This window comes from Phaenicophaeus curvirostris, chromosome 4 (genome assembly GCF_032191515.1).
Source record: "Phaenicophaeus curvirostris isolate KB17595 chromosome 4, BPBGC_Pcur_1.0, whole genome shotgun sequence".
Taxonomy (NCBI): Eukaryota; Metazoa; Chordata; class Aves; order Cuculiformes; family Cuculidae; genus Phaenicophaeus; species Phaenicophaeus curvirostris.
The window spans coordinates 7,776,224-7,848,312 of NC_091395.1; the positions used below are offsets into that span (position 1 = coordinate 7,776,224).

The window sequence follows — 72,089 nt, forward strand, 5'->3', positions numbered from 1 at the left end:
GCATTCTGTTTACTTGACTCACTTGGCTCCCTTTACAGTGCCTTTAGTAACACATCCAAACATTTGTGGATGGTAGCTGTGGTCTCCTAATCTTTAGTGACAGCTCAGTTCTATCTCTGTTTTTTTTCCAGGCTCAAATAGAAGACAGAAAATAAAATATTTTTTTTCTCATTGTCATTTTTCCTCTTTTTTTTTTCCAAAGGCTTTTTTCAACAGAATTTTTCTGTTTTCTACTTTTAACGAATGAGTTTTCAAACTCTGAATTTTAATTGCTTTTCCTTGTGGCCTGAGATGTTTCTTATCATTTATACATGCTTAGGTAAAAAATTTCTAGTGATAAAGACTTTAGAGAAATTCTTAATGTATTTGATGTCTGATGCAGTAAAATTGCTGTAAAAAGCAGCAAGTAACTTTTTCCCTTCATTGTGCTTCACCTCCTTCACTTTCCACTTTTAGAAAGGAAAGACAGCTGAAGACGAGGGAGCAACACTGGGAGAAAAACATGAAGAACACCTTCAGAAGATAGTCTGCAAGACAGACTCCCAGTAGTTTTGGACAGCCCTGGTCACTTGTACTTATACAACCGAGAAGAAAGGAAGAATTTATCAAGCCAACACTAGCCTCCTTGCTCTGAGTGCAGAGACCTATCAATTTCTGTCTCTTGGCTAGTCCTTGTAATAAATATAGGCTTGGTGTGTAATGAAAACCAGCTGAGTGTTTCTCAAGGTACAGATGCTTTCTTTTTCTTCTGATTCCAGCTAAGATTGTTCTTACTCTTCATAATCTTTCACAGCTGCCAAAAATCCATCTTATCGTTGCATGAGGTGAAGTTTCCATTAACAGCTATTATGGTAGCAGAGGTCAAGCGTCCAGCGTCAAATGAGCTACTAAAGAGAAACACTGTGCTAGCAAACGCTGTACTAGGGAGAAAATCTCAACTAAGGTGTGTTTTATTATTAATTTGAATAGTTTTAATGTGCAGATACGGCTGGGCTCCGCTGCTGACAGGCTGGTTTCTGGTTCTGGAAAAAGAGAGGAAAACTTGGGTTGTTGAGGAAGTGGGAATATACATTCACTTGGCTGGTAGAAGAGGAATTCTAGTAGTTTTGATGATGCTCGGTTTTCAGTATGTCAGCCAACCAGACTGGCTGCCCTTCTCAGGTTGGGGGGCTCTAACAAAGGAAGCTCCGATTGTAAACACTATTTGCAATTCCAGCACTCTCATCACTGCAGATGATGTTCCTGACTCTCAGTCATTGCAGAGGAATAAAATAAAAGCAATAATAATAATAGCCCTTAGTTTCCAACCTCTCAATGAATGCTGCCCAGAGAAGTGGTGGAGTCACCATCCATGAAGGTGTTCAAAAAACATATACTTGTGGCACTTTAGGACATGTTTTATTAGCCATGGTAGTATTGCACTGAAGCTTGGAACTGATCATCTTAGAGGTCTTTTCCCAACCTCAATGACTCTAAGATTCTACAATCTTTACAGAGCCCCACAAACCTAACTCTTATTCAGTACATTCTGCAATGAAGAAACTCTGAAATAATATAGGAGCAGAAGATCCAATTTCAAGAAAGGCATTAAGTTGTAGGTCTATTTCAAAAGGCTGTTGATTAAAAAATACACCCTCTTTTAAATGGGTTAATGAAAATGTTTTTTCATTTGTCTCAACTACTCGAACCCTTGCTTTATAGAATGTGTGGTTGACCTGTAGACACTAAAGTGGTTTTGTTTTTCTTTTTTTTTCCCGAGTGGGTGAAAAATTACTTACATGTCAGGATTTCTGGTGAAAATCTGGTCTCTTTCAAAGTATAGAGATAATAAGAATATCAGATTAATGAGCATCTCAGTTGAATTAATGGAAACAAGGCATGAAAGTAAAAATGTACAGTACTGATCACAAGAAAAGAAGATATACTCCACTATTTAGAATTACACTTTGGATAATTGTGAGTGAGCAATAGATCATTAAGAATGTTTCTCAAGATGTTTTTACATTAAAACCAATCTGTTCTGCTCCTTAATGCTGGGGTCCTCTTTAAATGTAAGACTGAGATTACACAAGGACAAAAGATCAACACTTCCACTGTCCTTTCAAAATTGCAAGCAAAAAAGCAGTTCATATGCCTGTATCTATGACAAAATAATTTCCAAGACTCCTGTAATTTAGCACATTTCTGTCTTCCAAGTAAAAATAGAAAGCCATACCCAGCCTAGAAGCAGAATAATATGGGACAAGGATGTTTTTTACCAGGGTTGGCTGAGGAAGACTGCCATGGCCTTTACAAGCCAGTCACAACTTCCTTTAGTGCTGGCAGCCTTGAAAATTGCCCTTTACATCCCAAAAGGACAGAGTGAACTTGGCCAAGTTGTGCTCTGTTCTCACCCTATCACTCTCAGCCTCGGTTTCTTCTTCATAAAGAATGGAAGATTTTATCACTATGCTTGCAAAGAACGATGTAGGAAATGGCATCCAAATTGGACAAGGCCCCTGAGAAACTGTCATACAAAACACTGCTGGATAATATCAAACAGCAATAATACAAATATTATAAATTTGAGACAGCAACTGAAACAAAAACAGCAGGGAAAACCAAACTAAAAAATATTTCCACCATCAAGATGTAATTGTAGGCATTAGTGCCACAGGAAGCCGTGAAAATAAAAGATGAAAATGAAGCTCATACAAGATACACGAAGATAAAAAACATAAAGTTCAAATTAGTGTTAAAAACGCGTGGGTTTTATCAGAATCATACTTGATGTAGCTTATGATTCTTCTGCTTACTCAGAATTATGCATTTCTTTGTGGACTAGCACCATACACCAGCAGCTGTAGATGACAGAATTTGGATCTGACTTAGTGTGGCAGCTCCTATATTCCCTCTAGTTTCTCTCTTTCTCACAGTATGAATCCATCACATTCATATGCACCAGAGCAGAATTAACAGTATTTCCAGTTAAAAATGTTACACAAATTAAGTTCTGATTGTTGGTTAATACGCCAGGAAATATTTTTATTGCCTTTTTCTTTATATAATTAAGATGTTTTCATCCATGCTCCTTAGCCAAACTTTTGATTTAATTAAAAATTAAAATCACAAAATCTGCTGGAAGATAATTTTAATTAAAAGAAATCATAACACAATTGTAGTACAGATGCCTTATCACCATACTATCCTCTCTAGATTAGGATTCTTGACCAAGCAGCCTCTCTTTTGATGCCTTATAATTCCTTTTTTTGCTGAAACACCTGGAGATTCATAAGAGATGGCTGGGCTTTGGCCTGCAGTGGCTGTACGAAACATCCAATGTAGTTTTCACTAGTCATCATAACCATACTTCCAGACAGATTCATTGGGCTGTCTTTGGTTTTCTTTCCATAAATAACTGAATATCCAAGTAAAACAAGAAATGCACAGGTTTATATTAAATAAAACAGCTCTGATATACAATTTTCAACCTGTCCTACTCATCATATACACTTAGTATTTCCATGTGTGCTGAGGAGATGATATTATACTTGGGTTAATCGTATGTACACTGAAATACATAACTGCATCTTAAGCATCTGCAGGAGGGTTTTGACAGGCCTGGCAAACAACCTAGGAGCTGTACCAGACCTTGTTTCCAAGTTTAGTAACTGGAAAATAAAAGCATCTGATGAACCAGGGCAGTAGAACAAAACAGTATGTACTGACAGGGGCTGAGCTGGTTTTATTCTTTATGTAAGTAGAAGGTTGCATGGCTTATTTTTCTGTCAGTTAGCCAGAAGTTCATAGGTAGCAGAGCTAAGTCAATCCAGAGGTTACTGGAAGGGAATTTCACTTACAGTGTAGCGTGTCCTCTCAGCACAATGCTGGCTCCTTCTAGCATCTACTTTCTTCTCCCCTCCACCTCCTCTATGCTTTTCATTATTATTGCTATATCCAATAAGGTAGCAACATATGTGTTATTTTTTCCCAGTCCAGCAACAGTAAGTGTTAAGTAGAGGATAGTTCCAAAATGCAACGTGTATATCATATTTTGTGACTAATACAATCTCCCAATAAGGACATTTTGATCTTCAAGTTATAGCTAGGGACTTTTTCAGGAAATGATCTTTTTACATGCTCTCATAAACTCTCAGAATGTCTGGTTTTGTTTCACTCTCTCTGCTAAAGAACACCAATAGTTTCTCTTTGGTTTTCCAGTGTATGTTTATTGAGCTGATAAAGACTGCAAGATGTATTGAAAGAAACATTTGGTTTATTTTATCTTATTTTGGCAGTGATAAGAGAGTGGAATCCATTTTAAAACCAGGAGAAAAAAAATAATTGGCATGTCCCAGTTATATTTTATACATTTGCATACATGAATGCATGCACAGAGAGATATGGGGGTTTTAATTTCTTTTTTTTTTATGGATACCTTTCTGACTTGCAGCCAAGCCATTTAAATGCTAGCCACTCCATGCATTTAGTTGTATCAGCATATAATGGTACACAGATTTTCTTTCCTTCTGTGCTGCAGTATAAGAGGAAGCTTTCATAGGAAACAGAAGAGCTCAAGGTAAGGGAAATAAAACCCTAACTTCCATTGTAGAACAGAGATAGATTAAAACACATACACATCCCGATGATATACTGAAACACAGTGTCATGCTCTCTGTACATTTTATGGAATATATGCTTGAACTAATAAATACCTTAAGGAACAGTTACTGGTGAGCAGAAGCCTTGCTTAAGTGCAGTGGTTACATTACAATGAGCCTACACTAGTTAATGTTCTCTTTTAGGTACAGACAACAAAACAGAAGCTGTAGTCGAAAACTGAGAAAATCTGCTGAACTTTCAGCCCTCTTTGTGTCTCTGTTTCTCCTTTCACACCCACAAACACCCCCATATCTCTACACACACACACCCACTCCCCGCTGGTAAATTCCAACCAGGAAATGAAGAAAATTGTTTAAAGAAACAGATATTACTGTATTGTCATTACAGTAAACGTTCAGTGGGGCATGAAAAAAATATACTTTATGACATTTAGGCTTAAAATTTATGTTAAAGAACAAAAAAGACTGCAAGCTCGTTATCCAGTATGTTGAGTTGAAGGTAAGGTCATGGCTTGCCAGCAGGCTATGACTGAGTCTAATTAAACATTTTACACCACCATTAAAACATAGGAAACATTAATCTATAGATTAATATTATAAAAAGAAAACTTTTACACAATCTTTACTTCCAATTAAAAGAAGCTTAGAAATTATTGACCCTTAGAATACCACAATGCCACCACTACCAAATAAAAGCTCCAGGTGGATGCTTGCCATGCTCTGCTAGCTACCTATTTCTTTATCTAGTCACATCAGCTTTGCCATAGCGTAAGGGTACTTATCTGAGTTACAGTAACTCACAGCACATATACTGATCTGGTCTTTTGCCTACACGGTCACAGATCTTAAACTAGGGAATTGGTTATATGTATTTGCTATATTTTGACTTTGTGGTACAAATTTCAAGTACTTTTCAGAGCAATGGTGGGTGAACTCTCTACAAATCCCTATGTCTTTAAGCTAGTCAAGAGCACAGCATATACTGTTATTTATTCATTATCTATTTTTATCAACCACTGTGGTCCATCTTGAAGCAATTGCATTTCTATGTGAAGGAATCTCTACACTAGCTCCATCTACTTATAAGACCAAGCAATGTTTTGGACTAGGTTATGGGCAGATGCAGATTTCCATGCTTTCTCTGTGTATCAGAAGTATACAATTTGCTGTTTGTTTTGAGGTGTATTTTAGTATCTTGAACCTCCACTTCTCTCACTGTATCCCTCCATTTATTCTCTTTCCTTTCTGTAAGGAACCATTTTTTAGTTTAAATCTTTTTAAAAGGGTTTTATAGCCATTATCAATGCTTGATTGAGAAGTCATAGCTTTTAACATACATTTTGTCTCAGATTTTACAAATCTATATACATACAGAGAGCACATTCAGTGTCCTAGTATGTCAATAAATTAGAGGAGTCCTTTAAATTTTTAGGGCATTTGGTTCCTATAAATGAATATGTACAGATGAAGAAACAGAATACTTATATGTAACACTACCTCAGTCTGCATATTTAAAAATTTAGCATACAATGTCAACAGTAGCTTATTATCACTAATTCTACTTTTCTTTCTTTTTTGATAAAAAAATCTGTCAACCAGACCTCAATGTTACACAAGCACTTAGTTAAACAAGGTCAGACTGTTGCTGGAATCAAGTTGGAAATTTTTACAGTAAAACTCACCTGGCTTCAGCTATTGTTCCAAAGTTGAAATTCAGCCCAGTCTTGAAAGTTCACAAAGGTTCATTAGCTTTTTTTTTGAGCTAAATCTAGGCTCATTTTAAAGTAAACTTTGGGTGATATTTAGTTCTAGGTAAAGGGCACAGTATGATAGTGATATGATTAAAATGTCTTGACCACAAAACCTCTATTCACTCTTGTGGAAGAGAAACACTATTTTGGTTACCCACTCAACATTCATAAAAGTAGTTGCTCACTTTCAGAGGGAGATTTACTGCTTACAGTCACAAATACCATGCAGCTGAAGGATTTAAACAGTCAGCTAAGAAGAAAATGCATAACATGGGCAAGTGAAAGCATCACTTGTGATTTTGGGAGTTAAAATGTCCCCTAAACTGGAAAGACCAAAGTATATTCTACCTTAACATGAGACAAAAAAGGGGTTACAGCATCTTTTAAATCCTAACAGGTTTAAAAACCTATTCCACATCATTATCATTGCTTAGGGATTTATATATTAATTATTTCTTATTATCCATTAGCTCAATGACCCAGATTTTACTGCAGCGCAGATCCAAACAAAAATCTTTCTAACCATATGTGAATGGAAGATCCTTAATGAAGTTTAAGGATACACTGTAAACCTGGTTTGTCCTACTATGCCAGATTGCATGTTACTAATCCTCAGAGAGTTACAGTTAGTTTGTCAAGATTAAACAAGGGAGGAATGAAAAAACATTACCTCTTCTGAGGCTTCAAATCAGTTTTCAGTCTGCTGTGGTGACCCTGACCACCTCCAAGGTTCCCTGGAGAAAAGAAGGAAAGGAAATTAATAAATAAGGATTCATAAAGATGGCTGCAACTCTAAACATCGTCCACTGCTCTCTCTTTTCACCCCTTAGTATATTGTAAAGATAGAATGCCTCATTACATGAAAATATAATAAAATGCATATGTTTCTTTTATATATGGAAAAGGTATGTAATTAGTTTTAGTATAAAATAAGAAAAAAAATGAAGACTGGATGAATGTATGCTTGCTGTAAAAAAACAGCACTTCTCTCCTTTAGGAAAGGCTCTTTTGAAAAATACTAGTAAAACCAGCATATGGAATAATTTCATTTAAGCTAAAAATAGTATACATTCAGAGAAAGTTAAACTTGAGTCTCACTTTGTAGGAAGTGTTAACTGTATATTTAGGGTGGATCCACCTTTCCCTTGGCCACCTGGGACAGTGCATTATGCCAGACAGCCTGCTTCATGTCACAGCAGTGCACTTTTTTATCCCTCCTCTAACATCTTTGCCTAGGAATCAACACATACATTTACTACTTAACAAATCACTATAGTTGCTTTTACTTTTACCACTTAAGAAAAGAAGACCAAAATTCTCATTTGAGTATTGAACTTTATGATTGTTCACATAAATTTTAGTTCACTACCCAGCTCCACTTAGGACTCTTCCGGCCAACTCTCTTCAAGACAAACATGGAATAGAGGATTTTAATCCTAAAGCAGTGTGGACTTGGGGAGTCGCTGCTCTGTGACTCCGGGACTAGAAGTTCTTCCCTGTTTTGTGCTTAATAAGTACAACTGAATAGATTTATCCAAGTCATAGTAATGCTTTCAGGACATAAGTAAGGCTTTTAGGAAACAGCCTTGCTCTTTGGCCTTTTTGGGATATTAGAAAACTTGATACAAGTTTAATTTTACACATCTTCACACATGACTGAATCCCATTTCCATATATATTTTTTCCTCTATACTGCCTCTCTTATGACACATCAAGAAAATTTCACAAAATTCCAGGTCCGATAGTGGATACTGTTTGGTAAACTGTAAAAATTACTGGCTTTCTGTTCAAGGAATAGATTTGCTCTATCTAAAAACAGTATAATTCACCATTACAAGGAGCAGCTGAGGGAACTGGTGGTGTTTAGCCTTGAGAAGTGGAGGCTGAGAGGTGACCCTATTACTCTCTACAACTACCTGAAAGGAGGTTGTAGGGAGGAGGGTTCTGGCCTCTTCTCCCAGGTGACAGGGGACAGGACAAGGAGCAGTGGCCTTAAGCTGTGCCAGGGGAGGTTCAGACTAGATATCAGAAAGAAATTTTTCACAGAAAGATAAATCAGGCACTGGAACAGGCTGCCCAGGGAGGTGGTTGAGTCACCATCCCTGGAGGTGTTTAAAAGACAGGTAGACTAGCTGCTCAGGGATGGTTTAGTGACATATGGGAATGGTTAGACTTGATGATCCAGGAGGTCTTTTCCAACCTGGTGTAGTTGCAACATATCTTACCTAAAAAAAATGTCCAGCACTCGCATCGGATGAGAATAAAAAGCTAATCTGAATCATCCAAGGAAAAACAAAAAGCCAAACTAAACAGCAAAATAATGTCCTCTTCTTCCCTCCTCTTCCAAGCTTCTGTGAGAAGCTGCAAGAATCTTCCCATGTCCAACAGAGTTAATACAACTGCTCCAAGAAGGACCCATTTCTGGCCATGGCCAAGCCCACCAGCAACAGTGGTAGCGCTTCTGTGATAACATATTTAAGGAGGTGAAAAAAAATAAAGCTTGGAAGGCAGCAAGAGTAGCAGGGGATAAGACTGAGAACATGTGAGTGAAACAAGTTTGCAGACACCAAGCTCAGTGAAGAAAGAGGGGAGGATGTGCTCTGGTGCTGGAGCAGAGATACCCCTGGAGCCTCCGGTGAAGACCATGGTGAGGTAGACTGTCCCACTGCCATCAATGGAAGTTGAAGGTGGGGTAGATATCCATTTGCAGCCCATGGAGGACCCATGCCAGAACAGTGGACACCTAAAGGAGGTTGTCACCCTGTAGGAAGCGTGCACTGGAGCAGGCTTCTGGCACAACCTGTGAACCCATGAAGATGAAGTCACACTGAGGCAGACTTGCCAGCAGGACTTCTGACTCCATAGGGAACTCACGTTGGAGCAGTTCCTGAAGGACAGCATCCTGTGGAAGGGATCCATGCTGGAGCATTTCATGAAGAACTGCAGCCCATGGGAAGCATTCATACTGAAGAAGTTTGTGAAGGACTGTCTCCCATGTGAGGGACCCCATGCTGGAGCAAAGGAAGAGGGTGAGAAATCCAGCCCCTGAGTATTAAGGAGTGGCAGAAATACTGTATGATGAACTGACTGCAACTGCCATTCCCCATCCCTTTGTGCTGCTGAGGGGAATAGATAGAGAATTTGGGAGTGAAGTTGAGCCCATGAAGAAGGGAGTGGTGGGGGAAGGTGTTTTAGATTTCCATTTTTATTTTCTCAGTATCCTACTCTGATTTTCATTGGTAATAAATTAAAATAATTTCCCCTAAGTCAGGTCTGGTTTACCTGTGACAGTAACTGCTGAGTAAACTCCCTGTCCTTATCCCAACCCTTGAGCCTTTTGGTATATTTTGTCTACCCTGTCCTGCTGAGGATGGAAAATAATAGAGTGGCTTGGTGAGCACGTGGCATCTAGTCAAGGTCAAACCACCACACCAACTGAACAAACAAAATTATAGAGTTAAGAATACGGAGGAAGGGCAAGGGGAAAGGAAATGACAAAAAGAGAAATGGAAAGGGGGAAGGAGGAAAGCAGATGGACCTTGTTGAGAGGTTATAAAAATCTTTTTAAAACATCCATATTACTTGATAAACCAAAATGAAATCAAAATTAAATCAAGCTCAAAAGTATAAATCTTTCATATTTCTACCAGGGAACCGTTTGGAATACAATTACATTTTAATTCATGATTATGCAGAATAAATAGTAGTAAGTAGTCATATATATATTTATATTTTAAAGTATTGTTGAAAAATCACTGAGTAAAGAAGGAATGTAAACTCAGAATATGTGTTCAGACACATTTGCTTAAGTGAAAAAAAAAGGAAAAACAGCATTTTGCTACTGTTGCTCAATATTAGATTTGAACAGCTGGGTCTGAATTATTTATGTGCTGCGTTATTAAAAGTAAATCAAATAATCACATGGGAACACTAGTCATTCCATTTACTTTCATTAAATCCCCCTCAGGTTATTTCTTTTATATATCAGCAATTGGACTAAGCAGACTGCAGGTCTGTTCAAGTGTCATGCTAATATTTTGAAGATTTTTTTTTTTGCTACTTTCATGAAGTGATTTTCAAATGTTTATCCATATAATTAAGACAAATTGCTTTAATTAATACTGAAGAATCCTTCTGACGTGAAGTTCCTAAAATTAAAGTATCTCAGCATCTTGAACATTTGCAGGACATATTTCTGAGGTGCTATGAAATATATTTATATACACGAAACTTAAAATACATTTTCAGAGTTGCAATCATGTTGTCTTACTATATTTTCTGTTTCCAAGTTTCACAGTGATTAAATTCCAAAATCAGTTACCTCAGTGAGACGTAATATCTGAGAATGATTTTAATATAATGCAAGCTAAACAAATATAAAATATATCTTCAATCAAAAATACTTATAGGCACTGTCTTAGGCTTTTTCCCCAATATGATTCCTTTGTACAGAATACTGCAAACCCTACATAAATTCCATTCATTTTTTAAGGATTTATTTTGGGTTATGTCCTCTGTTGTGCAAACTTTCCCATGTACAAAAAAGAACTTCATTATATTTTACTTTACTCTATTCCCAGTTACACTGCTCAGGATTCACAAAAGCTCAGGGCTCTCATTCAAATTGTGAGAGAACAGACTTTAGAGGACTACGCCTTTTTGGGACTGCACTTCTTTCAGGTTCCTCTACGATGAAATAAGTAGTCTTGGCTCATATTTTTTCTCAAGGAGGATTACAAAGAAATTGTCCATATGTAGGATCTAAGCCAGTGAAACAATTTATTTCATAATATTTGTTACCAGACAGCTGGTATGGAAACTTTATCATATTTGCTGAAGGTTTGCAGGAAGAAAACATAGTTTTCACATGTGAGCGTGCACCTCGATCAACCAATTAACCAGTTCCCATGACTGTCATATACATGTGTAAATATATTATTGGCTTAAATCACTAAATATTTGTTATATTGTGAAAAATTAGCACAGTTTCAGAGCTGGGGATGTATCTGTGAAACTGGAGATCCTTTGAAGAAGTCTACCTGTCACTTCTGAAGAGACATCTCATACTGCTTTTCATTGTAACCCATTACCATGTAGGATTTTAAAAACTGTGGAATTAAAATAAGTTGTTTGGACACTATATTCCTATTTGTATTGACAGTTCTCTTTTAATTCACAGCTAACCAGCAAACTCCAAAACGAGTTATAAAGTTGCATAGAGTTACTTGGCCCAAAATTGCCAAGAATTTATGCTATTTCTTATTATTGATAAATAAATCCACAAATTTTACATAAAAGAATATTAGCACTCAGTATCTTCTTTCCACCCAAAATGTTGGCTTTCTTAAAAGATCCCAAACCCCACAAATATCCCAAGACAATTTTCTTTCCAGAGAACCCTTCTTGGTACCATGTAAGGTAGGTTGGTTGGTTTGCATTCCCAAGGACCGATTTCTTACCTAGACTACAAACTATAAGTTACTGCGAATCTTCATGATATATCATCATTCTTTTCTGAAGGCCAAAATATGGCAGATTAAAATGGCTGTACCTGTATGCCAGTACATGTAGTACAGACTCTTAAGGTATCCTCACATAACTTGCAGCCAAACAAGAAATGTCAGTCAAAATTCTTCAGTATTTAAATTTTCCCTAGACCAACACATAATATAAAAGAAATTTATTTTCATTTTCCTGGGAAAATGTACTTATTTTTAAATAGCTTTTCCTTTCCTATTAAACAGTGCAGGATTGCCATAAAATGAAATATTTACATTGAGTCTTCCGTACTGACTAGCAGGGAAAAGGAAGGCAATCAAAGATGAGATTTTTCTTATTTATTCTTATTTCATTTCATCTGAGGGCCAATCTGCAGATATCATTTATATCTAAATCTTGCAATTAAATTAATACAGTTTACAATTTAAGACCCCCTCTGAGCTTGAAATTAAGAAATTTTAAAACACTAAAAAAATGTATCATACTATGCTGGTGTACAACAAATAATCATTTACTAGTGCTACACCTCAGTTCACATGCCAGCATTCTGAAAAACTGGAATTTTTACAAAAAATGAAAGTTGCCATCAGGCATGACAAATAGTATATGGACACATCTATAATTCTTTGGATGTTTTAAACAAAAATATAAGATTTTTCCCTCTGTAGCACTAAGTATGTGCTTTCTTTCCACTTCCTAATCAGAAAAAATATGCTATTAACAACTTATTTGCAGGTCAGCAAAGTAAAAGAACTATAATGGAAGGTTTCATCTTTCAACAGGAAATGTCTGCCTAGTTAAGATTTACTTTCACAGCAGTCCAGAGTTTGATAACTACTCTTATGCTACAGCAAAAGTGAAGTATATCAAAATGTACTACTCCTTATATGCAAAACTGTTTAGAAAAGCATTGCCTATTTTTCTCTTGAACAATCAGCAGAAAAGTATAAACATTGCAGGCTGTTTCCAGTAAGAAGGGCGTGTGTGGGAAGCTAGATGTTCTCTGATGCCACCTTACTAAGTTACAGAAATTTATAAAGTCTTCTGTTCCTGAGCATAAGCAAAATCAAAAGACAATTTTCTTGCTCATCTTTCCAAACCTCTGTTAGACAAAATGCTCTCCCAACAGCTGTTTCCTTGGGGTCACATTCTCCATGTTAGACTAAGCTGTGTCTGCCATCCTCTTCCTAACTCCTATGCTAGATTCTTTCACCTTTTTCTCATCTGTCCTACAGACATACAAACAATTAAAAAACAGCGTCTGGGAGAACTATTACTGCATTTAGTTGCCTTGAGTGAGCCTTTCCCATGTGCTGAGAGGAGTTTCTGTGTTTTGGGTGGCAGCTACTAGAGTTTTATTAATACAACAGAATTTCATTTCCTTTAAGGGCCTAAAATTAGCAGTCTGCTAGGTCCCACAGGTTTTAGGAAAACAGTTTTGGCTATAGGTGTTTTTGATTTTTTTTACATTGAAATTGTCTTTATTATATTTGGTTTAATAATACATTTTAAAGCATTAATGACAAATAAGAAGGGAGTATTCCTCAGAAAACAAGACTATATTAGGTAACCATAATACCTAGGAAGCAACAGATGAATATACAACACTTGCTAACAGGAAAAAAAAAGTATTACTGGAAGAGAATGCTATTATCTGAAAAAATCAGATGATTAACCAGTAAAAACCAAGAACTGTTTATGGGTCCCTAAGATGGATTGCAAATTACTGAGGATTTGCAACTTTATTCATTAATTTAGTGGGTTTTCATGTTAATAAACCTAACAGCATGAAAGATAAGGCTCCCAATTTACCATTCATCTCCAAAGCGTAAGCACAACCGATGTTTCTATGGGCAGGTAAAAAAGTAAATAAAATCCAACATGCACCTGACCATCTAGCTGCCTACCAGATTATGTTTGTGCCAAAACACCCGATTTATTCATGCAGATTGGATATCTGTATAAGTAAACAATGAAATATTTTCTACTTACTTGGTTTTTAGTCATTTCAGGAGAGCTGCACCACAGGTTTGTTTTAAAAAGTATGGCATGGTCACTGTTTGAAATGGAACCTAATATTTTAACATACTGCTCTGAAAATTATACATGTAAAACTACACCTTAGGACTTTCATGGGGCAATGATCTTTATTTTGTTTGAGCCCTGAAAGCAACCAGTAGTCTCAACTTTTTCCGTACATCTCCAAGTTGCAACAGCAACAATACCATTAGATAATTCTGACAAAAAAAAAGTGTTAGTTGAGTTGGATGGAGATACCTCCTCTTTAAGGATGATGGTCTTGTATAAGCCTAGCCAGACCACCAGCTCATTTCAAGCTTGCTGCTGAATTTATATTGAGTGTTAATGACTTCCAGCTAATTTAAAATTGGAGTTAAGAGCTTACAACAGAAACTGACCCTTGCTGTCCCAGAGGAAAGGTGGGAGCAAAATGATTATCTGGGGCTACTTGTTAGGTCTGAAAACCCACTTAATGGATCAATAAATCAAACTGAATGAAGCTGGCTTTGCAAGTAGGTGTGTGGATTCTAGTACTAAATAGGTTTTTCATGTCAGGGAACGGTGTGGGTTATTATAGACTGAATGAAGTCAGCTGAATTGTATCCTGTAAATCCCCAAAGCGGTATGACATTCATTCTAACTTTACTGTCATCATCCCTTCTTGTCAGTATCAGTAAAACACCCTTGTACGCAAAATGTGTCAACATAACATGCATGTAATATTTGATATATTTTAATGCATTACACTAGTAATATATAAATGCAGGAGTCTTTATGTAGGTAGAATAGTCTAGTGTGGTCTGGAAACATCAAAGGCAGCCTAGTACTCATGTTTAGCATGTTTTCTTGTTTAAGATAGAAAAATACATCACCAAAATGCCATGGAAGAAAACCGTTGGACAGGGCAAAAGGAAGACAAGACCGCTTAGAAAAATTGATAGAAAGGGAAGCCCAAAACCTCATCTTTCCTGGCTGGTGCATGGCATAGCATAAGGGCAGTCCAGAGACAACCACTTTTTCCAAGTCATGTACAGCTCACCAGCAGATGTAGTCAAAACTACTACAGGAAATGCTGCAAAAGCGACACACATTCCCCCAAGATTTCTTCACTAACTCATCACTCAATCAATTAATCAATTGATCAACCATCTTCATTAAAACAATAACAGCTAACAAGCTATCAGGAGATCTGTCCTGGAGTCTTTGTAGATGTTTTGCAAAATTATTGAGGTATGCCAGACTGGTTTTTTATATAAGTGGTAGAAGTGGTACAAAAAAATAGAATTACTCTCTGACAACATATTGAAAGGCACTATGTACTATGATTTGCTGTAGTATACTGCAACAGTCAGAGTGTTCACTCAGAAGAATGATTGACTCAATAAAATCACATTTTTTCAAACTCTCACCTCATTACGTGCTTAGGTATTGTGGTGGAAAAGGTCAGAGCCTATTGTATTCAGTGCTAAATAAATAAAACCAGAACAAGTAGGCAGCATGCAATCTTAGTTTTCACATCAAAGATTCTTAAGAGAGAATACATACGTACGTCCCCTTGCCCCAAGAAAACTTTGTAACAAAGCGGTCTGGCGTATGACCCATGAGGTAAAGCCAATTCCTAAACCGTGCCACCCGTACTAGCACTATGGCACCTTCCTCTATAAGAGTTTGTCTCTATCCATCCCAGACAATAAACTTTTAAGCTAAATCACAAGAACCATCCTCATATAGCGTTTTCCATATTCCAGCTCATGACAGTCATTTTCTAATAATAAAATTAGTACAACCTCAATGGAAGAAAACCAGTGCTTCTAAAAAATCAGCACACACTATCTCAGAAATCTTACTGAATGTTCAGAAAATATTAAATTAGAAGGACTGATTGTCTCTTAGGATAGAGTAAAAGTTCAGTATAAACTTAGACAATTACAGAATCAAAGAAAGTCAAGTGCAAAATATTTAGCTTAGATCAGAAAAACTGTGTGCGCAAAACCAGAGTGAAGAACAGTTAAGCAGCAGCTGTTAAAAGGAGATTTTAAGGAGCACCACGGACCAAAAGCTGAACATAAACCAAAGATTTCTTCTGTGGAAGGAGGCAAGCATCACATCAGGATGTATTTTGTGCATTGCTTGTGAAAGACTGAAGAAGAAGCCCTTCCTGTCACTGTGCCAGGAGGCATCTAGACCTTGCCCAGGAAATACCAAACTAGGAAGGTTCACCATTTAAAGAAAGTCTGGAAAAGGGTTACAAGAATAAGAAAGGGTAAAGAATCAAGGGAAAGGGGACAAGGAGACAGGGGAGGGGAAGAGGGAGAAAGGAAAAGCTGAAACTGATGCTACTTAATCAAGACAAGACAGGACAAAATTGACAATGGCATGCAAACGAATTAAGTAAACTGAAAAGGGAACAACTATTAAACTATTCAGAGTTCAGACAGTAAACAGACATAATACTCATAAAGTTATCCAATGGGCCCAGGGAAACCGTGGACCCTCCCCTCACTAGACAAATGTGTTAAGAGATGCAGGCATACTTAAGTCTCCCACTGGGTCAGGATAGATCTCAGGAGGCATTTACAGACTTAAATTCAATTATCCAGTGATTCTACAATACTATGGCCATCATAATATTATTCATCTCTCTAGAAACTACACAGCTGCCATAGAAGTAAAGTAGAGGGAGAAGAAATGTGATGAGTTTTTTAATAAGTTTCTTGTGACTGATCTGATAGAAAGTCTCTGCTAGGGTCCTAGGTGCATATTAGGGAAAGCTCCAGAGGGATGCAACTCTAATATTTCCCATTTTGTCTTCTTTTTTATCCTTACTACTATTCTTTAGATTCCATTTAGTTTGTATTAATCTTAGTGCACCACATCCTCCACAGCAGTTTTCAAATACCTCCCCCTAGAATAGTCCAAGAGATCCCCTACATGATAAAGAAATGCCAGAAATCCTTTTCTTCTTCTTTTTTTTTAAATGAAAATGGTTTTGAGTTAATAATATGCTGAGGGAGCAGCTGCACTCAGCAAACCTCCACTATAAAACCCCAAAAAGCTTGTGTTTCTTTCGCATCACACTGAAGCCAAGCCAGCTGAGTCTACATCTGCCTCAAATCACTGGCAGGTAAAGTTTGCATCTCGCTACAGGGATGTAGTCCCACTGGGTTGTTTTATTTATTTGAGGCAGAGTAAACTGAAACATTTGGTTTAGCCTCAATTTGGGCTTCTCCCCAAAGTTCACGTGAATTCTAACAGGGCTTTTTTTTGCATTGTTTTGGTTTGATGTATCTTTTTTTAAATGTATCTATGGTATGCTTGCAGCAACAAACAAAAGCCATAAAACTGCTACAGGGCTGCAATGGCCACTTACGTTGTCATGTACTACAAGGACTGTGATAAAGCATCATACAGTCTTCATATTTGTAAATTCTGTATAGAAACTCAGAACAGGCAGCGCTGAGGTAAATTTCAGTTAAATCATAAAACTGGAGGAATATTTATACATATAGTGGCAATCAAAGTATCTTTGCTTTTCTCTTTATCTACTCTTCAACGCTTTCAACTTTCACTAGTTATGCTCTTCTTGTTGCCATTTGTGTCCACATGCCTTTAAAACATCTCTGTTCCCATAAAATCCTTCTGCATTGACAACACCGCACTGAGTTTATTTATATTTCCACTGTCATTCAAAAAACATAATAAGTAAAATTGTTTTCCAGTCTTCAAATTGTTTGCCAGATCTGGAGGCTGGCCTGAATAACTTTCTTTCAGTGACCCCTTCAGCATCTCTGACTCCTACTCTGCCTTCTCTAACATCAATGATTCTTTCTCCTCCCTCAAGAGACCTCAGATAAAACTGTTTAAGGATTATTCAGGTCTGCTTATTTACAGTTTTGAGATTACACTTGCCCCTTGCCTTCTACATGAACATATTATGTTCTCAAGTCTTTGAGACAATGCAATTAGCCAGAATAAATGGTCTAATATAAGAACTTTAACAAATATGCTGGAGGTGATGAATATTAATAATTACTCAGATCAGTTGGGTGAAATACTAAGTTCTCTCATTACAGCTTGGTCAAATTCTTAGTTATATTCATAGTTCTCCAAATTAATGGGGATTTTTTTGCAGACCAAGTCAATTCTTAATTGTTCTATTTCAAATAGACATAGAGCACTTTATTAGATTTTATTTCCATTTGATTGCAAAATATTTCTCCTGTTCTCAAGTCCATTTTCATATTTAAACTTATTCTGTTCTCGCAGCTATGAGTCTTATACACATTTTATGATTATATTCTGGTTTTTATCCTCCAAGCTATAACTAGAAGGATTCTATTGCACTAAAACCAGGAAAACCTCTAGGAAAACCATAGTGACTTTCGTATCAATGTGGTCTTGGACTTTCTGCAATCTGACTGTAAGTATGTTAAAGCTAATACTGGTTGCCCTTTATGTTATCTCCCTAACCTGTTTTTTCAAATATGTTGCAGTACCATTAAAAATGCTTCTGAAATGAATACAAATCATATTTGTTGTTTCCCACTAGAACTTTTTTTGTGGGGGAGGGAGCTGGTGGCTAAAAACCCAGGTGGGAGCTATTTTGTATCATATTATTTTCATAGAATGATAGAAAGGTTTGTGTTGGAACAGACCTTAAACATCATCAAGTTCCAACTCCCTGCCATGGGCAGGGACACCTCCCACTGGATCAGGCTGCTCAAAGCCTCATCCAGCCTGGCCCTGAATGCCTCTAGGGATGGGGCATCCACAGCTTCTCTGGACAACTTGTTCCAGAGCCTCATAACCCACACAAGAAAAAATTTCTTCCAAATATCTAAACCAAACCTGACCTATTTCAGCTCAAAATTGTTATCTCTCATCCTGTCACTGCACTCCCTGATAAAGAGTCCCTCCCCAACTTTCCTGCAGGCTCCCTTTAAGTAATGGAAGGCTGCTATTAGCTCTCCCCAGAGTCTTCTCTTTTTTCCCAGAGGGTTCCAGGACATAACCACTGTAGGTGCGTTATTTTTAATTTCTTGAAATAGTATATCTGTATCACTTTTTTTCTAAGCTGAGATTTTGGTTCTTGTCCTCTCATTCCCCATTAACATTACTGCATTAACCATAGATAAACTATAATATTTTTTGATAAAGGCAACCATAAAGTATTATACCATATTATGTATCCTATATTATCTTCTTCAATAAGTATCTGCGATACATATTCAACCAGTCCTTTTTTCTTTTTCTTACTTTAACTACCTTTAACTAACTTCTGATATATTTGTAGAAGGTATGTAATGCTTTTTACATACATTTTCCTGATTTATTGTCTTCTTATGTTAAGACCTCAGATTTTGTTTCTATAAGCTTGTGCTGTCTTTGCTTATGCTTTTTCATGATTTATTTTGGATTATCAGGTTATCAAAACCCTTATTTATTGACAGCCGCTTGTTCTTCCAATCATTTTTGTGAGTTAAGTTGGTTTGCCAGAATGTTTGCATCCTCTCTTGGTTTCCTTTTTTCCCTTAGTTTCCTTTCATAGACCCCCACCTACCAACTCAGATTTTTCTAAAATGGGCTTTCTCGAATCTTTTATGACTGCCTGCCTCTGATTATTTATATTATTTTTTTTTATGATGTGGATACATACTTATAAAAGATGAGGCTGAAAAATTGCTGTATTCATTTTACAAATAAAACATTTCTGACTCACCACCCTGTCTTCTTAGGCACAAACTGGTGACATGTATCTCACTGCCTGGCCCCCTGAATTTGTTAAAGTCTATTTTCCTTGTAGTAACTCACATGTGACATAAGATCCTAAATGTAAAACAAACAAGCAATGGCTAAGGATATGTAAGAGGCAATTATTAGAGATAAGAAAGAAGAAAAGGCAAAGTAAATACTACTGACAAATCTTTCCCCGACTACCTCCAATGGATTCACAGTGTGAATTATAGAGCCTGTGTTACAGTTTGTTTCTTAACTTTCAAAAAAGCTTTTTCCAATACCTTCAGACTGACTGTACAAAAGGTTCACAGTATTTATTTGCCTTCATGCATCAAAAAAAGTACAATTGCACAGATGGGCAGTTTCATTTGTTTTTCATTAAGGTTTTTTTCTTTTTCTTTTTAACTACACCTTCTTTGCTCAAGCTAGTTTATGCTGGTTTTGTTTTACGACATGATGGTTTATAAATTTTCTGTCAAACTGTGTTACTGTTTGATCAGTATAAGAACAATCAGAGTAAGTGCTGCCAGTTTTTCATCCCAGCCAAGTCACAGTGTACATATGGTACAAGATATAAAGCAATGCAAAGACTGATTAGCGTGCAAAGTGTAGTGTAGTGGTCTTTACTATTCATCATTAATGTCATAGTGGATTTAAAGAAGCAAGAGAATTCTCCCATAGCCAAAGCAGTCTTGCGCATAACCACAGGAAAGAAAAGCCAACGAGAAATTACACAACATGTGTGAGTATGGTCTTCAGCCATAACCTCTTTTTCAGAAACAGAAAGATTGTTCCTTTCACATTTTCCTGTAAGTCCTCTTAAAGGTTCAGGAAACATATGTCAGAACTGCTTTTCTTTAGATGGAGCAGTGAACTTCCACCTGTACTTCCTGGAAAAGCCTCATTTCCTCAAAATATTGCAGCATCTGCCTCAAAACGTCTAAAGCCCTATCCAAAAGGCTGCAAAAAACTAGATGAAAACGATCACTGTCATCTTTGGACTTCATGCTATAAATGGACATGGCTAGGAAAAAGATAGGCTCATAAACAAACAAGGCTACCATATCAACCTCCTGGAGAGTTCCTGGGTTTCTTTTGTCTTCTGTTGTTAACAGCCAAATGTCCGAGGTTTTGTTCTGATTATGCTTTTTTTTTTTTTTTTTTTTAGTGGTTGTAATAAAGACTAATCTTACTTTACGCCCACCAAGAAAATTCTGTGTATACCTAACCTATGCTGCGTGTGCAGACACTAATCTAATAGAGCATGTATGCCTAATGGCCAAAAAGCCATCTCTTCAGCAGGAACTTTCAGAAGGTGCATCCTCATGAAATTGCTCACAGAAAGACCAGTTTTAAACACTTTTCTCGCTAGGCAAAAATATCATTTCAAGCAGCCAACACATTCATATGCTTGACAGCAATGAGCAACAATTTACAGTGTTTTGCCTGCTTCATTGGTTAATATAAGAAGCTGACATTTATACATGTCAGAATTCATATGGAACCATGTCACCAAAGAAATTGTTTGGGGAGCGCTTCAGCAGGCACAGCTCCATCACAGTCTTCAAAAAGTGTGCATAAAACACCCTTGCTGTATGCAGTCTGGCTTTCCAAAACCGTTTAGGACCCACTCAAGAACATTCATGGGTTTTGGAGTAGGTGGAGGATGACAGAGAGTTCGTAGGCAACAAATTAGTAAAGAAAGCTCTCAAATGACTTCACTGTCAGATGATGTTCTTGAAGTCCCTGATGAATCATAATCAAATATATGCGATTAAGAGAAGGTGAATCCAAATATATGGAGACCAAATGAATATAGTGGCTTGTAGCCACTTCATTTTGTTTATGAGCCAGTCAGACCTCCCAAGTTAAGCAGTGCTGAGCCAAGTCTGAATTTAAACAGGAGATCCTCCAAGGAAAACTAAGTGCATGTGCTGAAGGAAACAGTACTGGTAGCCCTTGTCTGCCTGAGTTACTACTGAACTAAGGCTCATGCATGATGCCAACAGCACAGGACTAATACTGTAGAAGAAATTTGAATCTTTGAATCCTAGCTCCTAGTGGCGATTAAAAACACTCCAGCAGTTTTTGGAAAAGTAATGATGTTCATGTAGCCAAGTTTGATACTAGATAATTATAATGCAACAAATATCCTGGAAGTTTGAAGTGGATATGGTGTTCTGTTTCACTTCTTCCCCAACAACTTTCATGAAGCGTCATTGTAAGTAGTTGCAAAGTTCTAATCAAGAGGTGATTTCACTCATGTTCTAGTGTAAAATAGAGATTATGGTATATTCTGGTGAAATCACAAGCGGAAATTATCATTTTTTTTGTAATCCTTATGTTACACCTTTTCTTTGATTTGCTTCTTACTCAGAAGTAGCACATTGAGCAAATTTATTTGGTGGTCTCTGTCTTTGCATTGCATGAATCTAACTGAATAACTCACGTTTCTTAGACTCATGGAGTAATTTGGACTGGAAGGGCCCTCAGGATTTCACGTAGTCCAATTACCTGCTCAAACTACAGCTGATATCAAAGTTAGATCTAGTTGCTCAAGGCCTCATAATAACTTACAGGAACAAATCATATTCTCTGAATTTGATACGTGATGAGAAAAATAGAATAGCAATTGAGAATTTTTTTGTGTAATCATAATTATTGTTAATGCCACTAACTCAGAATGTTCACTGGAATAAGTCTGTGTAATACACAAATAAATTAAGGAGAGATATAAACAAAAAGTAGAAAACAACTAAAACTTTGTAGCATGGTCATAATTTCAAGAATAGCACATAAGCTTTTTGACACTTTTGAAAACTGCATAAAATTGACTCCCATTACATGGATGTTAAGTAAGTGCATTCATATTTCTGGCGTAAAGTATAATGCCCTTTACCATAGGTTTTACTAGTTTAGTAGATTTTCCTGCATAGAGGAGACAATGAGCAGTACTTCAGGCAAATAAGGAGGTAGATGAAGAGAAAAAGATGGAAGAGAGTTTGAATTTGCACACCAAATACTATTTACATGACTTATATTCAGTATATTTGTCCTTTAAACAACTGCAAGACATGGATTATTCACATGCTTAGCTTTTAATAGACCTAAAAGTGTTCTCCTAACTGTATAAGTGGAGAGACAGATTGGGAAGTAAGCTCTGTCAGCCAGACTTGCAGGAACCAGAACACACCAGGAGTCTGTGGGATGGGATCATCCAGATTGGTTTTGTGCACGGTTGCATGCATTTGCTGCTTAATAGTTCTTTAGATTGCTGTTACTGCGGGACAAAAAGAACTTTTTAGGAGCACTTTGTGTGAGAATAGGATGATTCCTTTGACTATGAGTAATGTGTGATGATTAATGTCTAGCCAGAAGCATCTCCTGACTTCATATTAGGGGAATACTTACTGTGCATCATCTTCCTGACCTCTCTGTCCTGGCTGGAATAGAAGGAAAACAAAGAATTGCAGGCCAGAAGGACTGTGGATGATGGGAGACTAGGACAGTGCAGTGTGCCACAAACAGCACTAGCCCATACAGACAGTTTGCGAGGACTGGAATTCCAATAGCCTTAACGACCAAGTGACCTAGAAAGGTAAGTGAACAGAAATGAGTGGAAATGAGTAAAAGCAAGATATAACCAGCACGTGGCAAAGAACAGCACAGCTTTCACAAGTAGCTAGGTACTTTCCACTATTACAGAACATGTAACAGCCACAATGGCATTCTTTAAACCAATTTGACTAAAGTGAACATACCTGCTTCTTCTTTGGCTTCATCACATCTGTGCAATTAGATCTCCATTTCAACTCACTGACACCTTGAAGTGTTATTTGAATGAGCTCAGTAAACCTTTAAAGCACAGCTTCCTGACAGCAGCCACAGTTGAGCATTATGCCTATGGAAAAGTGATGATTGTCAGTGTTTACAACTTCTTACCCTTTTGTGCCATTTGGATCTGTTCTGTTCTTCACTTGTGGTCTCCAACTCAAAGAGGTAACCTGTAATTCATCAGCTTTGGGGAAAATATTTGTGATCTTGTGAATCCTGGATGTTGTAAAATATTGGTTTTTTGGTGAGGAGACAGAGGTCTGTACACCATTAAACTAGTAAAGTTTGCAGTTTTCCAGGGGTTTGCCAAGCAAGTCTTGAAAGCCTCAAATCTTCCACAATCTGTTTGATATATCAGGAGAGAGATGCAGTAAACTGTCCATGAGTGTAGCTAGCACAGATCATAGCATTAAATACATGACATTTATACACTATAAACTTACTTTAAATTCCATGCTACAACAAGTACTCTAACATTAGAGAGGGCACAGTTGGAAAATACTGATTGTGACCATGTGTAGAATGAAGATAATTTATTTTTAGCATTTTGTTTCTATTCTAATGGAATTCTACCACCTAACATACACACATATGTACATCTAAAATATTATCTAATATTTTAAATAGCTGACATAAGTAAGAGCTAGTAAAGAATAGTTGTATATTTGTTTTACATCCTGTTAGGAGTATAAAATATGTTGGGGGTGGGGAAGACTTATAGTCCTTTCAGGGATTCACTGTATCAGGCTTTCCTCTCTAACTCAAGGTGCAATTCCAAAAATTATTCCAGAATATTAACAGGCAGACAATCCCTCTCCTTCAACATAGCATAAATTGTCAGTCTTCAGAAAGAAATAATGAAGTTACTGACAGTAGTGTTACAGGTCTTCTACTCCTCACCTGTTGAATATACTGGAGAAAACAAAGTTGCAACATGATGGCAATAAGAGTGAAATGAGACAATTTTCCTTTACATCTGAGTTTAGTGATAGTCACATATTACTTTACAGTTCTTTGCTAATACAAAGGTTTTATGCAAGGGCTGCATACTATACCTGTAAAAATATTTGAAAAGCAGAAGCAGAATGTTCACCTTTAAATTCTTGCATTTAGTAGTATTGCTTGCACCTTTGCAAATTTCACTAATAAGAGGAACTTACTGGGAGAGGAAAACCCAGAGTCATCATCTGCATAAACATTTATGGCAGGGATTCATAGACCTTCTCATCCTTCACCTACAGTCCCAAATAAAATCCCTCTCAAGACACAGCAATAAGCCTCCCTGTCAAGACAAGAGCACCATGCTTTAATCCAAGTTGACTGTGCCTTATTCTGGTTCTTTAATATATAAGCAATTAGATCTTCTCTTCAAATTATTGAAACCTTGGAGACCTTATTATTTGGAGGAGCTTAGCAAATCTTTGAGGCACACCTTCCCAACAGCAGCTACGGATGACTCTTACCCCTATGAAAAAGTAATGAGAAACAACCAACATAATTACTGAAATGTAACTCCACTGGTTATGCTTTCTCTGATTTCCTAAATAGTTATTTAAACAAAATAGAGTCTGAAGAGAAAAGCCAAGCGCAGCTGCTTGCTACCTACCTTGTGAGAACCTTTGCTTATATTCATCATTTGAGCTAGTGACTATGCTAAAACAGAGCTTCTTTCACTTCCTGTGAAAACGTATAAAACTCTCCATTGCCTTCCTAGAAAAAAAAATATTCTGCTACATAAGCCACATCTTTTTCTGTATGCTTTTTTAATCCCCAACCCAGAATTTTTGTTGTCAGATCAGCCCATGAACGCAGCAACTATGCAGTATCGGCTCCAGCCATACTGACTGCACAAAGAGGACCGTTAAAAAGGTGGAATGAGAAAGGATTTTGGCCACCAGTATGTTCATCAAATTGCTGAACTTCTACCCTATGAAAATGCCAGGGAATTTTTAATCATGAGACAGAGCAAAGAAGTTATCTAGTTTCCTTGCCTTTTGAAGGAGGAAGGGCAGAGCCAGTGCTGCCAGAAACTGAGTTTTGGGTTCAGATATTGTACATATTCTAAATTTGATGACTACATCTTGGAGTTATTCCCTCCAGGTTTAGATTTTTAAAAGGCCATCATGTTTTCTGCCAGCTGGTAATGTCAGAAACAGCAATATTGCTGTTAGCGTTTAACAGGTAATACTGCTTATTTCATGGAGTGGGTTTTGTTCCAGATTGGAATCAAAATTGATTTGTGTTAATGATTTAACTTGTTGACAAATAAACATTTGAGTGAAAAACATATAATATGATCCTGGAAAACCAAACCATGCCTTTAGCTTTGCTTTAAATTTAAATTCAGCTATTTATTACATCACCCTTTGCCAGAATCAGGCAGTAAACTGCTTTCATATTCAGAAGAATGTTTTTAATTAAAATTTACATTTAAAATTGCAATAAGATGCTGGATCTCATTCTTTTTGAGGAAACTGTATTGCATTACATTAGCTCAGTTGCTAGAGAATTGTGCATTCTGCTTCCAGTATCAGTCTCAGTTAGCTGGGTGCATTACTCATCCATTTTATCATGGGACGTTGAAGTTAAAATTAGAGTAATCCAAAGTGTCACAAACCATCGCTACAAAACTGATTGGTTAGCTCTTAATTGTTTAAATACTGCATCCTGTGCATAATCAATTTCCTACCTACAGTCATAATATATTATTGACAGTTTGGAAGACTAACTGTATTGCTGTCCAGCATAATTCTGAAATATGATTTATAGTGGTTATTTGGAGAACTATAGCGAGTACATTAAAGCCATATGGTAGTGTGGTTTCATCCCCAAGAGATGCCTCATCAGCTAAGAGAAGCATTATGATCAATATGTGTATTATTCATTTTTAATAGAGTGTACTAAGCTGTAGAAGATTATCGTTCCTGCCAGTTACTTGAAAATATGAGGTGCAACAATTATTTTAAGATTGTTGGAGAGTTACAGTATTCTCAAGATATAGAAAATATGTCTTTTTTTTTATTATGTTTAGAGCCTGAAACATTCTCTAGCAACTGAAATCCCCCAGAAAAAAGTATGCCTAACTAGACAAGTTAACACCTATAAAAGGTAAAACCTTATCTGAGTTATAATGCTCAAACAATTTGCTAAATACAACTCCTCAGAAGGAAAAAATAAATAGAAAAATATGAGAATGCAGTCATCTTTCTTGGCAAAATGACACAACATCTACAACAACTATGCCTCTTTCACTACTAAAAATAAAAAGTGGTAAGCACTACAATGATTATGGCAGCCTTGGCAATACAAAAAATGTTGGATTTTTTAAATTATTTGTATTATGTACATTCATTCCTCAATACACTGAGAAAAATGCCACGTAAATACCAAGCATTATATTTACCTCTGACCTGGTAGAAACATTAACAACTGCAGACAGAATAAAACTGCACTGCCTAACTAAGGATGTAAAGCCACAAGAATGAAAGATGAAAATGGAAAAAAAAAGAAAAAAACAAAACAACCACAAAGGCAAATTTCAGTTATTCAGTCAGATGAAGCATGTGAGGAGGAATAATTCAGAAAGGGGAGAACTGCAAGTAGTACAAAATTGGGTGGCAAGATGGAACAAGAGCACAACAGGAACTGAGGGCAGGGAGAGGGGGAATAAGGAGTGGGAACGTCTGTGCACCAGGGATGACCCAGCCCTTAGAGCACAGTACAACAGCAATGTGACCCAAGACTGATCTACCAGCGTTGTATATTAAGCCCACACTTGCACCTTGCCCTTTCAGTCAGCAAACTTCACCTCACACAAGGCTGCAACTGGGCATGGAAAAGGGGTCAAGGGACCAGCTTTGCCAGCAGAACCTCCCCAGGGCAGGCAGTATCACACCCTTTCCAGTAACAATGCTGCCAGTCCCCTCCTGTGCAACTGGGATGAACCCAGCTGCATCATGAATGCATAGGAGAGAAATTTCTCTAAGTCTCAGGACAGAGGTAAGGGTCAGGATTAGGAAGGTTGCAGTTGTAAGAGGGTCTAAAGGTCCAGATGGAGAATTTAGACTTATAACTGTCTCTAGAAATGCATTTGCACTGTGCTCCACCCAGACTAATAAATCCTTCATTGGCAATTCAGGTCCAGCTTTTTGAATATTGTCTGGAACTTTCACCCCTTTCTGTTTTAAATATCTGATTCCATGAAGCTTGAATTAGTTTACCTTGAAATGGGGAGGATTCAAGGCAGCTCAGCAGTCACTCAAATATGCTTAATCAACTTTAAACTTCCCTGTTAAGAAGAAAGTTCCTTACAATTGAATGTGACTGCATTTTCACAGACTGATTCATGCTTTTTTCCAAATTATTTCCAATGTTTTTTAGAATGCTTGCCTCAGTATTTTCTAAAAATTAACTACTTGAGAAACAAACTACTTTCATTCTGAAGTATCATCACAGAAGTATGGTACCAAGATACTGAAAAAATGCCGTAGAAGCACCAGTGGCATAAAGCCCGATGTCCCTTTCCTCCTCTTAAACTCCTCAGCTGGACTTCAGTTCTCATGGCACATAGTGACCCACAGGTTTTGCTGTGTGTGTTCCTAACAAGAAACTTCAATAGAGTGACTGCTATTTATCACTTGTTTATCACTTACCAGCCCTCTGAAAAAGCTGTTCTGATAGACTGTAGATGTCACAACGCCCTGGGAAGTTCAGCAGACACAAAGTACAGGACTGTCAGATTAGAAATGCCATTTCATTCGGGAGGATGGCTGTAGTTTTTTGAAGTATTTCTTTTTACAGAGAAAAACATTCTCCGAACCATCCTACTTAAATGTACTAGAAACTCATTCAACAACTGGAAAACCACTCTGATAGTCAGTGGGAGATGAATTTAAGCACAGTTTCTAAACATACACACATTTTCCTAACCAATTTACATGCTTTCCCATAACCTTCAGTTTTATTTGTTTCCAAACCTTCTCTCCTATCTGTTCCCTTCTGCATGATCTATATATTACCTTATGCTATTTATCCCTAACAGAATTTTACTTCCACTCTCTATTCCAGGTAGATTAATGATGCCAATATTCTCTGTGTATTTCTTGTCTCTTTGTTTTCTTCATCTTGCATTCATACACTTTCAAATACATAGCACTTCCTCTGACCCTTCTGCAACAGCCCAAGTTTTTATTCCTATTTCACAAATGTTCCCTTAATATGTTACCTTTTTTCCTTCTTTAGACCCATAGTTACAGTTTTAGTACTGAATCCCTGTTTTTCCTGTCCTGTCAGACCCCGTCTACCTTCTTTTAGCTTCTTTCTTTCCTTTGCCCTTTCTGGATTTTATTTGGCTTTGTTCTTTATTTCTCAACTTTTCTTCCTATACCTTAGCTGGAGGTTCTTTATCAAGATCAGCCTTCTGAGATAGTCTAATACACTAGTGCTTCTGTTCTTTTGCAATGCTGTGTGAACTAATCATTAAATATGTCTAAATAACTGCTGCATTAAATGTTTCTGCACAACATTTTGAAACAAGTTTGGGTTTTAACCTATCTCATGTCCATGGTACCAAATTTTGCTTGTGACACTACAAGCATCCCTAAAAAAAATGCTTGTATTATCCTTTCTCAACATTAATTCATAACTACTACTATATGTTGGTTTGGAAAAAATCCAGTACTGTTAATTTTTAATGATGGAGAACACGTTCTTCCTTTGGGAGATAAAATAGTCAAATTGTAACAAGCTGTTTTGCCTTCCTGCTTCATACTGCCTCTGGTCCAAAAGAGGAAACCATAACAAAGTAAATGCCTCGTCTGACTAAATAATCAAGCACATCACTGTTTTGACAGAGGAGTACAAAGCTGCAAGGTTGAAGAATAAGAAAGAAGCTTGCAAAAATTGGCCTGTGTACATATGGCAATACGCCTACCTGAAGTTTCCAGGTCTATTAAAAGAGAGACGTAACAAGCCAGTCCTGCAGACAAACAAAACCTGATGGATGAAACACACTGCAGAGGCCCATTTGGAGATACTTATGAGCAAAACCAAAATTGTCATGAATAGAGAAGCAAAGCACCACAGAGAAAAACTTCATGCAGACACTGAATTACCAAACAACCTCTTTCTCCATTTCCTCAGTCTTTCAGTTGACCCTGTAAAGAGAGGTGATCATAGGAAATACAGCTGATAAAACTAAATAAAAAAAAAGGTCTTTATATTGTACACAGGAGGGAAAGGATGAAATGAGAAAGGTGCTGTTGCTAGATAGTTCTAACACAGCTCAATTACAGCTTTGCTAGCAGTGGACTATAACTGATTATGAGATATTAGGTGAGTGCTCAGACTCCAAATAAATTGTTGAAATACACACTTATTACACAAAATTAAGAAAGGAATTACACAGAATTTGAGACTAGAAGGGCATATCCCAAACACTATCTGCTTTTACTGTGATATTTCTACAGTCAAATTTAGTACTGTAATTAAAATATTCTGTCATGGGAAGAAAAAAAAAGACAAGGTACTTTTGTTAGTAAATAAGAGTAACTTGGTAACTTATGCTACCAAGTACAGTAAAAACATCACTATAATAGAACAGATATATCATTTAGCTGCTATGTAAAAGGGCAGAGTGAGTGCATCACAAGGGCACAGCTGAGTTAAATGCAGAACAGAGAAGAGCTACCGAAGTGAAGGAGGCCATGGAGCAGTTGCTTTATGAAAGACTAAAACATATATGTCTCATTTTGAAGAGAAGAGAGCTGAAGGGGAACATGATAGCCTTTTGCAGGTTCATGATGGATAAATTGAATGTATAACCATTGTTAATCAAATCCTGCAGTCCTTGTAGTAGACGGTCACTCACTGAAGCTAGCAAGAGGTCAGTTCATAACTAAATGAAGGAATTAGTTTTTACAGAATGGGTAGAGAATTTCTAGGAATTGTTGTCAGAGAAGGTTTTGAAGGTAAATAGTACTAGGAGCTTCAAAAAGCCACTCGGCAAATTTAGGCACAACAAGTCCACAAACAGCTACTTTTAGAAATAGGCATGGATGTCTCCTCTAGCATCCTTAAGCCAACTGTGAATGTTGATGGGAGGGGAAGAGTCTGCAGAGAGCAGTCAGGCCTATATGACCATCCTAAACATCTCTTTCTCCGCTGTCAGAGAGCTAGGTGGACCACTGATCTGATCCAGCAAGGCCTTTCTTATGCTTCTACAAGTTACAAGATAATTAAAGTCAAACAAATATAGATAGAGATGAAGTTGAATACATGCACAGTACCTGACACCCCTACAGTGACAAGGCTATGCTCAAATTTCCTCTTTATCAGGTGATCTGAAGTAGCAAGTCGAAAGAATTACAGCATAGGAAAAGGACAAGGACTAGTGGAGAACTGCTAAACAGGGTAAAGGCAAAACCAGACCTTGTAGGCTAAGAGAAGTATCACAACCCAGATGTTAAGATGTTAGCATCTGAAGCCCCTAAAGGTCTAAGACTGTGTCTGAAGCACAGGACCTGGCACCAGTCACCATCTCCCAACCCCAGATGTATCCCAGTTCAGTTGTGTCCAGAATCGATGTCAAGATGAGAGTCAAGCACATGCCAGTTGGTGGTCAAAATGATTTTGAAGGGGAAAAATAATAAGCAAACCTTGCCTAAGGGCTTAATACAATTCACATTTTCCCCCTCCACCTAGACATTGGCTTTAAACCATAAGAGTCTGGTAAATACCTTCTTCCAGTGACAAGCTAAATACCAGTGAGCAGCAACACAGCACACACATATACACCATGCAGCAATAAAGATTTTGTTAGGAGGAAAAAATTGCCACAATTTGCAGTTCGAAACAGGCACTGAGAAATCAAATTGTATTCCTAGGTACAGCCACACCACTGAAATAGCTCTCTGAGCAAAAAGCCAGTTAATTAAATAAACACAGAGTCCTTTCATTGCTATTAACCAGCACAGACTACCAGCACAATCTCATTTATCCAACATGAGCCAGTCCATGTCTTGGCTCCTGGCTGCAATAAAAAAAAAGAAAGATCCTGACAGTCTATCATTAATTATTTTATCTCAGTTACACTTGCACGAATCTGGAGTAAATTCAGGGAAGAAAGTGGAGATATTTATGACTCCAAGTAATATAACTGGGGCTAGGCTCTGACCACCCAATACGCCTATAGAGAAGCTTCATGCCCACTTAGTCATGACTTGCATGCATTTAGGCAGCCAGCTTGCACCTGTCTTGTCTACAATTACTACCACTTCCTTTTTTCCCCTGTCAAATCTTCCTCGCCTCAATAAATGCACTTCATGATGTTTTGATGGATGGCAAAGAGTAGGTTAAATTCTTGTCCCAGTTTTGTATATAGATTTGTTAAGCATCAGAAAGGAGATTTGCCAAAAGAGCACTGCATATCATTCTGCAGATCATTAACTGGTAATATAATCTGCCCTACTCTAGGTGTCACATCCAAGAAAAGACCACAAAATTAGAAACTTGGAGCTCTGAACAGAGGAGTACTTGGTATTCCTCTCCTTGCCCTTTATGCAAGCATTGCAGTAAGCAGCCAAACTTACTGAGACATTTATTCAAAATGTCTCAGAATCTGATAGCAAATCCAAACAGCTATTCAGCTTCATGCACTCTGATGTGGCCATGTAATTTATATATTATGATAATTTGTTTTTCATCTATCCTACTAATTCAACTGTTATTTCATTTAAATAATTGGCTATATGACTCCCCACCCATGTTGAGGAATAGGCACACCACTCTATTGCAAGGATATTATTAACCTAGACAAACTGTAATGAAAAAGAATAAAGATAATTTTCCAAGGAAAAGAAATAGTTTTCACTTTCATGGGAGCTTATCTCTTATTATATATTTTAAAGTAGCAAAATTTTTGAACATTCAGAAGAATTATTTCTAACTTTGTTTCAAAGGATCACATACAACACTTTATATTTAGGAAAAAAAAAGGTTTGGTTTTAGTTTTCTGGATTTTGTTTGTTTTTTTTAATATATGCAGTTATGATTCTTTCTCCCACAAGTCTTTCAGATAAGCAGGCAAGCAGTGGGTATCAAACAGCTATCAAGGGACCTTAAAATCAGCAAAGGTCACAATAAAGAGGGCAAGAATCAGAAGGTCATATGACACTACTGGGGACATTCCTTCTGTGAAATAGTCCTCGACCTGGTTCTGTAAGGCTGTATCCAGTATAAGGAAGCATCTTTAAAATAATATATATTACATTTACTTGCCTACACCTGTCCTTAAATATTACTCTTTCACAAGCAATGCTGTGCAAGTAGGATTCAGCACTTGCTCATTTTAGCCATGGTACATGTGTCTCCTTCAAGGCTGGGGAAAGACTCCTGCGAGTTCACACATTTTCACCTACAGGTTTCCTCAAGACACAAATGATGGTACAGGATGTAGATACCCTGTACCATCCAGGATGAACATCCTGGGTAGTAATTTATACCCAGGGAATATGTCTTCTGAAATTAGTGTTTATTTGCAATTGTCTCAAAGAAGTATAGGAATGAAACCATATAAAATTCAGAACCAAAAGTCACTTATAAAAATAAGAGAAAATGAATCTAAAGAAGCAGGACTCATACAGAGTTACGAGAAGTACAAATGTATTTCCTATTCCAGTTAAATAGTTAATAGTTGATAAACTGTAAGAAAATAGAGGAAGTTGGTAATGACAAGTTACTTATTCAGATATTCTAGTGAGAATGTAAAAAATATATGTGTTACAGTGAATAATTCACTCAGCTGAACAGGCAAAGATATTGAATTTGTCTTTTGTACCTCTTCTTTATGCACTAATTAGGATTTTTTTTTTAATGGAAGAAGAATGGAAAGAAAAAAGAAATAAATTAGGTCTTATTCTGTCAATAAACCAGCCTGGATTTCCCGGGTGTTTATTTAGCTCAGTGCTATTTTCACAGATCATTTCAAATTTTATAAATGGTCTTTTTCATCGCAATATTTCCCGCCAATTGTGTTAAGCATGATAACTGAAAGGTTTCCATATAGTAATCAATTTGAAAAAGCTTTTCTTTTTCTCATCAAAATTTTCTTTTCCCCCTTTGTTTCCTTTCCATCTCATAATTTAAACCAATTGGTGGAAGTTGTACTCTTAAACAAATCTTTTTTCCTACTGCTTCCAATATCACATACGTTTTCTATATAGTCAAGCTATTCTTGTTTCAGATGGTTTTGTGAGGTTTTTCTTTATCTTAGATACTACTTTCTTCATTCTCCTCATCATTTTATGCTTGCTTTCTCCTGCGTTTTAGACTCAGACCTACATAAGCTTGTAAGCCAATCTGAACCTTCAGAAACCCTTAAGTCCCTGTCGTAAATACAAGTAGTGTAGTACATTTGCCTGAGTCATAAAAGATTGAAAATGGGATGGCACAAGGAGTAAACTTTGTTACTTATTTTAGCAGGGCTTCAGGTAAACTTGGAACTGATTTGAGGAGAGTTTAAAACTCAAGGGCAATAGTTACACACAAACTGCATCGGTATGGATAGTTAATAGATTTCAATATAGGAATTGGCTATCAACACTGAAAACATTTTCTCTGCAAGTACCCTAACTGCTGTATTTGGGTAGAGAAAGTTGTTCTTCGTTGAGCTTCCCTTTAAATACATGGCAGTGGGATCTGGGTGTAAAGTGTGATGATTAAGCAATGAAGGCAACTATGTGGACCTGGCCCTACTGACAGTACCAGGTGCCAAAAATTAGACCCAATACAAAGAATCTTCCTTGAGGAATTTTCTGATATGAAAACTGCTAGAGCCTGGGGGCACTTGAACTGAGACTGAGATCATGTTGCCATGCAAGACATTACAAAACTCAAGTCCAAAATTTGTAGGAACACCATGGGCTCTGATGTCTCCCAGTCACAGCCATTTGGGGTTTAACGCAGTCTGAGTACTTAGTGGCTTGTTTTAGCTGATGCTCCCTGACTGTACCCCAAGCTTTTCCAAAAGAAATTCAACTTGCAGTGCCCTTGCAGTTTATCTTTCACTGATTTCAAGCCCTTGAAATCCACCAGATGTGAGTAATGACAAACAAACCCATTTATCTTAGGAAGATGAACCAAAAGCAAATATGAAAATAACCCTGCATATCATGTAAAAGTTCCCTCTGACCTCTCTCTCTGGAAATAAAAAATGTAAGACAGAAATTATTCCTTCTTGTTCTTATGATCTAAGATTATTTTTCTCAGTCATATTTTTAAAGGAGTTGAATGGGCTTTCAATAGAGCTTAATAGCACTGTCAACTCTTTCTACTACAGCAGTTAGGGTGAAAGACTAGATCGTTCTTATCACAGGGATCTGCCTACTGCTCTTTGTTTGCTTACCTTCTGTGATATAACAGCTTGTTGCTATGGTATTATGTCAAATAAGCAAAAATTACTCCTTCTTCCTTTGTTTCCAAGCCCTTCACATCCTCTGCCTGGGCTTGGTCCTGAGCAGTGACTGCCAATTTCTGTAGAGCACACAGCCAGCTTCTGCAAATGCACTCATCTTGTTTACTCAGCCTCTGCTCCCCTCTTTCCTGAACAAAAATTCAGTGCCCAAGAGCTCTAACTGCAGATCTCTGTTCACCTGCAAGATAGCAAGAAAAAAAAGCACAGGCATTGTTTGTTCTGTCAGCCGCCATACACTGGAAACTACAAACTTCAACTACATCATTAATAGGATTTGCTAAGGTTCGAAAGAACAATTAAAACAACCCATAATTTCTCTGACAGTTCCAACTGAAGGGCAAATTTCTTCTGCCTGTTCTACTCTTTGGAGCCTTACTTGTATATTCTGATCCCAGAGGACCAAATTATACTCTCAGTTACAAACGCTATATAATTAAGTTTAATGGAGTTATTTAGGTCTAATTGAGGGTGTAGTTTATTCCAGCAAATGTTACATTACAATTAATCATCGAGAAGGATTCCAGCTATCAGCTTCATATATCACTCACTTTCCAGAAACCTCATTTAAAAGTCTTTAAATAAAGCTCCACAGTAAGCTGATAATACTTGCCCTACTGAAAAACCTATGTAAGCCTAAATATATAAGTAAATATTAAGCATATAAACATAAATAGTTTAAATAGTAAGCATATAAACAGAGTAGCAGATTCACCACTTCTATCACTATCAAAGACTGTACCTTTTTTTTCCCCTATTGTGGTTTGTTTTCAGTTGTGGGTTTTTTTTTGTTGTTTTTTATATTGTTTTAAAAAATCCATTTAAAATTGGTATAATGCAAAGAATCCTACTTATAAACTGACACTTAGTGAAGAAACAGTGCCCTGTACATTATATGTGCTGTGACCTACGGAAACAGATGTTAATTCCTGCCTGCATGCACATATATAGCAGAGAGGAATGGCTTGTTCTTTTCGCAAATATATTTCTAGGCTGCAAGCAAAGGCATCATTCTAACACCTGTGAACAGAACAAATATAACTGAGTTTTAACTCATCTGGCTTGGGTGCCAGTAACAGTAAATCCAGGACAAATTTGCACATTTGAAAGCCGTTATGTGGTGAATCGTGACTTTAGACACTGAGGGTACCTGTGCCAGCTTCTCTGCGATTGACACAATGCCCAGAGCAGAACTAGTTCTTTACTCTTCTACAATTACACCTTTCAAAGTAGGGTAGGTACGACCTAGGGCGTGCAAAATGAAAAGTTTCGAATGTTAAATTGTCACATCAATTTAGTTGGCATGAACCTGACTGGAAATCTGTATCACCTTGCTCTTGCAGAAAAGCCCTTATCCCTGTCACAGTTCTACAGATCTATACCACTGCTGTACCTCCAATTTATGAGAGATCCATCAACCTAAAATGCCATTAAAATAAAGTCTGTGCTTCAAATATTGGTAGATATTACTGAGATTGAGTGCCCTAAATGTGTTTAATTTTGCATGTTATTATTATTTTGGCTTTGGATCAACCTTGTTCTTTAAAAATAGCTGCCTGCATTCTGGTAATTATGACAGATTTGGAAGAGATAACAGAGTATTTTTAGTGTTCAGATTAAATAGCTAATACTCAGAAAAGCTCTCCCTCTCATTTAATTTGGCCTCACACTTCCTTTTTGACTCACTGTGCATTTTAACACCTTTAGAGATAGAGTATTTCATTTCCAGGTCTGAATTAGCTAGAAACACTTTTTTTTCAGTGCGCAGCTGTGTGATGTCTTTATTCTCTTTATCTTAAGTTCTATTTGTGTGCTTCTGGTTTGCACAAGATGTTTCAGAAATTGCTCTTGTCAAAAACCACTCTCTCTCCTCTGGGCTTGCTATTACCACAGGGAGCCTTAAGAGCAGAAACCTTGTTCCCAGCTATTAAATAAGTCTTCTTTCTTTAGTTCATCATTTTTATTCTGTAAGCATTGCTCAACCACACTGGAGTTTTTACAACACAGATCTGAATGAATGGAGGAGGGGTGGGGAGGGGATGGTTAGGGGTTTTTTTGAGAGCTACACACAGTTTCGGCTTTTAAAACCTAAGCAGATGATTATCTTCTGTGACTGGGAGTGATAATTGTGCCATTAACAGTAGTTTGCCCCATGCTTATCCATTGCCTAAGGGTCTCCAGATTTCAGGCTCCATCTCACTCCTACTCTTCTGCTCTACTGCCTGAAAGCAGGAAAAAGGCAGGTCAGGATGCAGATGAGATGAACTATTTCAAGCTCCATTTGGCTTTACTTGTGTCAAGTAATGGGTCAAGGAGGAGGCAGGGAAAACATTTAGGGCCCTTTCACTAGGGACCTGTCTTCAAGTATGATGTTGGCCCACAAATTGGAAAACATGTTACATCTACTCACCCACTTTTGGTTTTCGGTTGATATTTTGTACTGCCTTACATCATTGTAGCTTTCGAAGAGTTCTTATTTCAAGCATAGCCAGCAGTTGAAGACTTCCTGTCCAGTTCTACCACCACTGAGCAATTTTTCAGTCTTCAAAGGCACTTCAGACTAGTGTATATAAATACATATATACTTTTATATATATATAAACATCTGTGTATAAGTGTGTGTGTGTATTTATATATGGAGAGAAAGATATATGTACATGAACACGTATATAAGCAAAAAGTTGAGACATGACTTATTTTTAACTTAGGTTTTTACACTCTTTTCGGTCATAGGTTGGGGTTTTTTCCTACCTCAATTCCTTCTTTCTGCCCAGGTCTTCACAACTGTAGATTTAGTTACTATTCGCCTTCAAGTACTTCAGTTGATGGGGTTTGTTCAGCTTTGAATACATCAGAGATGCCTTCCCAGGATTTCCTGCTAGCTTCCTTTGGTCTTAAGAAAATTGATCCATGTAATTGCAATTATGTTCTTCCAAAGTCACAACAAAAAGGCTGATTTTTTCATTTGTAGGAAAGGTATACTTCTTTTTTCCTTACAGGCTGAAGTACAGTACAATTCTGTTTGCAGCAGATGTCTCTGTGGGTTCCTAAGATGTTCATCAATTGCATAGCAGCAACTTACATCCTTCTTGAACTGCTTACACACCAAAGTAAGGCCCATCATAAATGGTTAAGTGCTGACCCAAGCTGACAGCTGGATCGCACAGCCAGTCAGAAGACTCTGCTGGCAAAAAAAGGACAAGGAATTCAAATGTCTGGCCATGGAAGGAAATGAGCCAGCAGTAGCTGCTAAAGCCAAAATCAATGGGCTGCTTGGGGATCCAGCAACACGCCTGGCACGAGCTAGACCTGCTCCATCATGAATTAATACATCCCATGGGAGCTGTTGTCAGCTACTGTCTGTGAATCACTCCAGGACCTCCTATTCCCCTCCATACATGGTATGCATCTTCTGTGGCTTCTGATCACATGAAGATTTTGGTATGTGACGCAAAAAAAAAGGAGAGTTGGGCCAACCGTGCACTTGCATCCAAATACCATACATATCTTGCAGTATGTGCATCTGTCTTTCACACTAGACAGAACGACTGAAATGAAACGTTTCTGTGTTTTAAGAAAAATCACTGATATTCTCTTGGGAAGATTGAGCCCTATTCCACTTGCTAGCATCAAGCACACAATGTATGTGACGGCATTCTTTCTGAATACCTTGAGCGGATTCTTCTGTGATTGTGAGATCTTACGTGGCTTTATAAATGTTTCGAATCGCTGCCACTCCTACAGACAGGAAGAGATTGTTTACTTAATTTAATTTTTTAGTAATTGTCTATTCATCCAGGATTGTATCAGACTGTTCTTGTAATGTCGAGCTGTTTTCCAGGGAAAACTTGACATTTTTTTTCAACCTCTGTACATTTTTGAGCCTTTCATAGTCTTGCAATCAGAAAAGCATTGAGCATAAGGATGCTTGAAAGGACTATCATGGGAAACCTAGGCTGAATAATCAGGTTCTTGCATTGAGTGTTTAGTGTGGCACACGTGCTGGTCATTCTTATTTTGTCTGGCAACAAGTTCCGTAGTCTTAGTCCAACTCCTGTGAACATTTTGTTTCCTGGGGTTATGAGTCTTTTCCTATGTTGTTGACAGCTTCATTTTTCCAGAGAAGCAAAGCTGTAGCATGAGGTCATCTCGGTTCATCTGCAATCCCACAAAAAAGAAGGAATGGGAATATCTAGTGTACTACAGAAAGTATTGCTGTCTATTAGAAAATACTTAGAGATAATGTGTGACATATTATAATATATATAAAACCATATTTACTCATTTCCCAGGAGAAAAATTACAATGCATTGACTTATAACTATAGAATTAATGTGTGTCAAATTATGTGATTATTCTTTCCAATTTCATCAGTTTCACAGACAACAAAATCAAATCTTTTTTTTTTCCATGAAAAGTCATAGAATGCATAAACTCAAAAGCATTTCTCATCTTTATTCTGAGGCACTGTACCACATCTCTTAAATCAGCAGTCTTGGTGACAACACTTATCTTTTAGTTTTGTTTATACAAGACCTACCTTGAACAGGCAGTGTATCATCCACGTTTCCAGATAAAGCTCTTGGCCACCACCGTAACTGCAGAAGTTATCATTACTGTTGTTATTACCATTGTTACTGATACTGGCAGTGGAGGAGAGTTTCCCACAAGCAGATGCTCCTTTCCTTCTTTTCTTCTGCTCATGAGCCTTTACCTGGAGTAAAAGAGAGAGAATAAGACAGCGGTGTGAGGCCCAGGAAAGTATTCAGAAATGGTTAGTTTACCTAGCTGTCTACAAAGCTCGTTATAACACAGCTCATAACAACTTCAAATCCAACAACTACAATTTAACAGTGCATTTCAAGGCACCGTGAGCACTGTGGAGCTATGTGTTAAGAGTTAAGGGGAGGGCTGAGCCCGTTCGTACAAACAGATTCATTAACTTCCCTTCCCCATTATGCACCAGTGCAGGCTGGAGATGGAGGTTGTACAGGGAGAGGGACATATACATTCCACAGTGCTATGGAAAGTAGTTTCCAGATGTCCAGCTGAGCTCCCAGTGTTCAAGCTGAGCAGCCAAAATGAACGCTGGTGAGATGAAGCTGCTCTATTCATAGTGTACCAAGCTTCATGGTGCCCTCTCAGCTATCATTTCAATCAAAACAAACACTTACAAAATGAATAACTGCCTTGACTATTTAAACTGTTAACCTTTTTTTAACATTTCTGTTTATAATTAGATTTCACAGAAAAGCAGACTGGTAGAATTCTCTGAGCTTGACATTTTTATCATGTGAAATATGTTGGATCAGGTAATCACAAGGCCTTAAGGTCAGGTAACATGACTGGATTGCTGTTAGTAATTAAATGTGCGATAAATAACAGTATCTGCTGTAGCTAGGAAGGATCATGGAGGTAGCTTCATGTTCTGTTTTATAAATCATATTAAAAAAAGTGTATGGGTTGTTTTATATTAAACATGGTGGTTATATGTGCCAAAGATTTATTAGTCCAGTCTGTCTTATGGTGAGTGGCTGCAATCCAGATTCATGTGGTAGAATAATAAAAATTTTTAAATGGTTGTAGAAATTGATGGACCAAAATGGAGTTAGTTACGCGATTGGCTGCCAGTGATGTCATAGCTGTGGCTGCAGCTCCATATATGTTTATGAGAGGTTTATTCCTGTGAATTTCCACCTATATCATAATAACAATCAGACACTCTAAGCAGTCTGTTTCTAAGAAATCACTGAACTTCCTTGGTCGCTTGAGTCTCTCAGCCCCATCTAACTTCACCCTGAACTCGGGGACTGCAACTGCACCCCTGAATTTCTCTGTCTCCAAGGGCTGATCAGCCTTTGCCTAGTTGCTTTGCTGGAGAAGAAAAGCTGTATTTAGGGTTAGGGTTTAGGCAGGGTATGGAAGAGTATTCTGTTCCATACACTCAGCATGATACCCTGCAAAAACTTAGGCATATATATAATTTCCCTTTTACAAGTAGCTTCACTTATTTCAATGTCACTATTATGTGAACAAAGTTATAACCTTGCTTAAAAGTTTTCAGGAGACTTGCTACATATATTTTGAGAGGCCAAGAATGCTGACGGCTCTTAAAGAAAATTAAATGAAATACAGAGACGCACGATTTGGACTATGTTCAGAATTTTCCCTAATTGCTTTAATCAAATTCCCACTAGGCATTAAAATTAAATTGTCTATGTTAGCTGAATTCCATTGGTCATTACTGGCTGGCAGTGGCAGATGTATCAGATTTTCTTTTCCTTGTTTTTCTTATGCATGTGTGTATTACATACAGGCATTACTGGGACGTCTGGTAGCTTCCCAGAGAAGCTGCCTTAACTTAACATTAACATTGGGAGTTTTTTAAATACACTGTTTGATGTCTAAAAATGGCTGCAAATTCAAATTTTCATTTACCTTTTTAGACTATTCACATCATGCAACCTGTTACATGAATTTTCAATCATACCTTGTATTTCTATTTGCCTACCATCTGTGCTCTATAGAATAAAAATATATTGATTTGAGGGATTTCCTTATAAATTAAAAATTGGAGAATCTGGTGGACTAAGAACAGACCAAGTGTCAAGTACTGAACACCCGCACTGCCAAAACCCTCAATGTTAGTCAATTGATTATTACAAAAATAAATGAATAGAAAAAAACACAAGGGCAAAACTTGTACATGTTCATACTTTTCCCTTTTTTTTAAAAAAAACAAAACCCTCCTTTATTTTATATATGCATTGCTGACTTCCAATTAGTGCTACTTCTTTTAAACAATATCTTAGGAATTCCTTTTAATAATCTGTTTCTCTTTTTTCCAGTAGAAACTGTTTCCAACCACAGTGACTGCAAAAAATACTTGGTTCCTGTGTCCAAATAGTAAAGAGTTCTTGTGTCAGTACCACATCTCAGTATTCCCTGAGGAGCAGACACTTTGCCTAAATGAAATTATAAATAAGGCTCTGATGCAGGAAGTAATAGTCTAGTAGCAGTTTACTCTCAGTGTCGTAGTTTTGTTTATTAGTTTTGGCTGCTTGATAAATAGGGAGAGGTTTTAATTGAACATAATAGTTCTTTGCATAGATAGAGAGCCATTACTGGTGCAGCCAAGTAATATCCCTTCCCAAGGGAGACCCTGTCAAAAAAGGAAACAATATCAATTTAATTATTTTGCTTTCTGAACACACGGCAGCCTTGGGTATTGACTTAATGTTTTTCTTCAATAAATGTAGCATGTATTATGGTACCAACTTTAATGAGCCTTTCCTTGTTTTTTTTTTAAAACTGAGAACTGAAGGAGTCTTTATTTTAAAGACATGCAAAGAACTGTATTAGCTTTTTTTTATACAGTTATGATTCTTCTTCCAGCTATGTAATTTCATTGTAATTTTAGAGCCATACTGCAGCAAAACTCTAGGGATTTCACATACAGGGGTGTTTAATGCTCAAAATGTCTTTAGTTGTACATTACTATTCACAAAGGATTTGGTTTTAAAAAACATTCTTTTGAGCAGTAAAATATTTTCAGGAGTTACCAAATGAATAAGAATGAAGACAAGGTAGAAAAAATACACTCCCCAAAATATATTTGAGAGGCTCAGTTCTCACGTATGAGCTCCTATTAGATGGTTAGTAATAGTAGTAGAAAATTACTCTCGGATTATTGCTTCCTGTGCAAGGGAGTGTTATTCAGAACATAATGGAGACAAATCCATTGCTCGGAAAGTGTGGAAATATTTGTGCCTGGAGAAGGCTAGGCATTGGATGTTGACCCCACAGTCATTTAAAAGCCTCAGTGAGGCCATGTAGTGGCTGAGCAGAATGTGTTTTCTGACAGTGCTGAAGAAGTACTCTACAGGGCTGGTATGCCAAAGACCTTGAAGATTAATCTGTATTTACATTCACGGGGATTTCACATGGCATTGATAAGAGGACAAATGACAGCCTGTGATGACATGCTAATCTCTGTGATATAAGCACTTACAGTTTGGAAACATTTGTGTCTGAAGTGGTAGCTATATCTGTGGTTACAGCTGACAAAGTATTCTGTTTAGCTGCTCTGTTTTCAGTTGCTTATGAGTTTTTCAAAACTGATATTTTAGCCTGATATGTTCCATGCCAGTTATTTTGCTTAGACTCAAATGTTCAGGATAGACAAGTGAATATTTTGAGAAATATCTTATCCAGAGTTATCCTTATTCTCTACTCCAACTACTTTTTGAAGAGATGTAGTACACTGTGAAGAAGAAATTTCGTTTATAGGCCAAAGTAAGCAATGTACTCTTAAGCTCTCGCCTGAAAATCCACCCAAATTTGAATACATCAGTTCAGGCTTTAGACACATTCTGTAGAACTTCTTAAGGGCTAGCTACCAGTAGATTTTCACAGGCAATTTGCTAAGAGCAAGCTGCAGCTCCCAGTGGTCACCAGAATGCCAAAACAAACAGAAATGGACCTGGGCTGCACTGGACAGCCCATGTGAGTTGCATGAACAACAACTTTCTACTAAGAGATGCAGCAGAAAGTTCTACTACTCACTCTTACCTCAGAACAGTGAATCAAAGTGGGAGTAAGAGACAACCTTGAGTTGTAATCCAGAACTTTCTGCTAACTATACTTTCAGTACTATCGAAGAAGCTTTCATAAAAAGAACTGCTTTTTATTACTATTATTATTATCTGCCAATTATTTTTGTTATTACTACTATTATTATTATTTGCCTGCAGTTCTGTGAGCCCAGAAAATTAAGATTTTTCACAGTTAGAAACACAAGTGAAAGGATGTGGAATGGGGCACTCAGCTTAAGCAAAAAGATCAAACATTTTCACAGAAGGTAGACTTCCAGTGGAAATTTCATTTGGTCAGAAAACCGGTTTTCTCTCACACAGCCATGGTAAAGGAAACAATTTCAATCAACTCTACTTATTCTCCTTTGTTGGAAATAGGTAAATAGCAGAAACCCGATTTTATTAAAGAAGCAATTGAAAGGTTGCACAGGAGAAACAAGCAGGACTGTAAGCTGAACCCATGTTTCCAATTTTCACCATGTGTTCTCCTGATCAATTCGATATACCATCTATGTGGATCACTGTGCTACTTGCGTCCCAGAATGGAAACCAGAATTTCCACTTCCTAGCAGTTATTTGCTGCACAACAGGGTCAAAATTTTGAACCACAGCCTCTTCTCTACACTAGTTCGTAACTAATCATCATCTTTACTATGTAGATCAAAAGAAAGAAATCTATAGAACAGAAGGGAATTTCACTGATTTTCAGGAGGGTGGAGGGGATGGGGGTAGCTTTGCTTATCAAGCAAACATTGTTAATTATTAATATTTGCTTACTCTCAAAAGCTAGGAAGCTCAGTTGTAAATATCTTCTTAAAAAGAAGTGTTAAACTTGCAAAATCCAAACCTCAAGGCATAAAAATACTATCATTGACCTTCCCCTGCATCCACTGGGGAAGATTCTACAAAACATAAGAATCCAGCTCAGTGAATTTTAGATGATGAAAAAGTAGTCATAAAGTCATCTAAGTTTGTCATTTGGTTCAGCATATAGAGAACATGAAAAATGTAGGTGAGGTAGACGAATTGCTCTCCAGTGAACTACCTTTCTGTTGCTAACTTAGACTGGAATACAGACTTTAAAGCTAATAATTGAAGTAAGTGAAAAGATTCCTACTTCTACAGTTTTGTAGGAACCCCCAATTAATCTGAGAGTGAAGGCAAGGGAAGGAAAGGGAGTTGAAATGGAAAAAGATGTACAGCGGCTTGTTTTCAAAAAGTTAAGTTTTGTGGAATAAGAGGAATTTTTGTCTGTTCCACATAACCTTTTCACCCTCAGGCCAGGTTTGCTTTGGTGGACTTTGGTTTCTGGGAGAATTCTTTTAGGAACAATGACAATATCTGCAGTGCCCCCAGTGAAGGTGCTCCTGCTCTGCAGGCTCCTAGGCTGTCTCTAGAGCTGCGTAGGTGCATTGCTGTTGCCTGCCCATCAGGTTATGCTCAGAAATATGACAGATCCAACCAGACCTTGCTGCTTGCTAAGCCAGCCCCAAATTAGCCACTTTCCTGATTGGATGTTGTTACTCCTGCTTTTCATGTGAACAAGTTACTACTACAAGAGCTGCTGCCTTCCACGCAGGCAATAACTGACCTCAGTCCCATCATCACAACCAGAAGCTACAGATGTCAGATGAGGAGCATGCACTCAGGAACATCATATTCTATAATGAGACACAACAAGCCCCACTCTCTGGATCTCATTGAGGAATTGATTGCCATATGTCACCAGGAAAATTAATAGGAAACATTGATCTAGATATACACCATAAATCATCATGTATTTTACAAAATCTACTCAAGTTACATTCAAACTGTTCTAAATCCTTCTACAGTACTCAGACACTCCCAGTGTGATTTTTGAAAGAAATGGATAAAAGAGGGTAAATGCGAGGTTGACAGATCCCAACACCTACGTGCATCAATCAATCCCGTGACTGGCTATGTTGTGCTGTTTGCTAAAACCTGCAAGAAACCAAACCCTAGAGACAACCACTATAAAAACAGTATCACAAAGGTCAAGAAAACACCAGATTTAAGTAAAATGGGTCATTTTAGTGTCTATAGTGAAAGAAAAATATGTCCCAGACACTTTTGAAATGTCATTGCATTGCTAAACGTAAATGCTACAAAGAGTATAATAGCAGTCTAGTAATCTATTCCCCGTATAATCAATTAACTTTCATTTTAAATTACTTATGAGTTTTGCTTAGACAGAAATGTTTAGAAAAGTAATCGGTAAATATAATGACCCATTCTTCACCCATATGATCAATGGGGTGGCCTGTTCCAATAATATAATTCAATTAATTAATTAATTCTGCTCCTTTGAAGCCCAGAAAATGAAGATCACCAATTGTCTCTGTGTTACTGAAAAGGTTACCAGGATAAGACTTGGCTCTCAGTACCTTCTTATTTCATAAAAGAGGCCCTTTCCTTGCAGCTGGTTTCTCATCTTACTGATTACCTGTTACATGAGAAATTTCAGTCTGGCTTCAGGCCTGGACCCAGCCCAGAGCCTTCTGTCAACAGGGTTTGTTATAATTTATTTATTGTAATTCAGAAACCCATTAAACCAGGTCTTTATCTGGCTTGCAGCACTGGAAGCATTTGGTATGGTTGGTCAGTGAACGCTGGACCACCTTCAACACCTTATGAAACTTTCAGCTTGGAAGTTAACATGAGGCAGACCTCGCTTCTCAAAGATGTAAGTGAATACTTAAGTCCTAATGCAATGAATGGGACTTAATACCTGCTAAAAGTTAAGCATGCGCTTATGTATTTTTATACAGAGAGTAGAATTGCCCTGCGCTTACAGAAATGGAAGAGCTCAAATGTTTTGGAGCCTTGGAGCTTTATTTCTTAAAGAAAAGGGGGTTTGTGACTTTTTTTTAACATTTTTCACACCTCTGCTGAGAAAAAAATATATTGTTCATGAACGAATTTTCACTGCAACGTGTCAGGCTGAGAAGTCTTTCAAGGCTTAATAGATTCTTTCAGATAGAACTGTGAAAAGTACAAGTCAAACTGGATTTCTTCCCTAGGCTTTGTTTCAGGAGCTAAAACCGAATCACTTTTGGGTATTTCCTAAAGATCTTGCTCATCTGTGTTACGCTGACACAAGATCCCTAGATTTATCCAGAATTCACTTGCATCTTTCACTAGTCGAAAATTTGGGATTTATTCTATATCTTGCCCTAATCAATGTAGTTTAAAGATGAGATCATACTCTTGAACAGTGGATGAACGATTCTGTTACTCCTCTGCCACCTTTCTGTCTCAACACACACAGTTCAAGAATAAGCAAAGGAAAATACACTTTTGTTCAGCAAAGAAATGGTTTGAAATTACAGACAATTATTTGGGCTATAAATGCTAGAAAGAAACTGATAAAAACTAGAAGCTAACCTCATCATTGTTAGCTCTAGAGACAATACTTCCACATTCTTCATATAAAATGGAAAATCAAGGGCTGTAACTAATGCTACTTAAAACTTACCTTCCAAATGTCTTTTTCTTTTTTTAAGAAGAAAGAATCAATATATATTTTTGCCAGTTCAGATTTCATCCATAGAACAAGGGACCTATCTTTCCTTTAGACAACTAGGAAAAAAGATCTCTAGAGCAGTGGGGAGAAACAGAACTGGAATATTACATTGCAGTAAAAAAAATCAGCTAAAAGATTAGATGTTGTGTTTTATAAAATACAAGAGCCAAAAACCAGCTTCCTGAAACTCCTAAAAGAAATATCAGTATGTTGGCTAGTCTACTTTTCATTATCACTTTGTGGTTTAGGAGTTGTTGTTTTCTCCCCATAACACCCCTTCATCCCCTTTTTATTTTAAGAATTTGAGTCCAAAATCTGTAAATGCATTTATCATATGCTTTAGGGACATATTCAAATAACAACTTGTATGAATGCTTTAAATTATCCTGAAGAACGCAAGCACAATTTAAGATGCTTCTGGCCTAAACAATTAATGAGGTTATACAACATTAAGGGTGGAATTTGTCTGCACAATTTGCTCTAAAAAAGCATGAGTTACACATAAAAATGGATGTCCTGTAGTTTTGATTTTCAGATAAACGCCTGCAAGGCTGCAGGAAGCTCACCACTTCTACAGCTTTAACAAAGCACAAACACATTTGAAAGAGAAGTTAAAGCAGATAACACTGAAGACATGACTGACGATGTCCTTTGCTGTATGATTACTTTCAGATATATAACACAGCCGTGCTTACGTTTAGACACGTGTAGACGAAACTCAGTGATGCTGTAGGAACTATGTTTCATTCAAGTATAACAATTTCTTTAGCTTTCTAATTCCCCTTCAAATTCCTTTCACCTAGTGCTTGTTAATTATGCTTTATTAATTATACAATGTCGTAGTTAGAAAATCTAACTCAAAAAACTTCTTAATCATCATCTAGCCCAGGCACAGTAATACATCTACAAAAACATTCCCCATATTCAGAAAGACAATTGGCAGACATGAGAAGGTAACACCGAAAATCTGGTCCTGTTGAGCACGTTGCCAACAACAAATAAATCAAATAGTACTAATAAAGACTACTAATGGTACTATTGTACTACTAATAAAGTACAACTTCTGCAACATATAATGTAGTACTAATTACAGCAACCAAATATGAGCTGTGGAGAATGAGTAGAACTGATTAAGTGGTGTTTGCTGCATATAAAATTAACATAAAATAAGTAATAATTTAAACATAAAGAAAAAAAGATATCTTATGCAATTACTCATCTACAGTGCTTACGTGACAGCCTCCTTTCAGAGCACCTTGCACTAGAGTCAGGATTAAGCTGCAGGAACAGGAATTTTTTGGGAAAGAGGCCAGTGCCACCACATCAGAGGGATAGCTACATCCCGCAAGCGTTAAAACATTTCAGGATAGGCAATAAACACACTTCAGGTTCTTTAAAGACATTCCTCCACATCTACCATGCACAGTACTCCAGACTGCTGACAAGCTATCTCACATGCTTCAGCAAGAAGAGGGGTACAGAGCAGTTTTTTGTTTACCATACCAACTGAAAAGTTGTTGCACATGAAGAGCAGACGTGTGCTAGGGGCTGGGCAAACCACACATGCGGAGGCCTCCAAGTCACAGGATGCAGTGAGTGAAGGTCTTGGGGGAAAAAAAAGAATAAATAATAGCAAAACTACAGGTCCAAAAAGCTTTACTTTGAAATTTCTTCTGATACTTTCAATGTGAAATTACTGAACTGTAGAATGTAATATGACGATTAATTTGTGTGGATTTCATAGCAAACAATTCACCTACAAACAAATAACAGAAGATACGCCAGCAGACTACCTTTCATTTGGCAATTATAAAAAATCACCCCTCCTGTATTATCCTGCCCTTTCAACAAGTATCTGTCAAAAACTAGTAAAGAACAATCACACAACAACTTTAAGATTTTCACTCTAGCAGATCAAAGTTTTCATTGTTTATAGTTAAAATGTTCATTGTAAAAACAAACTTTTATTTGTCTCTGGTAAAACTCAACTGTGAACTGTGCCAGTCTTGACTTTACCTTTCATGAAGTAAATTGCCAATCAGTGCTTTGTTTTCCTTTTTTTCTATAATGGCCCAGACCTTACTGTAGTACATTCCACTATTAAAACTCTTAACTAGATTTGCTTGTGTAAAGACTGAGTAGAGGTCTAGGGGATTTGGACTAATAGCTGTAACATGATAATGTTAGAAAGTTGTCAAGCTGTCAAAATGTAAAGTACTCCAAGTACTGAAGTGTGAGGGTTTAGGTATTTGTTTCCACTGATATTAGGAAGAGTTACATGGCCTAAATTCTCTTATTTCCTCTTGCAATTGCTCACCTCACTGCTCATCAGAAACTGGAGATGACTCGGGGAGAGATTTTGAATCCTAGCTCAAACCAGCAATTTTACTGACTGCAACAAAAGCATTCATGCACAAAAGTGCTCATCAGAGGGAATGTCTGGTTCAATGTGATCCTGAAAACACTTTGGTTAGGAAAATTCAAAAGCATCGCTGTTCTCATTTTACACTGCAAGGGAAGACCGAAACAGAGATGATGACTTTTCCCAAGACAAAAGGGAATACAAAGCAAAAACACTATTGTATCTTAACAGTTTTAGACTATGTTGTTCACTGATTCTTTTGACACCTTTCATTTGAATTAATTAGAAAATAAATAAATACAAATGAGAAAACAAAACAGAGACCTTAGGCTAGATTTTCCAAAACTGACCCCAAGTGGTTTATTAACTCAGGAAAAATAATTAAGAGTGTTGAAAAACCTATTCTAGAGACCAAAATTTCTCAAGAATATAAATTGGTAATGTTAAGATACTCTGGTGATATGACTCCAATAATGATGGAAAAAACATGCGGAGAGACCGATGTCATACCAATGCGAGGAATGTAATCAGATTGGTATCTCGTGATCCTTTTGGATGCCATTTCAGAGCTCAACAGAATGCAGATGCTTCAGTTGTTAGAACACTTAACAACTCATAATATACACTATGCCAAGGCATATTTTGCTAAAGGCAGGAAGAGTTTGTCACTTACTTCAGTAGTAAGTTTGGGGCCTAACTAAAAGTGCAGTTAAATTAATGGATAGACGCGTCCCTGCCTTGAAGAAGTAAATAAAGGAAAGTTTTCATTATTTCAATGGGTCTTGGACACAACTTCCAATCACAGAACTAGGAGAACAGCCAGAAAATACCTACATAAACTGCAATTCATATATTATATTAATTTTAACAGGCTACCTAGGGAGGTGGTTGAGTCACCTTCCCTGGAGGTGTTTAAGGCACGGGTGGACGAGGTGCTAAGGGACATGGTTTAGTGTTTGATAGGAATGGTTGGACTCGATGATCCGGTGGGTCTCTTCCAACCTGGTTATTCTATGATTCTATGAATTCTTCCTTATATCCAGTGCTGTGAACAGTCACATATGAAAAGCACAAACACTGTTCCAGGGATGATAAACATATGATGTACATGGACAATGCATGTTCAGCACAACTGTTTCTTCAGCAGCTTAATTCTCCTTTTATGTTTTCTAGCACAATGACAAGGAAGTTATACATAGACTGGTTTTCATATACATATATGGCTTCTTGTCTTTCATCTGCTCTTACATGTCACGCTGACAGATGAACAGTGCAGACACTCAGAAAGGGAAGTGACACTATTTAAACACAGTAAAGGTACAAGGGTAGCTCCAAACTAGATACAAAAATATGTTTTTCCCTTCATGAATAACTCATAAAACAGTAGTAAGTCAACAACAAAGATATTGAGAAGTAAAAAAAAACTATAGAAAAAAGGATTTTATGGGTAGACATAGCTTTTAATTTTTAAACTTTCTTGAGACTTCACTGCAAGACCTTGTTTAAAATAATTTACACCTTGCAAAGCTACAACTACTCAACTGAAAAATTCTTATGCTGCTTACCTGCCTCTGACCTGTTTTAGTAAGCATTTTTGTCAAAATGAATAATTAACAATAATTTCTTTTTCAAGATGATAACAATTTTGTTATTTTTATCACTATTATACATCTCACTTTCATATGGCTCTTTATCTAGACATCTCAGAGCATTTAAAAGTAATGTTGGCATCCATTTGCAGATGAAAAACCAAAGGCACACTGACATTTCTCCAAGTTATTTCAACACCAGTACCAACTCTGGTCTTGGTAGCTCTGAAACAGTATCGCTAGAGCCAGATTTCCCTCAGTACAAAAGAATATGTGTTTCCTCCTGCACATAACACTTCTATCTATTATCCCTCTAAACAACAGTTTCAATTTTTCACATTCTTCCAGAAACCTCTGTTTTCACTTATGCATGTTTATATCTTTTATCCTACCCCAGAATCCCTATCCCACTAAAAAACGCGATGACTCTGGTGTCATCTTTTTGACATCTCTATTTCCCTTCTCGGTACTAATGTCCTGTACTATGGTTGTGGCTGTTAAGTCTCCTTGGACAGCGACTGTGCTTTGAGTCTGTGCTCAGGCACCACCTAACCTGAAGCCATTGATAGGTGTCCTAAGTGCAGGAGTAGTTCAAAGAGCAAGCACCGCTTGGACCTCCTCCCATCTAGGCGAAATGATATCTAAACGGCGACAAAACCTCTAAGGTTTAGTTTTGACTACTGGCCAGACCTTCAGCTGCTGCTAATTACTTAGATTCAGTAGAACTTTGCAATTGGAAGCCTGGCCCTCGCTCTCTGAAATTGTAGGAAGAAGTGTTGAAGACATGCTTGGCTCTATCACAACATTGTCATTAAACTACCTGTAAAAGATTTTGGTAGCAAATACCTAGGGCTAAAGCTTTTCAGTTCCAGCTCAGCTCAGGGAAAAAAAACCAAACTTGTTTTCAATTAAATAAAATTAATGTGTGGCAGTCAGAGATATTCAAATTGAATTCCAACAGAAACATCACTAAGTACTGTAATGTATATGTCTGCATCTTGGAAAAAGTATAGTAGCTCTGAAAATGTCTCTGCAGGCTAGATCCAATGTGCAATCAAAAGCCTATAGTTCTCACTGCAAAAAGTTCCCAACACCAATGAGTTCCACAGGAACTGCCTGAATTCAAATAGCAATACAGTGAAAACTGCAGCATTTGGAATTCACTGTCCTATGGTTTTTCTTCCTTGGAGAAAAAACATTTGTGAGTAGAGGTTTGGCTTTTTTTCCAGAAGAGTTTGAGGAAGTTGTTGACTATGTGAGGCTTTAGCTGAAGACTTAATTTGTATCTGTGTTGCTAGGGCTGTGCAAGAGTCATTTGAAAGAAAAAAATTAATATACTCACACATTTGTCCCATACTGTGGTATGGAATGAGTGTAGCATAGATCTGCATATACTGTAAATTGTTCCATAATGACTCATGGATTATCTGGGGCTGCTTCAAACAGAACATTCCTAAGGGGTAAGATAAAGCTGTCTTTAACTGCAACTTATCTGGAAAAGAAGAGAGAAAGGAGTATTTAGCTGCTTACGTGGCTTGCGCTAGGGTATTTTTAAGTTCCTCTTAATCATCTTGCAATATCGGATAATTGCTTCAGGACAGGTCTGTAAGACTCTTGAATAGAAATTTCATTCAAAATATGTCCCTAAAAAGTATTAATTGATGGTCATTAAAACAACCATAACAAAACAACCAGGTCTCCTTATCTTTTCCAGGCACTTGGAGAAGATTAGTGTCTGGTTAGACCATATTAGGAGTGAGGGCAAGAAGCTTTTTATATGCTAACTCCTACAGGTCATTCTCAAATATAATGAAAATTGAAAGGAAAAGATATGTCAAGTTTAATAAAACCTCCAGGTATCATCTCAAAGTTACAAGACATCTTCAACTTCTAATCAGAGGAGGATTCAACCTAAAGGAAAAAAGAACATAGATATCTTTTTTTTATACAATGCTCAGGTAGCATCCTCCGAAAATACATTTTATGTAATAAAAATGTTCTTGTATTTTTCATCTCAGCTTCTGAGCTTCAGTAGCATAATAACTGAAAGTGACCCTTTGAAGGAAATATGTTCAGAAAAAAAATCAGCAAATTATCATCTTGCTTTGCAGCTTTGTTAACTGCACATCTCCAGTGCCCAGATGAAGATCACAGTCTCTTGGCCACATTGCTCTGCCAGTAATAGGTAAAAAAACGGAAAAGTTTTAAAAAATCTTCTATTCTAAAACATTCCATAGAAATCAAGAAAAAGAGGTTACGAAAGGTTGTAAACTTTTGGATATGCTAATGAAATCTCTATTACCTTAACCGAGAACACACAGAGAACACCTCTGAATATTTTAATCCAGATAAATGGGGGTGATGGTGTTTATCTGTATAGTGCCCAACACTTGAGAGAGAAATCTAGTACAGGAAACTATCTTCTTGTTTAAATCCAGTTCCTTATAATGCCAGCCACTACATCACATAACCCTTTCAAAACTATACTAATTCCTTTCAATAACCAGAAGCACAGATATTTTGTCATCAAAACATACTGTCTGAAAATACACTAATCCTTTCGCTTATTCATATGAGAGTGTCATGTTTGAACTTTCCAGTTACAGTTCAGTAGACACTTTGATGGGAAATATGAATCAAATGTTTCATATACCAAGCGCAATGCGTTGCATTAATTTAGTTTCAAGGTGACAAGGAAATTAATTATAATGATTAAATCTGCATTATGAAAAAAGAAGTGGAAAACTCCTACACAGATGGAAATGCTCAAAAGCACTATTCTAAAACCTAACTAAGGGCCGAGTAGCATGACAGAAAAAGAATCTCTGGAAATATGTTTGGTGGTTTAGATACATATTTTCAGGATCTTTGTAGATGCTATCCAACACTTTGCCAAAATTAAGGCCCAAGCTCATCCTTCTTCACCTTCTTTTCATCCTACCTGTAGGAATTTCACTTACCTACTCTGTCTAGTTCAGGAAAAAAACACACAGAAGTGCTAGTGAAGTAGTTCTGTTGTGGACGATTTCTTCAAGAAGGGGCTATACACATTTCCAGTAAGAAGGGGGTCATACATATTTTCCAAAGATTTTTGGCACTGCAGTGGGATCCCTTTCAGATTTCCAGCAGCAGTCTCGTTCTTCAGAAATGTTTAATCATCTTCACTGCTGGCAAGACATCTGTTGGAAGTTTTGGAAAACTGAGAATGAAAAAGCTCATAACTCTATAGAATTCACTAATAGAAAAGGAGAAATAAAACCTGCACAATATTACTTGAAACTTCAAAATGTGCTGATAATAAATGGAATCTGTCTAGAAACATTTTGAAGTTGAAAGTCCTGCAGTAAGCATCTCCAGAGCTAGGCAAATCAGTTCTTACAAGAATTTAGGAATCTACCTACTCTGCAACCTCTGTCTGAACCCCCAAAAAGGTCAAAAGTTAATTTCTATTCAAGTAAAGAGAACCTCCTCTCTTGTCCCAAACATATTCCTTTCCTTCTCTCCTCTTGCCACAGTTCCTTATTCTATATCAGGGGTTGGACGAGATGACGTGTAAAGGTCCCTTCCAACCAAAACCATTTTATGATTCTATGATCTTCTCCAGTTGTCATAAAGCCTACTGCTGTGTATCTCTTGGCAATTCCTGTCAGATTAATTTCAACGTTCCCATAATATGCTGTTCAAGAAGGGTGGACTAGAAAAGCAGAATCCCCAAATATGAGAATTTCAAGGTCATCAATACCTAGAAGCTTCAAAGAAGTTTTTATGTACCTTCATGAGAAACTATATGAGGCATGAATGATCAAGGGAGTTGGAGAAATGCTGATGGCATCTGAAAACAAAAAAAAATTAATTAGGATTTGCTGAGGAAATACTGTTTCAGTCTCTGTGCATTTAGGAAAATTGACATCAAAATTCTGAAAAGGTTCTGATCTTCATCACAATGAATCATATTTAAAGACCTTTGTGAGCAATCCTACACTGCTGGGAGTTTCCACATTGTGAGACTGTTCTCAATCCTCTCACCACTGCTCATCCTATGTTCTGTAACTATGAGAAACAATAGCTTCTGAAATTTTATCCAAGTTACGTTTGCAACAAACATCATATGTTATTAGACAATGGTGAGTTAAACAAAATGATAATTTCTACATAAAAAAGAATTTAAAATCCAAGTAGACGTTGACAAACTGAAATGCTAAAGTTTACTCAAACTATGAGCCCCTTGAATTTTGGGCAAGTTTTTACCCCCACCAAAACAGAAACATATTCAGCACTATGTCTCTTATGTGTGTAGCTGTCATAAGAAGAACTGGGTAAGGTCATGTTTTCCTCTGCCCAGAATAATGAGGAACAGCTTCTCATCCCTCTGGCTGCAGTAGGGGTGGCATACGGCAGAATATTGCTATTTTTATAGACAGAAAAACTAAAGAGAAACTTGATATTTTTCAGATTATGTAAATCAAAAACTAAAAAACTAAATTTTTGTTTTAACAAAATAGAGTGAAAAAGCATGGATGAACCAAAACTGTAGGCTGAATACAAACACTAATTTGTATTTACGTTTTGCATAAGTACGTGCAAGGTATGTATCAGTAGATAAATGCACACACTAGAGATAAAGTAGACTGAAGTATTTTTCATGCAGATCATAACCAGACTTATCTTTATACGATGTGATTTATAGAAGAAGAGGAGTAAGAACAGCAAATCTGAAACCATTTAGTTATTTGCACCAACACATGCAGAAATAGATACACGCCAGTTGTTCTGCAATATGCATTCACCATTATGCCTCTGAAAATTCAGAAATGAAAATACAGATACAGCACTGTGAGCTTTCAAGATAAAGCTGGGCAAGAAGTAATTTATCTGTCCCATGAATCTTTTAAACATTTGAAGACTGTTATGTTGTACCAGCACAAATCCAAGACCCTCAATGTGTCTCCCAATAAAATAGCAGAGGGACAATGGTAGAAGGAAACTTTTCTGTTATTGCTCTGCTCCTTAGAGAAAGGAGCTGAACTTTGGACACTAACACTTTCTGGAGGTGATATGTACAGTGGGCTGCAGAGTTAGATTTTTCCAAATCTATTGAATGACACATATAGCAGATACAAGTAGGAGCCTTTCTCTACTCCTTTTCATCTAGATAAAGTCCAAATCCTTAGAAGAGCGTCTACCAAGCCTCAAGTCTTTCATTCCCAAATTGAAGCAAGCTCATAGCTCATTCGCCAGTCCTGGTAGATATAGACAGAAGGCATTCAACCATCAGTAAAGATTTGGTCATACTTTCCACCTCTGAGAATTATAAAGCTAAACATTATACCCTGGCTTATCTGTGCTCTGGGATGCCACTCTGGATAACTCCCCCAAAGACAATTCCTCATTGGTACCTCCAGACGGCATAGCAGAAGGAACCAGGTCAACCATTTATTTTTGACCCTTCCTGACACCTGTGTTGAAAAACAATTGCTCAGGATGTGAAAAAGACGGGCAATAATTAGGGCAAGTATGAACAGGCCAATAACTGGGGCTTCACTAACTCTCCTTTGTGTGTGGATGTACCCATTGACGGGGAATTACTTGGTCCCACCTTGGTTAAGAAAAAATGTCCTCTCTTCAAATGTTGACTGATTAAAACACTATGACCAAACACCTCATGGGACCTCACTTTAAACATAGTCTCCAAATTCACTTTTGTGTGCCCCCTAACAGGTATATTGGAAAAGTAAATCAACCTTCAGTTGTGCATAACCCATGGGACACTAAAGCTTTGTGTGTAACCATTATAAGCGAGCCCTTTACAATCTCAAATGAGACATCAGCAATCCTCTGTTAAATTTCACAGGATAATTTAAAACATATGTAAATAGAAGATTGGTTTAAAATTCTTTTGGATTCTATTATAAAGACAGCATGTCACCAATTGCAGTAACTGCTTTAACATGCAGAAAATGACAATAGATTGTGGTCCCTGAAGTATAGCAGTGATTATTCATTTGGGGCAGAGGGGGGAAGTGTTTTGTTGTTTAAACTTGCTTCCCTCCTTGAATTTGTATCCCCTAGACCACTATTGCTAAGAATGGTGATCACAAATGAGAGACAGGTACTAAGCTGATAGAAAATACTAAGAAAGGGAAACTTTCACACACTGTCTTGATTCCCAAGATGAATTAAGTATCTAACTGACTTTATCTATAAAGTCTAATTCAGTCAAGCTGAACATTTCTGAGATTCTAAACTGCATCTAGTATGCATTATTTGATGTAGTAAGCTCATATCAAAAAACCATTTTATAAGTAAGATGATTCCAAGCACTATCGTTATGAGTTTGAAGGCTAAAGAAATAAAATTAGGATAAAAAACCCAAATGTAAAACTTTGATTTCACATCCCTCATTTCTAAATTCAGACTCAAGTCATGAACAAATGAAAACAGTGCTATGCAGAAATGGAAGGACCAATATATTTCAACACGACTACAATAACACAGAAAATAGTCATCCAGATCTGTGAAAGTTAGTACAAATAATAATAGCAGAAAACATATTTCATCGGCAACCAAGCTCCGTAGGTGCTGCCAGGAGTCAAGCAATAACAGGAAGAGTGTTTGGGCATTTTAACATTGCGTCACCTAACATAAACACCAAAAATGTGTCTACACTACCATCTCCTCCCTTCTACTATAACTACGTAGCCATCCTCAGAACCTCAGAAGGAAAGAATTTTACTATATTGACATTGTAAGGAAGGCTAAAATGTTGGCACACCAAAAAAAAAAGATAGAGGAGATAATTCTACACGTTTATTTGAAATCAAGAAGAGGTTTCAGAATCAAAATACTAATATATGCTTCTTACAGAGTTAACACATGCTCACCATGAACAACAAAGCTTTTATGCATTCATCTGAGAGCCCTTGATCCAAAATTATCCCAGTTAGATAAAAACAAATTAAGTGTTTGTTTAAGATTTTCTCTCTACTAGCTCTCTATGTTAAAGAGCAGCATAATGCACCTCTGAAGGTAGAAATCTCTTCCACGCTCCAGGGTGATGTTCAGTTACAAAATGTTTGGAGATTTCCCTTTCCAAATTGCAAAGAGAAACGTCCTGTTTCGTAGACTAGTCTTCTGTCATGTTGCATTACACCCAACAAGTGCAAACTCTATTTCCATTCTGAAAAATCAAACAAAAATGTTTCTGTCATCAGAGCAGAAACAAAGAACATCCACATTAATATACTGGAAAGGACTGTACGTTTTCTTCTAGTTCAAAGCAGAGCTCTCCCAAGACCATTACTTTAGCAATAACAGTACCTCAATCTCAACATAGCCCCAGCCTGAGAAGGCTCTCGTTAAAAAGGTACATGACTCCTAAAGGTAACAGCTAGCTTGCAGGGCTGCATTGTCTCTCCATCCCTTGGATCGCAAGACAATACAACAGCAAAGTAACCCCATACGCCACCATTCAGATTTCACAGCAAAACATTTAAAACAAAGACCACAGGAGCAAAGAATGTGAAAACAAATATCTGCATGTTTGGTTTTATGTATGTTGGTGGTATCTTTGTTTTCACCTAGGCTACAACATCAGTAAAAAAGCATTGACTGTAACTGTTAAAAAAAAAATCTTGGATTTTATAAGTCCATGAGAGAGGAAAGTTTCCTGTACCAGCCTATGCAGTTAAAAATATTAGTGGTCCATTACCTGTATTTTATATGTAAATATTATGCTAAACATACCAACATCCGTTTTAGTCTAAATTTCACAACGTTTTGATCAGCACTTCTACTTACACAGGGATAAATACTTGCCCTGCTCTGGTTTTATAAAGAATAAATGGAGAAAGATATTTACTGAACAGCAATTTCATCAATAGATAGGATTGACTTTATGTGTGACTTTATAATGGTAGCAAAAAAAAAAAAAAGAAGCGATCTTTGATTGTGGTAGCTTAGTAGAAAGACTGTTGCATTTTGTGTTATGTCAAGGTGCTCACTAGGCATACCTAGATTTGTTTTTACACGTAAAATACTGCAGTTTCCTCATGCTCAGTATGTATGCATCATCCTGATGCAGGTATGTGCTTGGCCAGAAGTAGTAAAACAGTCAGTTTGGTGACTACTTGGAATCAGAAAGCATTTTTTGAGGCTTGGCCATATCTGTAAAAATGATTTTTTCAGACAACAAGCTGTAATTAGAGAAGAGATATTCTGAAGGGATTTCCAAATAGTATTAATCTAGATCAGCATTAATCCAGTCTAAAATGGGGTTCAGCTTTTTTTTCTGCATCTTTCCACTGAAATGCTCATTTTAACAGAGCTTTGAGAAACCCAAAAGATGGCATAAATTATCTTTGCAATTTACAGAATGAGATTTAGAAAGAATTGGTGCTAGTATGCCACAACCCATAAAACCTTTCCTTTTTTCTTCTGTACTTCACAGAGATGGAAACACTGAAAGTCACAGAAGAGAAGAACAGAGCTCAAATCTCTATGAGAAAAGAAACAATGAAGGTTTCATCAGGACATTTTTCACGTTATGGAGTACTGCTTTTCCAAGAGCGCTGGACGGTAAAACACACAATCATGAAAAATCAGCAAAAGATTCAGAAACTTTCATGTACTTTCCCAGTTTACAGGCTGGAAAAGGTAACATACCAGTATTACTGTGCGCTTAATACCTAAGCCTGACTTGAAAGCGTTCCAAGATACTAGCAATGACATCTTGTTTTACTTACTCAGAAAAAGAAAGATAAAACACAGAGATAATTTTATACAATAGGTTTTAAGAAAGGACTCATCTCACCTAATTTACGCATTTCTTACATTATCCCTAATCTGCAAGCTAGGCAATCAGAGTTTATCAGTGGCCTGCAAAGAATTTCAATTCTCCCATCTCAAAATACACATGCTGCATTCCCATATGGAAGTACCTAACATTATCATTAACTATCAGCTGTTTCTAAGCACTTCAGGGTTTATCACAAGTATCTCTCATCAACAAAGATGAAGACTTTTTCTTGAAAATCATCCTTGTTATGTTTTAAATATCTGTGCATTAGAAGTTGTCATTGAGACAGATTTTAAAAATTAATTTAATTTCAGTATCTGTTGTGGCACAGATTTTCCTTTAAGCGTAAAATTAAGCAAAAGGTTTATCTTTGTCTGTCAGACTGTTTGGATTGGATAAGTCTCTTCTCCCTGGAAGCATCAGTGCCAGCTAAATCTAAGCTCTGCCTTCACTATTAGTCCCCAAAATTCTGACTTTGTTCTATCAAATTTTAAAAGAAATTTCTAGAATGTGTTCTGGAGAACTGCCATATTCAAGCAGCAGCAGCCAAAAGGTCATGATGCTTAAGTTATGCATGTATCATAAAGTAAAGTTTGAAGGAGTTTTGGAAAAAGAAATAGAAAATCTAATTTATGAGGCTTGTCTCCATTCAAGTTCCTGTGATTCAGACCATGACAATTTGCCAAATTGCCAGGATAAATAGGAAAATGGTTATAATTATGTTTCCCTGTGCTGCTGTTCTGGAAAGTTTTGACCATTTAAGATGTTCCATAGCCAGTGGTTATCCAAAAAGCATAAGTAAGAGGAACGCCACAGCAGGAAGGAATTGTGCATCACTAAGCATGAGGATGCCAGCCCACACGTAGAGTACCAGCAGATGCACCAAGATGTTTGTAAGTGGAAAAGAAACTGCTGAGACACTTTAAAGAGGCTGAATTGACAAACGTGTTTCCATGAGAACCACATCCTATGGGACAATGTAGAAATGTGACACAGCTACATGAAAACCTTCCAGAGAGACAGAGTCAGAATGATCACGTTGGTGAACTGTCTCATACTTTTACCACAGACTGCACAAAAAAACTAGCAGGGTTTTGCTGTTGACTTCTGCAGATGATTACATTATGAGCAAGACTGTTGAGGTAGTTCTTGTGGGAGATTTTCTCTTTTTTTAAGAGTGTTAAAACATTTTATGCAGCTGTATATGGAAGGGAAAAAAGGAAAGAATTAGTTCACATCTAGCGATGTAGGCAACTATCTATACAGCACAGGTATTTTAAGAAGGTGAATCACAGCAAGAACGTAATCTAGCTCTCTAAAATTAAGGGCTAATGCCTTTTTGTGTGCCATGCTTCCTTCAAGATACACCCACATCAAAAAATCAAAAAAAAAAGAAAACAAACCCAAATCAACCAAACAAAGAAATAAAAGAACCTTTATTATAAGGTTTGTTCCTGAAATTTGTTCTCAAAAGTGCACCAGTTTGGTGAATACCATTTTTCTGTTAGGTGGCAAATATCAGACTTGGCCTATTTACATAATTCTGGTTCTTATGATATTTAACTCATACTGCATACAACAACCATGATTGAGGAAAAACAAAATCAAATCTATATATTCACTAGCATAATTAAATATATTTCCATCGATACTTATTTCGCTTTTTCACAGTGAACAATTTAACAGGAAAAAGATTGACAAAACTGTACCAGAGTGATTTAAGTTATTCATTAGTTCATTTTTGCAGGAAAACTGTTCTGCTTCAGAAAAATTAAAGACAAATTCTACAGGTCATTTAGGGATCGAAGAAAATAGACATTTATTTTGGTCTCAAATGTACAGCAGTGAAGAAACTGCCAAAGTTTCTTCCCTATGCCAGAAACACAGGCCAGGTCCTATTCATGGAATAGGAAAAGTTAAGTCAGTGCAGCAAAGATGGCCAACAAGCTTACCTTGTGCAGGAGTTCTTCTAGACTATAGTTCTAATTTATTTGGGTTGGTATAGAATACCTGCCCCATGCACCTGTATGTATATCAGTTCTTCCTAAGGAAGTCTAATTTGATGGCATGGGCTGCAGATTACTGAGAATGATTTCAAGCATTTTGCAGCAAAGACTGGGTTTAGATGTGCAGTTTCTACTCCACGTCATAAAAATAAATTCTTGCAAAACTATGTGAAAATAACAATTTGCCTATTGAAAATGCTACAGATGCCAATCCATATATTTACTGTTACCTCGTATAAGAAGGCAGCAAGGAAGCGTAGGTCATAACCTGCTGACACAGTTTTTGTTTAACTGAAAAGCAAGAAAATGAATGGTTGCAATATCAGGAGCTGACATTAGAGGAACTAGAGGCCTGCAGAAATGTAAAGAGCTTGGGCAGGCCAAGAAAGAAGAGAAAGACACCTAATCTGAGACATGAGGAGTCACCATTACTTCAAAATGGGATTTAACTGTTGAAGTCCATGATCTTAGAGGTCTTCTCCAACCTAAATCATAGAATCATAGAATAACCAGGTTGGAAGAGACCCACCGGATCATCGAGTCCAACCATTCCTATCAAACACTAACCCATGCCCCTTAGCACCTCATCCACCCGTGCCTTAAACACCTCCAGGGAAGGGGACTCAATCACCTCCCTGGGCAGCCTCTGCCAGTGACCAATGACCCTTTCTGTAAAGAATTTTTTCCTAATGTCCAGCCTAAACCTCCCCTGGCGGAGCTTGAGGCCATTCCCTCTTGTCCTGTCCCCTGTCACTTGGGAGAAGAGGCCAGCACCCTCCCCTCCACAACCTCCTTTCAGGTAGTTGTAGAGAGCAATGAGGTCTCCCCTCAGCCTCCTCTTCTCCAGGCTAAACACCCCCAGCTCTCTCAGCCGTTCCTCCTAAGGCCTGTTCTCCAGCCCCTTCACAGCTTTGTTGCTCTTCTCTGGACTCGCTCCAGAGCCTCAACATCCTTCTTGTGGTGAGGGGCCCAGAACTGAACACAGGATTCGAGGAACGGTCTCACCAGTGCCGAGTACAGAGGGAGAATAATGATTCTATGATTCTATTCAGTGATTATGTATCTACAACAGCAACAACATGACAATCTAATATCATACTCCCAAAACACATCTACTATGCTGAAGCTGCCATTTCATTTTAAGTGAGGAACTGGCAGCATATTTCCCTTCTCCCAGAAGCGAGACGAGCAGCAGTGTGAAAACTTCCTCCTGGTCCAGGAGTCCTTCAAGAGAGAAGACACAGATCAGACTGAGACTGTGTGCCTCAGTCTCAAGAGGCGGGTAAGGCTGGAACACAGTACAAAACAGCACAGAGATCACTGAGACCGCATTGAGAAATGGAGACATCTTTTTTGTAGCGTGAAGACAACTGGAAGCAGAAACCAAACACAACAGCTGAGCATGGAGCACCTTGCCTGGGGGCGTACCTACCTCCTCACTGTGGGAATATGCAGACTATTACCCTCTGCAGATGTAAGTGATGACACGAGCATCATCACTTCCCTCTATCCACACGCATCTGAAACAACAATCAAACTTGCATATTGACTAGCATAAAGAAAAAGGGTTAACTTCAAACTCCAGTATAATGAGGCTTTTTAATAAAATACAAAACTAATGACATTGGGGCCAAGGTCTTGGGGCACATTTTTTCCACACTACAGTAATAAGTATTTTCCAGAAACATACCTTAGGTTATTTTTTTTGTGCTGCTTTTCTCCAAATTGTCTGCTGATTTTTTCCCTTAAACCATTGACTTCACTTATCTTCTGCATAAATATTTATCCGAATAAATTTAAAATAAAAATTATTCCAATTTACTGACTCATGGAAAATGTTTCCATAATTTAATAAGGGATAATAAATGTTCTTAAAGCTGTGAAATGCCTCAGCTGCAATTTTCCATGTAATGAACTACAACTTTTATATTCAATAATAATGAAGTGTATATTTACTAAGGCATACATTTCTAACCACATGGGTTTGAGAGGAATGACATTTTTAAAAGCAGTTACACTCCACACTAATTAATTTTGAGAACATAAACACTCTCCAAAGTTGCAAAATTAGAAAATTATACAATAATATGTTGTAATCATAACAGTTTTTCAGCCCTGAAGATTTTTTTTTTTTTTTTAGTTATAATTCTCACCATTACTAGGCTCTTGTACCATATGGATTAATACTACAAAGTAAATCAGCAATACAAAATGCATGCTTTACGTTTTAGCATCGACTTCTGGGGTTAGCAGAGCAGTGTGTCAAACTGCTGTTCCCACAGCTGTAAAGCTTTAAGACTTAAAAAAGCATTGAAGCAGAGTCTGTCTCCACATAATTGGAATGGCACAAAGTTTTGTTTAGGGGTGTTCATTTAAAACACAAATCTCCATCTGACTAACCCCAGGTTATTCTTCACATGATAAAACTGCGGGATTATTCATTATTCTGTGACATATAATTAACATGTTGATTGGCTCTATACACCTTATAGGCAATGAACATTTTTTTCCTCCCCCTTTTAACTACCATTTAAAATAATTAGAAGGAAAAGAATATATATATGTACAGCCACTGAGGGAATTTCCAAATTAAGAGGTCCTCGAGATTCCAAAACAAGCTCAAAAAACATACCAGACACTCTTTTCTTTATAAAACATTCACAATAGCAGAGGCCCAGCTTACAGCTCTTAACTGCTACAGCATTTTTACTTCAGGGCAGGATGCTGTGAGGCCGTACGAGGGGATCCCACAGCTACTGCGCATCATGGGCTAATGAATCTTTTCTCATGACAGGTACAGATCTCGGGACTGGGGCAGGAGCCAGAATATCAGATGAAAAGTTCAGTGAAGATGCAGCAGCAAAGGTTCAGTGTGCAAGATTCTGCAACCGTCTGGAAGGCTTACCTTTATGAATGTATGTTATATCAAATATTTCGTAAATCCCGGTGCATACCTACTTGTCACCATATGTTTCAGTCAGATCTATGTGCTATAAAAAACATATGCAAATTAAGATGCTGTCAATCTTTAGGTTGCTTCCTGAAGTAAAATAAACCCATAAGAACTCAGGAAATTTTCATTTTGTTCTGTCAAAACTTTCTTTACTCTTTTGTATAGTTCAATACCTTATAGGCACTTGATGGAGACGTGGAAAACCTTTCTCCAGCGCTTTTGTTAGTTGCTATTTATTAAACATAGTGCAATAAATTTGATTACTTATTAGTAATTAGTGAATAATTCCACTATTCCTATTTGAAATGTAGCATAGGACCCTGCATACATTTTCCAGTTATCCACAATGTATTTCCCACTCTCATTTGGCCAGAACCAGGTTACCAGACTCATTACTGGGCTAATGCACAGAGAGGAGACTCCTAAGCAGCACAGAACTTTTCAGTCTCTTCACAGATGATAGGGACCTCCGATTTCTTACATCCTTACCACAAGACAACACTGCCTTTTCCTGAGTGAGAGACCTATCTAAATTTCTATTCTTCCTTCTACTTCTTTGTTTGTTTCTGGAAGCCAAAGCCTCAAAAGGATTCTTCTCACTTCACTTCAAATGTCACTGTATTCATGCCTGTGTATGAACCGCTCCTTCAGGTATAAACACGTCCAGATTACACATTTAACCTATTTTAAAGTCTGATTTAAGCAGAGATTAGTCATATGCTAGATGCTCCTTTTTTCTATGCTGGCCATGAAGATGGTCTAAATGACAAACACATCTCACCATCATGGCTAACCTCCCTTTTAAAAGAATAGAATCCCTACAGACATATTTTAGAAGAGTTGTTGTGTGGGTCTCTCCGTTAAGTCTTCTTTTCAGGCTCATTGAGAAGAAAAGATCTCAGTGGAAATTTTTGTCAAATTTATTCTGGAAGAAATCACACTCTAGCCAAGAAACAAAAAAATAAATCACAAAACAATGATGGGTTTTATGAATTCTTTTGGTCAGAAAAATAAAATATTTTTCTCTTATTCTCTGAAGAGACTATTTCCACTTTAATGTTTTTCTCATGAAACTTTTTGTATTCAAAGCCACACTTTATTTTGAAATTTGCCTGTATTATAATCAGAAAACAAATGCTATTGCAATAAGCCAACCAAAAAATGAACAGCTCTCATCACTAGTTCCACATTTAGGGTGCTGTCCTGTGCTGTAAAACAGAATCGCTTTTTCAACTGTACCCTGCTCTCCTCCAGCATCTTACCTTGTGTCCTAGGGCAGTAGTCCTTGCAAAGGTGGAAGTTTTTGGCATTGCAATTTACCTTCCCCTTCAGCTTTTGATTCATCCCTAGAGTATATCTGATGGGCGCTAATCCACCCTAATTAGCTGACTGGGAAAACAACAGATAGCTCGCAAGGCTTGAAAGGCTTGTTCAGGAAAGTCGACATCTCTGGCAAAGAGCTTACTGTGTCTCCAGTCAAGACAAAAGGAGAGATTGGATCACCATAATGAACTCTAATTTTGTATTACTCTAGAAGGATAAAACAAGGGTGAATTAAGGCTCTAAAATCTTTAAGTACAAGAGCAAATGAAAGCTTTAAATTATGCATTTTTTTCTGTCAACTGAATAAGCACGACTTTATAAGCATGATTTAATCCAAAAAACAGATGCACTCTTCCCTGAAGACAGAAATCTAAGCCAACTGGCTTGCATAAGCATTTCTGTGCGTGATTATTGGACGTGGCAGGTTGAAAGAACCAAGAAGCAGGATTTTGAGCCATGGCAGGAGATGCAAAGAACAGAGGTCCAAATCTTCACAGGAAATAAAAGCAGGCAAGAGAGAGAATAGTAGGGGAAGATATTCAGCAGTGTTTAATCATAGAGTTCAGGAATCAGGCTGTGAATGCAGTGATGACATGTATAAGTGGCGGTCCTCTTTGTGCGATTTTGCTGCACAAAGAGAATTGCAAGTTGTTGTGCATCATCCATAGCCATGGTTACAATTTTTACCTAGTAATGATTCCATTGTAATTAATAGATGTTCCCACCGCATAAGGCAGAATACTGATGAGGAACGTGAAAGGCAGACAACGGTTTAACTATCTTTCTCTAAAGTCTTACTTTACGTAGAGCAAGCTGCATTCATCATGTTGCCTCTCTCTCTTTGCTATTCTTTCTGATTATTGATAAACTGAACTAACAGATTTCCACTCCAGTGGATTCTCTTTATTCTATTTTGTGCATCTCCTGTCGTTTCAAGGCAGACCACAGTTATAAGTAGGAGCCTATTACACTTTTAGTTATCTTTGGTATTGTAACAGAATGGATATCACTCTGTGCACGTTGCTGTAATCGTGTATCCAGATTATTAACAACAAATTACAGCATGTTCTAGATATAGTTGAAAATAGATTTGATATTAACATATTACTGTATGCAAAATTTACTGCCGGCTGAACTCAATCTGTAAATGGCCTAAACAACTCACATTTTCTATTGTCCTCATAACTGTCAAATTTTCAGCTGTGGCTCAATACAGAGGCTTTCAAGCACACAGTCCTCACGGTTCCTCGTTGAGGAGGAGTTATTTTTTTACAGTATCTACCAATCAGAGGATAAAATTATAGCAGGAATAATCCCACCAGGAAATGCAAATGGATAACAAGAGGGGAAAAAAGGTAGCATGAGTAGAAATCACTATCTGATTTAGAAACTCTAATTTGATGTCAGCAGTGGCTATAGCACATAGACATTGATTTTCCTTTAAAAATTCAGCACCAAACAATATTGTTCTCACTGCCTGTTGGAGAGTTAGGGGCAAAACTCCTACTGATGTCAGTGGTGTAGGACCAAAACTAACAGCTTCTAGCTGCCTAAGTCACATTTGAAAACAGGATTTTATGTCATCTCCCTTCACAGATATCTCCCACATATTTCTTTCAGCTGAACTGATAGGGAAGCTATGCATGTGGTAATATTTATCAAGCCAATATATGTACTTTTTTTTACCATGGTAAGGAGCAACAATGAGTTATATTTTACTGTTTAACTGTCCATTATAAAACAAAACGACCAATTTTCTTATTTATGAAGTCAAACTTCAAATCTTGAAAGCAAATAATTCAGAATGGAACGTAAATGAATTAATCTGCCTTCAGGAAAAAATATCAGCTGAGATTTTACTTTTAATTTGAAATACATTTATCATAATGCTAAACTGAAATGAAAAAAAGGATAACATCCACAGTTAATTTTGGATACGTGAACACGTAAGTTTTATAGCTTGATAAGGTTCAGAGGCAAAATTCTACATTCCATCTACACAAATGTCAGATTCAGAGGGAACAGCAACAGTTCTCCCTTCAGTCAACTTTTGATTAGGGTTGTTTTTCTGCTTTGGTATTTCTATGTCACTTAATTTTGTCCTGATGTTTCCAGCTGCTCTTGAGAACTTGATGAAGTTTGTGATTTTGATGCTTAGTTAAAAATTCAAACACAAGTTGATGTTTTCCTTCTATTCATTCCCCCGTCCCAGAGGAAAGGAGAGAAGCCTGAGGAGCAACAGAAGAAGCAGGACCACAAAAAAACAGGGAAGTGAAAACTGGTTGCTGCCGGCTCGTCACCAACACTCACTGTATGAGAACTGGAGCCTATAATCCCATATACGTGCACATGCATATGGATGACTGCAGTGCCACCAATGAATAGAAATGTTTGTCTGTCTCATGTGAAAAGACATCAGCTGCTTTTGGCTTCAAAGTCAAGATGCCTGTTTTTAGCCTTTTTTCTGTCAGAGACACCTGATGGATCTGGACTGAATCCCACAGATAGATCAGTAGTATCTAGCTAACTTTTCAACAGATCATGTAGAGTTAAGGAAAATGTTTAATGTTGTTATCAATGGTTTTACAAGTTTTCTGTTAAAGTCTTTTTCCTTTTCTTAAGGAAACTACTGATATGCTGAGAGCTCCTAAGAGGGAATGGGAAAGCTCAAATCCAAGTTGCAAGACAGAGGAGATGGGCTAGATGCTATGCACAAAATAAGGACTCTTTTTTCATCCTGGCAGGATATTTAGATGAAATCAAATAAATAAGAGACATGTTAACATAAATACTAACTTAACTTCATAAAGAAAACGAGGAATTAGGTTTTTTCTTCCTCAATTTCAAAACAGAAGTTTGAGTAATTACCAGCTCTTGTGAATTATGAAAGAAATTTAACTATGTCTAAATATCTTCCAGTTACAATGTGCCACAGTGACAGAGAAGAACAAACATGAGCCTGTCACTTCCCACCCGCCCCCCTTTTTTATACTGTACAACTCAAAAGCTGTAACAAGCACTTTGAAAGGCAGATATTTGTACCCCAGAACCAGTGACTAAACTCAATGCTTTTCACTAGCTGCAAGTGTAAAAACTGTGTTGAACAGAATCAAGTTAAGGATTCAATTCCTATTTTCTTCTTACTCTTAAGGACTAAAAGAAAACCCAAACAAATTTACCACCCCTATAATCACAATGAACAGTATGATTTGTTTTAAAATAAACAACATAAATATTACCAGATCATTAACTTTCTCAAAGGTTGGACAAGTATTCTGAGATGATGCTACATAGTGTCTTTGTAGTTTAAGTTACTGACACATCCCTTAAGAACAGGTTTTCAAGACGGATTCTGACCTACAGAGGAAAAAGAAGATTGGGTTTCTTCTCAAAAAAAGGAAATTCTAATTTGATAATAATATTTGTTAGTCTTAAGCACGTCATTTTGTACATCACTGAAAAGGTCCAAAAGAAATTACAGAAATGATCGTTTGAGCTACTTAAAACTCAACTAAGTAAAATATGAGAAATACGTTACATGGAAAAAGTGTTCAGAAGTAATAGCAAAAGAACCATATGTCTTTGTAGGGTTTTTCAGTCCTTTAGCTTTAGCATCAGTATGATAAAAAGCAACATTAAAATCAGTCACTGCCATGGCCAAGCAAGCATACGTACGCTTTTAGCACAGCCAAGATATGACATTTTTAGGAACATGGAGTGCATCCATTTTGTTCTTGTGTTTGTACATTTCTGTAAGTATAGCCAGGTTTTTTTGCAAGGCAGAACACAAAGAGAAAGACCAGGAGGCTGGATATGTTGAGTGTAGTCTAGCAGGATATATTGGACTATTGGTTTCCCTCCAGATGTTTTTCAATGGAACCAGTGTTTCAATGGCCAAGTTTTACTAAACTCCGTGATGTCAAACATAAGGACTTCTACCACATGACTCAAGAAATTAAGGATAAAAACACTGAATTAAGTGTGATTGTGAATCTGGACAAATTCCTAGTCATAAATTCCTGTTGCAGAATACATATATTGACAAAAGATACACAAGGGAGGCTGAATGAAGATAAGCGAATATTGAAAAACTAAGAAAAAAATTCATGAAGAAGTATTAAAAAAAGAGTGTAGCAATTATTATTATTAACAAGTTTTCCACAGGCACTTAAAACTTCCACTTACATCAGTGGATCCATTTATTTGCACAGTTCTGCTTGTGAATCTTAGTGATTAATTTAATGGCCAAATTCAAAAGACTAACTTTTAACATTATTTTTTACATTATGATCTATATGATTGTTCTGTTCTTGTGACCAACAACTACTGAGACATATAAAAATCTTGTGCCCAAAAAGTGAGAGAAAGAGATACTGCCTGGTGTCGCATTCACCTCCCCTTTTATAAAGGATTCTTACGTTATCACATTTCACACAGATTCTGTCCTAAGAAAGAAATTAAAAGATCAGAAAGTTGAAAGAGACACCCAAGATTTTCCTCTGCAACACACTGGAAGGCAGCGGATGGAAGGAAGGAAACAATTCCTGTTCTGTTGCTGCTATAATTGCTGTTTATATAGCAGTGAGTGAAGATTTTGTCATACTTGATATATAAGCTGTAACTGTATTAGACAGTGAGAGTAACTGAAACATCAACTGTTGATGCATGTGTCAAACACATATTTTTGTCTTTATAGGTTAAAGAGCATTAAAAAAAAAACCAACCCAAAACCACCAAACAAAAGACAAACAAACAAATGAAAAACAGGTGGAAAATTTATGAGAAATTAACTTCAAAGAACAAAATTGCAAAAATATTTTGGATTATAAAATCCTCTTCCTTGGCTTCTCCACACCTCAAAAAAAAAGACTTCTATCAGGAAAAAAAATTTGAATGACAGGTGTACTCATGCAAAAAGTTTGACTTTCATGTTCAAAACAGCGACATTCTCCAAGCCACTGCAAAGCTTTCTTCTTTCTTGCACAGAACAAAGCTAAGCACTAAGACAGAATTGATGGAATCTACCTTTTCTTGCCAGTTTTAGAAATGCTACGGTTCAAGAAATTAGCTGTTTCAGTACTCCAGAAAAAAAACAGATTTCTGTAGAATTCCTAGTTAGCTCCCATCACTCTTGTATCACGCTTGGGCAACCCCAGCTAAAGGCCTTGTTGCTGCTTCATCTATAATCCTAAACCATAGTATCATATGATTTCACAACTGTCTTTCATTATATTCTGCCACATAAATTCCTTGGGATGAATGTGCCGTACTTACTTAATTCAGTACTTTTTCCAATTATGGACAAATATAGAGCACCATCATACCAGGTTAAGATTCTTTGGAATGTTTGAGAAAAAGAGAAAGCACATCTATAAATCATTCAAAAATAGACACGTGCAGTTGGTTTTAATTGATATAAGGACATGATTCATAATAGAATATAAGAAAAAGAATCTAGTGACTTTATTTTGGTCTATTGATTAACCCTCCTGCACTATCTCTGCATGCAACCAATGTTGGGACTTAAATTTTTAAGCACCCTGCTAACAAATTGTCCAGAATTACAAATGGTTGATATCTTCATGTCATATTAATGTTTTCAATGAAGAACCTATCAAAAAAAAAAAAAGTTTTATAGAGAATTAGCTAACTAAAGTTCCACCTAATTTCAAAGTTACACCCAGAATTTTAAAAATGCTCCAGACAGAATATTGCTCTGGGTAATACATTACTACTGAGATTTGGAGCTCTGCTTAATGTTAAAGAAGTTCAGTACTTCCTACAGTAATCTTATTTCTTACATGACTCTGCCAAATGTGGCTTTTGGGCTGATGACTCCCAAAGCAGGGGGTCAGCTTTGCAAGACTTTTTCTAGAAGCTTCAGCCAAAAACATTTACCTGTTTCTAAGGAACAGACAGGGGGAAACAGGATTTTTGTTTCTGCTGAAAGAAATAATATATTAATAATCTTTCCTTATTAATTTGGTCATGAAACAAAACCTGTGATTAGGCAGGGA

The 72,089-nt window shown here is 37.1% G+C and overlaps 1 long non-coding RNA gene across 1 annotated transcript; it reads right to left on the reverse strand.

Annotated features, from left to right (window-relative positions):
* Nucleotides 1–7,489: 7,489 nt before the first annotated feature.
* On the reverse strand, nucleotides 7,490–24,651 carry LOC138719622 (uncharacterized). The gene is made up of 4 exons (XR_011337251.1): nucleotides 24,534–24,651; nucleotides 23,549–23,782; nucleotides 23,018–23,196; nucleotides 7,490–7,584 (listed from the first exon to the last, which is right to left on the reverse strand). It is a non-coding gene; the product is annotated as an uncharacterized lncRNA (long non-coding RNA).
* Between the last annotated feature and the right edge of the window lie 47,438 nt (nucleotides 24,652–72,089).